General features: G+C 33.5%; 3 protein-coding genes across 3 annotated transcripts; 1 reads left to right on the top strand and 2 right to left on the bottom strand.

The window, feature by feature from the left end:
• Positions 1-12,978: 12,978 nt before the first annotated feature.
• Positions 12,979-36,852, bottom strand: LOC149895330 (uncharacterized). The gene is made up of 10 exons (XM_090119072.1): positions 36,711-36,852; positions 28,463-28,549; positions 27,462-27,941; positions 26,769-26,875; positions 18,355-18,435; positions 17,580-17,683; positions 16,943-17,095; positions 15,877-15,968; positions 14,931-15,091; positions 12,979-14,190 (listed from the first exon to the last, which is right to left on the bottom strand). The coding sequence occupies exons 2-10, from the start codon at positions 28,530-28,532 to the stop codon at positions 13,258-13,260; spliced, it is 2,181 nt and encodes a 726-aa protein (XP_089975198.1). The 5' UTR covers positions 28,533-28,549; positions 36,711-36,852; the 3' UTR covers positions 12,979-13,257.
• Positions 36,853-37,652: 800 nt separating this feature from the next.
• LOC149895329 (uncharacterized) lies at positions 37,653-38,450 on the top strand. The gene has a single exon (XM_090119057.1). The coding sequence runs from the start codon at positions 37,722-37,724 to the stop codon at positions 38,448-38,450; it is 729 nt and encodes a 242-aa protein (XP_089975183.1). The 5' UTR covers positions 37,653-37,721.
• An 11,153-nt stretch (positions 38,451-49,603) lies between these two features.
• On the bottom strand, positions 49,604-55,254 carry LOC149895328 (ras-related protein Rab-24-like). The gene is made up of 5 exons (XM_090119051.1): positions 54,977-55,254; positions 54,089-54,177; positions 53,306-53,432; positions 52,402-52,549; positions 49,604-51,969 (listed from the first exon to the last, which is right to left on the bottom strand). The coding sequence occupies exons 1-5, from the start codon at positions 55,088-55,090 to the stop codon at positions 51,845-51,847; spliced, it is 603 nt and encodes a 200-aa protein (XP_089975177.1). The 5' UTR covers positions 55,091-55,254; the 3' UTR covers positions 49,604-51,844.
• Positions 55,255-59,440: the final 4,186 nt, after the last annotated feature.

The raw sequence follows: 59,440 nt of genomic DNA, 5'->3' as shown, positions 1-59,440 counted from the left end.
CGTGACATTTTAATATTATCGTATAATACTTTATTGGATGGATACGTTTTATCCGAGCATTGAAAAATCGGCCCTAAATTTTGTAAGACTTGATGATTTGAAATTGACATAATATTTATAAAGAATAGGGGCTTATAAAATTGACTTGTACACACGAAACTTCTATTTATCAAGTACTATGGTAACAATGAAATATTTTTGTATCAAACGAGTATTTGTTATAAAGAACAAGATATCTTATTTAAGTTAAATTTTATCTTGATTAGTTTTGCAGATAAAAGCTATTTAACAATAAATATTTTTGTCATCAAAATCAATTTATAATCGATGCGAATGAAGCGAGGCCTATTTCTAGTACACTTAACTGAAAAACTTCTACCCTTGTAGATATCTGCTTTGACGTAGCATTTTCAATAACAAAATATGATATCATCCCCATCGAAAAAAAAATGTATGCGTGTACTAGAGTACACACGTAAGAAGTGAAACTTCATTATGACCTTAAAAATGTCACGAGTATGGCGTAACGCAAAAATGTCACGAGTACTTCGTAACGCAAAAATGTCACGCGTACGGCGTAACGCAAAAATGTTACACTAAATTTTTGTCCAACCCCGATAAAGAAGTTTCACTTCGAAAACAGAACCCAATTTAAGACCTTTCCTAAAGTACTATTTTTGTTAGCTTCCGGATTTAATTTAACTACAAACAAGTTTTCTTCTTTCAAGTGAACATAACCTTGCAGATCGGAGAGGACGAATGGCTCGCGCCGAGTTTGCTCGTGTGAGGCCAACGTGCGCCGCCCGACCCGTGCTGCTGTCACAAAGATTGGATCTAACGATATACTACCATCAGATCATTGCGTCACTTAATTTCAGTAAATTGATGATTTGTTACTTATTTCTACACACTGTTGATATTGTTTTTCTTTTTTTGTAAAGAAGAGTGGATATAACGATCCACTCTGGATCTACCAATATAATTTTACCAGATTATCGTGACACATAATTTCAGTAAATTGACGATTTGTTACTCATTTCTACACACTGTTAATATTGTTTTTGTTTTTTTGTAAAGAAGAGTGGATAGAACTAACTACTTTAATCAGATTATGTTATTTAATTTTAATTTGTTGATGATTTTGTTGATTTATTATAATAGATCTCACTTCGTACTTTCACCAGGTATATCACTGATTATTTTTCCGACCCAAATATCGACCAATAGAATTGCACCATTCGACGTCACGTGGTACAACCTACATGGTATTATACTGATAATTTTTTGAAAATTTTCTCTGGTCGTTGACGTCAAACTGACAGGTTGAATTCAATTGTGAAATTATTGGCCGACATTTGGGACGGAAAAATAATCCCCCGAATACTACACGAGCTTCAAAATTATCTGGCATTTCCCTCAAGGTTCCCTGCAAACAAATAAAGTCGTCAAGTTTTTCAGGAAAAAACACTCGCGCTTCGCGCTCGTTATTTTTTAACCTTGACTAAAAACTTGACTCCTTCATTTGTTTGCAACGAACCTATCGGAAAATACCCGATAATTTTGAAGCTCTTGTGGTATTATAAGTGAATATTCATACATCGACGATGTATCGATAAATTTTCACATTGTATTATTGTAAAGTTTATTTTAAAGAGAAGAAAAAATCTTACTTTTTACTTTTTTTATTTCATTTCGAAGTGAAATGTTTATGATTATTTTGTTAAGTACTTGATTATTATGATGTATAAGTTGTTTAATTTAAATGATTATTTATTTTCTATGTAAGGTTGTTGTTTTGTGTTTAATCACTTGCTCAAAGAGTAAAATTGCAATTGCATACTGTATTTACCATATACTTAAGTTCGAACTTAAAGAAAATATTATTTCACGTTTTTGAGACTTACGCTATTGTCAATGTAAGACATCGATTGATTTTGTTTTGTTATCTTTAATTTAAGTGTTATTGAATATTTTTGTTATGTTTTGCATTTTTTTTTTGAGAATTTTGTGTTTTTTTTTTATATTTTATGTTATTGACGAATTCTAGTCATCTATGCGATGTGTTTGAAACATACTGACGGGTTGTAGCGGCGTAATGCGGGCGGATACTGATCTCACGTTCATATTTTCACTAATTCAAACAAACATTGGTTGAATATAAAGCAAATGTGAGTCACTATCAAAATATTTCTATTACTGCTTATGATTGCATGAAAAATGCATTAAGAATATAAAAGAATACTTTTAGAAAATATATAGTTATTACATATAAGATACGCTAAGGATAGGTTAAGGTTATATCAATCACACGCGGGCCAATACGGTTGCGACTCAGCATCTAATGGGAAATCCTTTGTGAGTTTCTGACAGACCTCGATACGGTACCAAAACATCTAAGCACAAGTATATACTAAGATTAGGGGAAAAAAATATGTAGATTTTTGGAAAAATGTTTAGTAGAATACCTACGTAAAGGTACGCGATATGAGTGAGAAAGAATTTTTTAAGATTTTATATCTGTCGAACGCTAGGAAGGTATATAACGAATTGCATGATCTATACATGTAGGTTTTTTTCTCTGGACGTCAGTTATGCCAAATTCATAAACAATTCAAGTAATATAATAAAAAAAGGTTGTGTATTAATATAAATGGATACTTGGAACTACAAACTTGACGAAAAGTAGATGAAGTGTAGAGAAAAATAGTTTATTTATCGTAAGAAAGAAATATATTTATTGTCTAGTGCGTAAGGTATTTAATCTTTTACTGTAGGTAGTGGAAGTGTGGTCGAGAGTTATATCGACTTAAAAACTTTTTGCTATTATTTTGATGTTCGCGTCTTCATTTTTTTCGCGAGAGCTGGTTAAAGGTGAACGTATTGGCAGAGTTATTCTTGGATATTATCAAATATAGTATGAAAGGAAGGAAGGAATAAAATATATTAGTTCTAAATAGAGCCCGAACTCTTATAAGTACATGACAAAGAAGCAGATATTTCAAATAAATGGGAAAGATCGAAGCATATTTATTTAGATCAGGGCTAGTGAAGGTAAATATCAGGATAATGCTAATAAATGATAAAAAAAAAGACGTGTGGCACTCGGGGACTGCCGCGGTAAAGCTATTGCATGCTATGCCTTCAAGCCACACCTCCGCGCCCGTCGGAGTGGGGAGCGTGAGGTTTTTCGTTACTAAATTTCTGGATTCGGTCCCCGCGCTCAAGGCCCGCGATAGAAGCTATGCAATAGCTTAAAAGGAAATCTTAGAAGTATTGCATATATTATGAACGTTTTAATAAGCAAATCCTTTCATAGACAAACAACTGAAGATCACTCGATTCGACTAAATGATAAAATTCTTCATGTACTAACTCTGTCAATACGCATAGCTTCTGAACACCTACTCATCTACGTGATAACATCTTTTTTGAAACTTTTTAACGTGGCCCGATACGCCATCGGTATTTTGTAAAAAAAAATGTATTTTATATATTATATTGACGGTGTTGATTTGTGTAGATTTGTTTCTATATATGTTATTCTCTGTCACATCCACGAGCGAGTTTCGGGAGTAACGAATAATGTTTTGAATATACAGTCGTCCAAGTATAAAAACGACTGACTCTTGAACGCTCGTGTCTGCTGACGTCATATGCAATGATACATAAAATGATAATTATTTAAGTTTTAAAGTATATTCGAATAGCTTAAGCATAATACAGCGCATTTACAAAGATACTAAGTCATTGCTATCTGTTGGAAACCTGACGCCAAATCGTTCATTGTAGTGACTGACATTACAAAGATTTGAGCGTTAAGGTTGTCTGTACGACTACTTCTCTGCCGAAGACTCATTCGTGGAGACGACGTCTTATGCATGTAGTCGAATCTTGTGAGACATATCGCTAGAAATTTATATTAAGATTATATATTATATTAGTTCGACAGCTAAGGAACGAATTGTTAAGTCAATTGCAGACATCCGGTCAATCGAGAGTGGTTATTGACGTGTTTTAAATTATTTTATCGACGGGATTACGGCGTTCGTAGATGTCTTGCGGGATGGAACGATACAGAACCTCTGAAATGCTTAAAACGCGTCAAACTGAGGTGCGACCTCATAGACAAAGATATCACAAATATAATAAACCGTTAGATAGACAAATTTAGCTATAACTACATATAAAATGCTAGATTACGAATCGTTTTGCCTATAATCGCTTTCAAGGTAGGTATTTTAGAACATGTATATCCATTAAATGTAAGATAGGTAAGTTCTCGCCAACTGTCACGTTTCGTTGGAAGGATTTTTATTCCTCCAATCGACAGTTCGTTGCCTTTCTTGATGCTACTCTATTCCTTCTGAGATAGGAGATCTATTAAGCATAGTTAAGGCTTACATTTCCAAATAGTTAACGGCTAAGTATATTTAAGAATCGATGAAAAGAAATATAAACATGTTAGCTAGGTAAATTTCAATATATATTATAGTATATTATATACAAGATGTGAAAACATTATCGTCTAGATAGGTTATGAAATTTTAAGTGTTTATATTATGTTCGTTCCGTTTATTATTTGTGTTGTCATTCCATCGATGTTAAGATAATTAATTTTAAGTCCCAAAGAACACCAAATATTTTATAATCCTTGTAATATTAAACTTAGAATTGGCGATATAGAACTAAAGTTAATGCCTTATAAAATTTACTATCTGTGTCCTTGTTTAAATGTTGGGTTGTGTTAGAAGATATACGTCCAAACGACCAATGATTTTTTGAACATTTTACATTTATTTACGATTGCAGTTTATAAAATAAATGGAGCAGACATTTTAAATGAACGACACGATTTCGCAATAAAGCTTTGGATGTATACGTTCTAACACATTACGTGCCAAATTATTTGTTTTCATTCCTCGTTCATCATGTACCGTCTATCTGAATGAAAGATAACACCAAGTCAGACTTAAAGTATAATCCTCTTAGAGAGATTCTAAATTATCATTTTATGGCCTTGAATAACAAACGAAAGACTTCCATGCAATAAATTGACACTATTTAAACTGTAAATAACCAGATATATATAGAGTTCGATTTGTAAAGTGAAACTTGGTTGGATGAATATTGTATTCACAAATAAAACGTACAGATAATATTATAATGATTCACTTGATAGTTGAATCTGATACTACGATTGATGGGAACTTAGTAAAAGGTAATGAATGACATCTCTGGTTAGGTTGTAGAAAGTGTCATTGAGGTTATATTATGGCCTATTCAAAGTAGGTAGAGCGGTTCGCTATTCGGATCGGTACGCGATTAGAGTCTCTATAATATACTATATAAGACATTTAATCGCTTACACATCGGGGTACCGATACAGCTCTAGTATGAATAGGCCTTTTCGCTGTTAAATATACAGATTTCATTTAATCCAGTTTCTCTTTACAAATGAAACTCAAAAACGTATTCAAGGCCGTAAAATCACTTAGTGTTCGTGATATATGTAACTCTGTGTATTACGTTTCATGGATCTTGTAGTGTTTTCGTGTTTCGTTATAGAAAAAGCTAGACTCGATGTTTTTGTGTTTGTTCGTAGTTATATCCCAAATTCGTGTGCTTAGGAATATTGTTTTGAAACACAATAAAGTGACATATTTTTTGAGATTTATAGTAATGGACGTGTCTTGTCCACTTTGTAGTGTTATGTTCGTACATTTTTATTTTGTGTAAATTGATGTTATTAGATGTCCTTCGTGTTTTATAATGATATTACATATAACGTAAGATTGGGCTTAATACTGTTCTTCTTCATTAATGTTTTTTTATTTGTAGTAATTTGTTTATTAAAGTAAAAAATCAATTATCTTTTGATTTTGCCTTTGAAAAAGGTCCTTCATACTATCTTTTTCGTTGTATCTATTTATGTGCTCATTTAGTAGTTGTAATTTTTTTTTTTAACTACTATATACTCTACGAATTCTACCTTTTTGGTAAGTTGTTCAAATAAAGGCCCAAGCTTAAAAAGAACTGATTTTTAAAAAATCGTAAGTATTTTATATGTAATATCATGACTCTATCATTATTTAGTGTATCTATAAATTATACTCTCGGTTTTGAGTGAAAATTGATGAATCGATAAAGATGATTCTTATAAAGATGAGAGAGAAATACTATAGATTCTTCAACTTAAAAATTACTGTTTTTTTGAGGATACACTTTTTAACTACTTCAATTGTTTTTCAAGTTCAGAACAAATATTCCTTAGACGACTGGATATTTTTCATCGAAAAATGTGAGTTTTCGTTTTATGATTGAGTCGAATCTTTCTACCAGATTACACTGAATGCTTCATTGACTTGGATGTTTTAACTATAGATGGTATGAATATCGAACATAAAATCCATCAATTTTCACATCAAAAACCATATGTAACACACAGCAATAATAATGCAATAGGTGTTGTAGTATTTGATTTCTTGTACCGCTAGTATAATGTTTACGATAAAAGTTTATCTTTTATCCTTTTATTTTCATGTATTGATAGAGGTTGAGAAGTATAGAGGGCAGATGCAAACGTTTAGTTTGGTAATAAACGGGTTTCCAATACCGGTATCCAGATATCGGTATTTTGATGAACACCGGAAACCGTTTATTATCAAAACGATATCTATAACCGCGATTTTGATTTCGTTCCCCACCCCCCCCCCCTTCTTTTCTACCGTCCATGGATGTTGTCTAATAGATTAGATTAATATAATTTGCATTATTTTTTCAACAAAACGCACATCTTTTGTAGTTACCAACCGAGCTTTTTTTAAGAATAATAAATAAAAACAAATGAATGTGATTCTTCGAACTTAACCTTCGACCAGAAACGTGTTAGTGATTCCCTTTCCGAGTTTTCTATTTTTTATTATATCATGCATAATATATAACACGATGTATAGAGCTGTTTCTATGTAGGTCGGTACAATGGGAACCCATTACCAGCCATAGAAGAAATCTTTATTTTTTCTACCCCCGTTTAGTTTGTTATTTGGTTTCTTGCATTAATTAGAAGGATTGTAGTTTAAAAGAAATAGTGGTTTAAGTGAATAGAATAAGTCTATTGCTTGGTTATGTTATGACTATTCATGTTTATGTTTTCTGAAAACAATTTTTATGTTTGTACTTTCGCGTTTTGAGGAAGCGGCCAATGTTGTACCGCCTCGTTGACTTCTCGAAATCACTGGGATCAATTTTAGTTAAATTTAGTTGTATCTGTACGTGTTTAGTACAATTTATATTATCTATGTTTACCAAAACCGACTCCGTAGTGTTTTTTACGTTTTTTTAATTGGTCGCTTCCCCAACGCGCGGCAAGTTTGTTAAATTTGACGTTTTATAGTTACGCGGGTTTTTGACAACTTGGAAATGTGTCATTTTTGACGTTGACGTTTCGATAAGTTATCTGTGCTGCTCTTGGCAATTTCAAATATTGTTTGTGATCTGATGTTGAGGCAAGAGAAATAACTGATGTGAAATTTATTTTACATTTCAAGTAGTCTAAAATTCGTATACTGTCGCCTGCGTTCGTAACAATTTGTATCAGTGGTAGTTCTAACACAGATAACGAAATCTACGTAGAACAAAACTGTACTTATAATATATTATTATTTATCTGTATTTTTAGTTAAAATTATTATGTAATTCAATATATCTACTATTCTGCTTTTTTTTTGTAATAGTTTTTAAATACCTACATATTTTTGTGTAGGTATACTATTCTTGTTATCATTTTTGTATGTATTTTAAGATCAAAAGTTCTAATAAAATAACGTCACTAAAGTAACAGGTTTCAGTAACAGTGATTTTGTGTAACATGTTATTTCACTGTGATTTTTAGAACGCTGATATAAATTGGTAAGAACAAGGCCATACCCTTTTAGGAAATACTCCGTACCTACGTAGTATAATATAGTTAAAGTTAGTCTAAGTTATAACAGATAAAGACTTGAATAAAGTCATAATTGTGTTTTATTTCACCCTTTTTTTCCTTTAGGTTACGAAAACAAAGATGAATACTATTATTGGTCACTTTTTTAACATGAAGGTGGATACCTAGAAATCTAATGTTTATTTAAACCACAGATATTATTACAATACTATACCTACTAGTATTTGTACACAGTAGTCAGTAACAGATGCGTAAGTGTACTTCCAGTTTCATCAAATTAATTCAAAAAGTTGGTGTCTCAAATATTGTATAGTGACTTATTCGCAAACGTTGTTAAACATGAGTTTTCATAATATACTATGAAATTTAATAAGTAAATATTAACGGTCACAACTAGAAAGGTACCACCACCACCACGTGGTATAACCACCAATTTTATCAAAATAAATTCTATTCGATATCCTGTTAGCATAATATGACACATGCGATCTGAAAGCTAAGGAAAGTTCCAGAAATAATAATTTTATATCTAATTTATTCTAAATCTAAATATATCTTGATATATATAAATCTTGTGTCACAATGTTTGTCCTCAATGGACTCCTAAACCACTTAACCGATTATAATAAAATTCGCACACCATGTGCAGTTCGATCCAACTTGAGAGATAGGATAGTTTTTATGAAAAAAAAACGTAAACATGTAGGTACCACGGGCGAAGCCGGGGTGAACCGCTAGTAGTATATTAATAATACCTACTTTCAATAATTTGACTATATCGTCATCGATGTTTCTCTTGTACAAACACAAGCTTATTAGATACTTTGCATAAAATAAACTGCTTATCTGGAAATAGCTGTGCCTGTTTCACACGCGGACGAACCAGAGGACAGAACTAAGTATCTCTTGTGTTATTCTAATGCTTACCTATATTGCTATAAAGTTTCATCCAAATCCGTCGTTTTTGAGCAAATTTATAATATTAGTAATAGATGCGTCCAGCGGACAAAGCCACCGATAAAAACACACATTCTTTATTTTAACCTATACAATATCCAGTTTAGCAATCCAAATTTCATTAAAATCAGTGCTTAGTAGCAGAAAGAACGTAACAGATACATTAACCGACTCCAATTTATTATATTAGTATAAATTTTTATATATTCCGATAATAAGCTGTTAGGTACCCTCGCTGTTGCTTTAATGTAATTATTAATGTAATTATTATGCTTTAATTGCTACGTTAGGGAGCCAGGTGCAAATTTGGTTCATTATTTCCTCTCAAGAGATAATTCGTCAGACGCATGAGAGTATAGTATTATAAAGCCTCGTGAACGTCAGCTGGCGCTCGGTTGGGGGGGTGAGCGGTTGTAGCCTCCCACGCACATAGGAAAAAAAATACATTCATTCATTCATTTCCTCTCAGCTAAAAATTTGTCAAATTGTAGCTAACCCAATATCTCAACGAAAAAAAATAGTCAGCTGGTTACAACATGGTATATTATACGTCAGCTGGTGTCTCGAACATGAAAGTTAAATTTAAAGAAAAATTTATTTTCCGTTATTTCCTCTCAAACAAAAATTTACCTGATGATAGCTTATATGTAACTGTGGATAAATATATATGTCAGCTGGCTGTATCTTGGTGGAAAAACCGTCAGCTGATACGGGAGGCTACAACCGCTCTTCCCCCCAACCGAGCTCCAGCTGACGTTCACGAGGCTTCATAATACTATACTTTGATGCATTTTACTAATTACCGCTTGAGAGGAACTTGGTCATAAAATCTGCTGCTGGCTCCCGGACCTTATGTGAGTCGTGATCATAGTAAACACATTCTTAAAATAGTCACATTTTTAATACAGCGCCATCTATCGTAATTGATAAAATTCGAAGTGTTTCAAAACGCATCGTAATCATGGGTTACTACATAGTACATATGGGCTTCATATGGGTTACTACTTACTACTTATTATTCTGCGACATGGATGGTAATGAAATGTTTCACTACGGAAAAAAAGAACCTTTTCGGTATGCCACTACTAATTTGCAATCTTAAGTCATCGGTAAAACGTGTGCTTAATCTATCCTGACATTGTCATAACCAAATCTGGCAAACCACTCTCTAACCCCCTAAGTAGCAGATTCAAAAATCATAGGTACTTATCATTTAAACTGACTTGAAACAAAAATAAACAAATACGCACACTTGAATCGCACAACTCATTATTCGCAGCATTAGTAGTTGTAGTTTAGGATAAAAAAAATGGGTTGCCTTGATTCCGCAATTATTTAATTAATTACATTTACACGATAGGTAATCCTTAATCTGCACACCATTTTATAGATAATTAAATGGAGATTAATTTTTCACCACAAAATATTTTCAAGATCATGAAAATTGTAGAAATAAAAAAAGCCCGTCAATCAACACTTTTATAAATCGTTATAGAACTATGATAACTTGAATTACACACATCGAACTGTATGTGTTGTTGCTTGAATACTAAGAAACTTCAACATGAAGATTTAAAAAAACATCTTCAGAAATTATTCAACGAAAATCGGAAGTTAAAGTAGCCTTTCACATTTATGTTTATATTATAAAGCTGAAGAGTTTGTTTGTTTGTTTGTTTGAACGCGCTAATCTCGAGAACTACTGGTCCGATTTGAAAAATTCTTTCGGTGTTATAGCTCATTTATCGTGGAAGGCTATCCATACTTATAGTAACACTGTCTGTCTGTCTGTTACTCAATCACGCCTTAACTACTGAACCAATTTGCATGAAATTTGGTATAGAGATATTTTGATACCCGAGAAAGGACATAGGCTTTTTACCCCGGGAAATAGGATAGGTTTTATCCCGGAAATCCCACGGGAACGGGAACTATATGCGGGTATTTCTTTGACTGCGCGGACGAAGCCGCGGGTGGAAAGCTAGTAGGCTATATATCATTACGCTAAGATAAATAGGAGCGGAACAATGCGGGTAAAACTGCAAGGCACAGCTAGTGTTAAAATAAAAAACAAAATAAAGTACAAATTAGATTTTATTTACAAGTTTATATATAGGTATAAATTAAGTACAATTGTTACAAATTATTGTATTATACATGTCAGTACAGACAAGATGGGCCAGTTTCACGACTTGCTGATAAAATGTCTACTCCTTGGAAGAGGGCGCTGACTCCTGACATACAGGTTTTACCTAGTTTGGAAGTCAGAGACTTCAATATTTCAAAATGCAAAATATTTTGTCAATAAAGAATTTTTATTATGTTATTATTTTTAACCGACTTCAGAAAAGGAGGAGGTTTGTTAAATAATTGTCCCTGTGTCACTTAAATATACATTCAGTATTAAAACCGGAAAAAAAATGACTGATAAACATTTTCAAACGTTATAAGTATTTTTATCTGATAGTTAAGCTTAACAACACTAAACATAAGTTGTGAAACTGGCTAAAAGATTTGTTGATTAAAAATTTAATAAATACAGTCAAATTTTCGTTGTAGGTTATTAACTATATAATTATAGTTATACGTGGTTATACATACACTTTTCAAATTTTGCGTAATATTTATTACGTAATATTTATTACGTAGTTATTGAAGTGAAACTTCTTTAGGCGCGTTGAGGGTAAAATTTGAAGGTCGCATCATAGCAATACCGTCACGTCATGAAATAAGGCGATGATCTTGCCAAAGAAGTTTCACTTCTGACACGTGTGCTCGGCACACACGCTTATGGTTCACAAACTCAGGTGGTATGGTGTCACAATAGATAATAATACCTTTCATTATTTAGAGAAACCGTAATACAATCTACATAGTATAAATATAACTTTGAAATACAAATTAAATACCTAATTCTTTGATTAACGTAACAATTATTTTCAAAAATTGAAAAAAAATATTTTTTTTTTATTTTATTAGACGCTGTGTTTCCAGTAAAAATCTGTCACATTTATTAATAATAAAAACATAAATGTAAAGTATGTCACGCAGATTCGATGACCCCTTCAAATAAATAAATATCTAAGTACCTATGCACTAAGTTTTGTTCACTGCACAATTTAATAAACTATAACATATTTAAAGTCTTAACAGATACTCTTAGAACCATTAAAAAGTGAAGTCCCATGTCCCCAAGTGGGGTAAGGGGCAGATGCATTATACATCTGTTTCACTGATCGATTTTCTTTAGGGACAAGTAGGTGATCAACCTTCTGTGTCCTGCCAGACCGAGACATTTTTTTTCTTCGACTCCACCGGGAATCGAACCCAGGACCCTTCGGTGCTACGCTCACGCGTCAACCACTGTACCAAGGAGGCGGTCCTTAGAACCAAAATAACTAGACTCACAATAAATTCAAATTGTCCAACCCAAAACAATGCCTTACACTAGGCAGATTTATCTAATGACCAATACAATATATTATTTAATAGACTTTGAACGTTACTGCTACGAAATAAGGTGCTTATTTCAATGAATGTTTTATACAACTTACGGACATTTTTAACGACCTTTAAATATTTTGAGTCTAGTTCTTTATAGTATGTCAATACTTTCAGGGCTTCTTAAGTGATTACTACACTTTTTTTGAAGTGAAACTTCTTTTTCGGGGTTGGAAAAAAATAGTGTAACATTTTGTTCGTTACGCGTGACATTTTTCCGTTACGCGCCATCTTTTTCTTATCCCTACCACGCGTGATTCGACGTATTTCTGTAAAGTTGCATATAGTAAATTATTTTCCGAAAAATAAAGTCATAAAGAAGTTTCACTTCTTACGTGTGTACACTAGTACACGCACACATTTTTTATTATTATTATTATTTGAGCAAGGGTTACCATGATGTCTTATAGCAATATTATTTCCAGTGTGAGAAAGTGATGGCGATATACGACCTATATAGCTCTGTCATTTTTCCACACTATCAATAATACTGTTTTAATATATACTTAATATTATAAAGCTGAAGAGTTTGTTTGTATGAACGCGCTAATCTCAGGAACAGGTCCGATTTGAAAAAAAAATGTGTGGTTTTATGAAACCACGGTAAAAGTGAAACTTTCCGAACACTGCTTTATACCTACTCGGCAGCCGACCGTCACGCGACATGCGCTACACAGACCAAAAAGTTTGAGACGATGTAATAAAATTTCACTTTAAAATTATTTCGGTGTCAGATAGCCCATTTATCGAGGAAGCTATAGGCTATATATCATCACGTTAAAACCAACAGGAACGGAGACATGCGGGTAAAACCGCGTGGCACAGCTAGTTAATTATAAGTCTTACTTAGCTGCAAACTATGTCCACCAAATCCTTCCATCATCCACATTTGCATTTTGATCACCATACGGTCTTTTTTCATAATTATAACCCTCAGTAGTATAATAGTTATAATTATTATTCTGATTCTGATTCTGATTCTGATTATAATAACCGTTGCTGTAAAATTCTTTATTATAATCGTTGGGATATCTATTATTGCTATCTGTATTATAATTATTATAATCCGGTTTATTTGTTTCCTGTCTTTGTGGTCTATATTGTCCACTGTCACTATCCTCACTGTTTTTATCATTTTCAGAGTTATAAAACCCAGAATCGTATTGATTATGATTCTGATTCTGATAATTGTAATTATTCTGTCGATGATTGCTACTAGGATTTACAGTAGTCGTAATAATATTTTGTCCTCGATTATTGTTATTAGTATATTGTCCACTGTCGCTATTCTCATTCTTTTTATCATTTTCTGCGTTATAAAACCCAGAATCGTATTGATTCTTATTCTGATTATTGTAATTATTCTGTCGATGATTGCTACTAGGATTTACAGTAGTCGTAATAATATTTCCTCGATTATTATTATTAGTATATTGTTCATTATTTCTATTATTCTGACTATTGTAATTGCCGTAGTTGCTTGTAGTTGTGGAAACTTGTCCACGATTCTGATCATAATCATTTTGATTATAACTATTATAATTCTCTTGATATCTCACTGTAGTCGTTTCGCGTCGATTATAACTTCCAGAATCTTGATTCTGATTCTGGTTTACGGATTCTCGTTTGTCTGTCTGTCCGTTGAATACTACAGACGCGATGAACACGGGAAATACTTTGGCATATAATGCTGGTGTGTTCGGAGCTCCACAGGATCTACCGAGTGACGTCACAGCAACTACGCGCCAAACGCAGCCATCTTGGATTTGTGCTGGACCGCCTGAGTCACCCTGTAAGATAATTTTATATGAACAATGGATATAATTGTTTTATTTATATTAAATACATACTTATATGTTTATATTTATGATAAATAATTTTCGTTGATTAAAGAAAAATAAATAAATAAATGTTGTTTTATTTCGAAGATAAAAAATCCTACACCTGACTAATATTATTTATAAATGCGGCAGTTTTCATAGACAAAATGCTCACATTAGAGAAGCGGTATATGCCGGCTGCGCGAAGCTAGAGAAGAAAACATGGATTTTCAGGAAAGATTAAGCAAACAATTTTTGACGTAATTTTGTTGTTAAGTATTTTTTACGTGATCAGTGTATGCAAAACTACAAGTTCCTTCGCGCTCAGTATACCGATAGTGGGACACCCTGTATATAAAACATAATCCATATTAATATTATAAATGCGAAAGTAACTCTGTCTGTCTGTCTGTTACTCAATCACGCCCTAACTACTGAACCAATTTGCATGAAATTTGGTATAGAGATATTTTGATACCCGAGAAAGGACATAGGATAGGTTTTATCCCGGAAATCCTACGGGAACGGGATTTTCTTTGAAGCCGCGGGCGATAAGCTAGTTTCTAATAAACAATGTATCTAATGAAAAATGTATTTGCATGCCGTTGAATAACGGCTAAACATGCTGAAATAATGTATCTTATTCTTAACACCTATGTATACCATGTTTACTTGCAAATAAATGATTTATTTATTTATTTATTTAATACCTGACAAGTATCCTTCCCGCCGTGCAGTTCGCCCGCACATATCTGCGTGTCGGCGCGCGGCCCGTCCGGCAGCTTGCGGGACGCGCCCAGCACGCGCCGGCAGTCCGACATCTCCCACACGGGGATCGATACACTGCGCAGTTCCAATGATTGGTCTCCCCCTGGAATAGATTGAATATATTTAAAGACTAGTAGCCTATAACCTTCCTCGATAAATGGGCTATCTAACACCGAAAGAATTTTCCAAATCGGACCAGTAGTTCCTGAGATTAGCGCGTTCAAACAAACAAACAAACTCTTCAGCTTTATAATATTAGTAAAGATATAAATTTATAAATAATAGAAAAAATTCGATCACAATACGGGTTTCGAACCTGCATCCTTTCACGCCATTCCGCGGCAAATGCCTGACCAATTCAGCCACTCGTGAGCCGCCAGAGCGATCGAATTTATTCTATTCTTTCAGTTTTTTCTATGCTTTAGAGTCCCGCCTCTTGATTGAATTTTTTTCGGTTAAAACATAATTTATTCAAAAGCTGCACAGAGGTGAAAATGAACATTTGCTTTGAATACAAAATCAATGGGAAATTATATCTATGGGAGTGTTTTATGTAAATTTTTTCCATTTCATTTAAAAAAAATTATAATCGTCATTCTACGCATTAGGTAAAGGGTTTTCGATATCAGTTTAAAGTTTTTTGATATCTGCAATAGTTACGGAATAATCGCCTGTGCACACTTAACGATTACACCCTGTATAATAAGATTTATTTCTATTGCAAGTTATTTTAGTTAGCTTATATAAGTATTATCATTATGTAGTAAAACCAACATAAGAATATTTGTTTAATTTACATATTAAATATGTATATGTAATTTTTTTTTTTCAAAAGTGGCATCAAAACCTGTAAGTGACATTTATTTAATAAAATAGAAAAAAACTTACGGAACTCAGTTCTACCCCATCCTGTAGCAATTATAGGTTTGCCTGGCGGCGGCGGTCTGCCCAGACAAGCCGGTCTGATCACTTCGGAAAATCTGAAATAAATAAATTAATAATCTATAATATAAAGATAAAACACTAAATTTGATTTTTGGCATATATTAGGTATGTAGTTACATATTATGTAAAATTAAATGGTAATATTGACATGATTTTAAAAGAGCAACTATGGAGTTTCTTGCCGTTTCTTCTCCATAGATTGCTTTCCGAATCGGTGGTAAATGTTAAATAATAATTTGGAAAATCCAAAAGTGCACGCCTCATAATTTTTTTTAATAATTATTTATTAATTATTATTTTTGTTTATTTAATAACAATTAAACCACATCGAATCAGACCCTGAAAAATGAAAGGGTTCTATTCCTGAGCATACTCAAGCGTAAGAGAAAAAAAAAGACTCGATTAGTAAAGTATTTCGGTCGCTATCGTGTTAACAAGAAAAAGGATCCGCACATACAGACACACGGACGTCCAAGACAGAACTTTTTTAAACTGTTTTTTAACTAGTTTAAATAACAAAAATGACATCAAAAATATCATTAATGTTAAAAATAGTGTTTTTTCTTAATATGTGTGTGTATGTATTATCTTACAAGTGCAATGTATGATACATAAAGACATTTTAAGTTTGAAAAATCAGATGTTTTGCGCGAAGTGACAGTAGTACCCACCTCAACGCTTCGCTGAGGCGTGCAAAAATGTTATGACGTAGGAGTCTTATTGAATAAATAAATGTATGAGTTTGTGAGTTTTGAGTTTTGATGCTAAGCGCAAAGCTCGAGAACGGCTGAACCAATTTTGCAAATTCTTTTGTAATCATAGTTCATCCTTTTGATGCGGTTTTTTTAATAGATAGAGTGATTCTCATTTCTCGGCGAAGGTTTTAGTAGGTACATTTTGAATTTATTTATATAATTTATTAGGTTTTAGACAAAGCGGACGAATCCGCGGGAAAAGCTGGTTAATTCATAAAATTTATTATTAATATTTTATTCAGTTTAATACTTACGTCACAGATTTCTCCAACTTGACCAAAGCCAAATCAAAATAAGACTTCGGCAACTTATACTTAGGGTGTCTGGTTACAGATGCCACTTTGATCACCAAAGCCCCAGGGTCGTTTAGATACGAAGACCCTAATTGTACAGCACGGGGTGGACCTCTAAAATAAGAGTTTTAATTGTTATTTTTAGAATTTTAATTGTTATTTTTATTAATTAAATTATTTAGAACAATGCTAGTTTTATATTGTTCATTTCATAGTATCTAATTATGACAAAATATTCTAATTTTGCATTGAATTTCAAATATTGAAAAATGTAGAATATAAATTTATAGAGAGAGAGAATAAAAAATAATATAAAAAATTCGATCACGAGGCGGGACTCGAACCCGCATCCTTTCGCGCCATTCCGCATGTAAAGCATTTGAATGCCATAAAACCAAAAATATCAATTTCAACAAATCTATGAATAATATTGTGATATTTTAAACGAAAGAAATAAAGCTCATAAATAAAAAATAAAAATATTTAATGTATTTTTATTTTGATATTTAAGGATTACTTGTTACAAAACTATACATTTTGACAAAAATTGATAAAAAATTTAAATATGATTAAAATGAAATAAAAACATATTACTTACGTGGCAACAGTATTATCCTTATCTTGATAAGCGCAGTGGGCTGCAGTCAGAACGTATCTATCGCTAAGTAGACTACCTCCACACTTCCAGGAATAGCCACCAGACTGTAATAGAACGAATATTAATAAAAATAAAAAATAAATAATAATAAGTGCGAGTCGAACTCGCGCACGGAAAGCTCCAAAGTCCAAACCATTTATTTATTTTTTAATTTATGTTTTTAGCAATATTTTTCTTTATCTGTGCAATTAGACACGGATTCCGTTTTTTCCTTTTGAGGTTCGGGATTCTAAAAAGTAGGAAATTAATACTTATTGGGCTAATCGACAACTTCACCATAAAGGTGTTCAACTGTTCATGGAAAATTCGACCATTCGATTCGCTTTTTCATTGAAAGATGTTCCATAAATCTTCTTTTAAGAGCAGCTGAACTAGAATTTCTAATTGTACATACTTAAATAAAATAGTATCACTTTACTTTTAGATAATACTTTAATAAAAAAATGTGTGCGTGTACCTACTAGTATACACACGTAAGAAGTGAAACTTCTTTATGACATTTTTCAAAAAAATAATTTACTATATGCAACTTTACAGAAATACGTCGAATCACGCGTGGTAGGGATAAGAAAAAGATGGCGCGTAACGGAAAAATGTCACGCGTAACGAAAAAATGTTACACTTAATTTTTTTCCAACCCCGATAAAGAAGTTTCACTTCAAAAATGTGTATTTCGGGCCTTGGGGCCCTTCTTCCGTCATGTATAAAAACTTACAATACTCTTCGGCCACCCTAGAAGCGCCATGTGAGGGAACTCCTTCACGCTGACCACCTTACCCCCAACTACCAACGGTACCTATGGAAATATACTTAAGTTATTATAATTATTATTTATAGGTACATATTAATACAAAATATAATAGAAAAAAGAAACTCAAACTCAAACATTAATTTATTCAATTAGACTTCTTCTAGAAGCACTTTTGAAACGTCATTAGGTAAGTACATATTTTTAACATTTACCACCGATTCGGAAAGCAGTATCTACGGAGAAGAATCGGCAAGAAACTCCATAGTTGCTCTTTTTAATCATGTCAGATTTACAATTTTACAAATTACATATTAATATGTAATATCATAATATGCCAAAGTGTAGTGTATTAGATATAAGCTTCTTGTCTTGTACTGTAGTGTATTATAAGTTCAGTTATAATAAATCACTCGAGGAAGATACACGTGTTTCATTACCCCCGCAACCCGCACTCTACATGGCGACCCTGCCATGCGCGAGCGCCGCGGTGTAAGTTGCCGGGTGTCGCGTATCGGGCGAATCCTGCAATTCAGCGGATTCCTGTGTGCCTCAGTGCTCTGAGTTAGAGCATTAATAATATTGAAGTAATGAAAATGGAGATAACGCAAGGAACATTCTCCATAACCAGTCACGTACACTTCAAAAATGGGCAAGAGTTATTCTAAAACCGGACATGAGGAGGTGATAATTGCACAAAATGCATCCCAAGGAAGTAATTCTGCGGTCGAATCCCATATCCACATAAATAATATATTATTGGCGACGACCTTGACAATTTTCGCTATTATAATCGTCATTTTTATATGGAAAAAGCTGAAGGACAGACAAAAGAAATGGATCGAGAAACAAATTGAATCACAATTTATAAGAAGAATGCGTTTGCGGTTGTCGGGAAAGCGAGCACGTGAAGAAGGAAACGAATCCGTGTAGAAAAAAAAAAAGTGAATTCCGTGTTAGTGAGCCCAAGTGAAAAACATAATATATCGTATATTAAGTGCTTTCTTTTTGTAATCATTTAGTGAGCAAAAGTAATAAAAACAACGAACTGTGTTGCGTCATCTACTATCGACATAATAGGAACTATAAGTGTCGGATTAAAAATAATTAATAATTATATTAAAATGCCAATGTAATTGTTACTTTTGTCATAATTTTATGTTTCTTGTATCTTACAGCCTAAGTATTTCGGAATGTCACATGGAAAATATATTGGCCGTAATGCATTCATGTAAGGACCAAACTACTAGGTAAATCATTTTTATGTAAGTATGTTTTAATTTCGTTGTATATGGAAAAAGATTTAGAAAGGATTTTTAATGAATTATCTGATATTCAAATTACTTTGAGGAAGTTAGGCCCATCTAGAAGGTTACAATATAAAAGTAAAGTTAAGGATAATATATTAAGAGCTAAGGAATTATATTCATCTTATAAAACTATTATTAGTATATTTTCTGAGCGAAAAACCTCGTTAGAATTAGCTGAATACGTTTATGAAGTCTTGAAGGAGAGAATAAAAGTTATTTACGATAAGATTCTATCATATGATTTTCAAGGTAACGTAGAAACAACTACTTCAAACATGGAGAAGTTTGAAATCAAAACTGCAACATCCTTGATACCTGTTATGGATGGTTCAGAAAGTACGACAGAAAAAATCATAGACACGGTAGAATTATATAGCGATTGCCTAAAGGACACAGACCAAGAAAAGATGTTAATATCTTTTGTTTTGAAAACTAGATTAACTAAAACCGCTAAACTAAAACTAAAATGCAAATATGATGATGTAGCAAGCCTTTTAAAAGATTTAAAAACTTATTTACTTACAAAAAAGTCCGCCAATGCAATACTATATCAATTAAATAATTTGAGTCAAAATGATATGTCAATTTGTGATTATGGAAATAGACTATCAGAATTATTTATAGACCTCACTATTGCACAGGCTAACGGTAACGAAAAGACCTGCGAAATACTGAGACCTATAAACGAAAAAATTGCTATTAAAAGATTCTCTGATGGATTAAGAAATAAACGCTTGAGCACTATCATTTCAGCGCGGAACTATTCCGAGTTGAAAGATGCGGTGCGTGCGGCGGAGGACGAGGAGCTGGGGCAGCCCTCGACTTCCGGAGGTATTTTCAGCGCCAGGGGTAAGTCAAACAACAGATATAATAATAATTTCACTAGAAGAGGGCAGAATAATCATTATAATAAAGGTTTCAATTTCCGTGGCAATTCTCGAGGTCAAGTTTATAATAATAATTATTATTATCGGCAAAATTATAATGGCAATCCCCGTGGTGGATATATACGCGGAAGAGGTAATAATTTTCCAAAATTTGGCAATAATCATAATGCTTCAGGATATTATCGTGGTAGAGGTAGTCGAGGTAGGAACAACCAACACAAAATTTTCTCAGCCGAAGGGAGCGAGAACCGTCAAGCAAATAACGAAGAAATAGAGACCAAAAACCAGTTTTTTCGGTCCTAAATGTTATAACATTTTAACCTGCAATAAAAATGTTAGGTACGTCCATTTCGACATAAACAATTCCAAGTATTCATGGTTACTTGATACCGGCGCGTCCATTTCCGCTGTTTCTAAGAACGCCTTATTAGAACATACTACTTTGTATGAAGACAACATTATAATAAATGGTATCGGTGGAAAAATATGCTCAAAAGGATATGTTTATCTTACTTTACGTACTCAAAATAGTAGATTTAATCATAAATTTTATTTGTTCGATCATTTACCGTGTAAATCAGATGGAATCCTTGGTTTAGATTTCTTATCGAAATTTAATTCACATATTAATCTAGAAAACGATACATTAATTTTATATAACCAATGCAAAAATATTATACCACTATATGCGTCACCTACTACTTCACATAACTACTTAACTATTCCTGCGAGAAGCGAGTCCATTCACTACATACCAATTATGAATAATAAATTAAATAATGACTGTGTTGTTTTACCACAACAATTACAAGAGGGTCTATTTTTAGCAGCTCTAATAGTGAAGCCAGTAAATAACGTTATTCCCATTAAAATATTAAATACTCAAGAAGAATCAATTACCATACCGACCTTTCAACCAGACCTACACTCGTTAAACGATTACCAAATATGTCAGTTTAATAAATGTAAATCAAACGCAGAGAGAGCTAATATTTTGTTAGAATTATTAAAATTGGATCACTTACATCCTACCGAGCGTGAGACTATACAAGCAATTTGTACTAAATACAATGATATCTTTCACTTACCGGGTGATAAGCTTACAACTACTAATTCATATGAACATAATATTTATTTAAAACCGAATGCTAGCCCCGTTTATACAAAACCATACAGGTTACCACATAGTCAAAAACCTGAAATAAATAAGCAAATTGAGAAAATGTTACAGGATGATATTATAGAAGAAGCTCAAAGTGAGTGGTCTAGCCCTATTTTACTTGTTCCTAAAAAGTCAAATGATGATAGCAAAAAGTGGAGATTAGTGATAGATTACCGTAAATTAAATGAAGTTATACAAGATGATAAATTTCCGCTACCGAATATCACTGATATCTTAGAGTCCCTTGCTGGTGCCGTGTATTTTACCCATTTAGACCTTAGTCAATCTTATTACCAAACGACCTTGAACCCCGAATCGCGTAAGATTACTGCCTTTACAACCAATACTGGACAATACCAGATGAAACGAATGCCAATGGGTCTTAAAACCAGTCCAAGTTCTTTTTCAAGGTTAATGACTTTAGCCATGTCAGGTCTAACGTATGAGAAATGTTTTGTTTATCTTGATGACCTTGTAATTTTTGGACGTAATTTAGAAGGTCATAATAAAAATTTAATAGATGTTTTTGAGAGACTTAGAAAAGTTAACTTAAAATTAAATCCCATCAAATGTAATTTTTTGAAAAAGGAATTATTATATTTAGGACACACAGTGTCAGCAGATGGAATTAGTCCAGATAAAACTAAAATAAAAATTGTTGAAAATTACCCAACACCAAAAAATACAGAAGAAGTAAAACGTTTTGTTGCATTTTGTAACTATTACCGAAAATTTATAAAGAATTTCGCGGAAATAACTATCCCTTTAAATAATTTGTGTCGTAAAGGGACATCCCCTTTTATATGGTCTGAACAATGCGAAAACTCGTTTAAAATCATGAAAAAACGGTTAGTATCACCCCCCATTTTACAATATCCAGACTTTTCAGACGAAAACGAGTTCATCTTACAAACTGATGCTTCTGGCATTGCAGTAGGAGCAGTACTTTGCAATAAAGATAAAAGACCAGTCGCTTATGCAAGTCGGCCTTTAAACAAAGCTGAAAAAAATTACCCAACTATACAAAAAGAATTACTTGCAATAGTGTGGGGAGTTAAATATTTTAGGCCGTATCTCTTAGGTAAAAAGTTCACAATCATGACGGACCATAAACCATTATTGTATTTATTCGGAATTAAAGATCCATCGAGTAGATTATTAAAATTTAGGTTAACATTAGAAGAATATGATTTTAACGTTGTGTATATTAAAGGTAAAGAAAACGCCGTAGCAGACGCGTTGTCTAGAATTACAATAAACTCAAACGAATTGAAATGTATCAACGATAAAATAATTAACGTAATGACTAGAGCACAGAAAAAGAAACTAGAAGAAGTTAAAGAAAAGAGTGACACTCCAACTACCAATAATGACACAGACTATCGGCCTGATCAACCGAGAATCGTGGAATTATTGCGAGTTCCGAGTGGTGCGATAGAGATGATTTTAATAGAAGGAAAAGAGTTAAATAGGATTCGAAATCGAATGGGTATAGATGTAGAAACCGAGTGTTTTGCTTTCTCCCAAAATAAGAAAATTTTATACATTAATCTTGATTTCAAAGCACAATACACGCGAGCCGTTTTTGTGAAGAAATTAAGTGAATTAAGTAAAAATATTAATGTCGACGAAATATGTGTAATAAAAACAAATAATAACGCGTTATTTATAAAAGAACTAATAGAAGAAATTAAAAGTAAAGATATATGGACCGGTCCACGGATATGTATATTACGAGGTGTAGAAAGAATTGATAATGAAAATGATAAACAATTTATTATTAATGACTATCACTTACTGCCCACTAGTGGCCACGCAGGCATTCGTAGAATGATAAATAATATTAAGAAAAAATATTTCTGGCCAGAAATGGAAAAAGACATAAGAGATTTTGTAACTAAATGCGAAAAATGTCAAAAATCTAAGTATTCCCGAAATACCAAAGAGCCGATGGTTATAACAACCACAGCCTCGTTTGCTTTCGAGAAAGTATTTTTAGACTTAGTTGGTCCATTGGATCAAGATGTAGACGGTAATAATTATATACTTACGTTACAGTGTGAATTAAGTAAGTTTGTTGAGGCTTATCCTCTTAAAAATAAGGAAACGGTCACCGTTGCTAGAGCATTTGTTAATCAATTTATTTTAAGGTTCGGAATCCCAAAAATTATAGCAACAGATAGAGGCACTGAGTTTATGTCATCTACTATGATAGAGGTCTGTAAACTTTTAGAAATTGAAAAATTAAACTCAACCTCATACCATCACGAATCGATTGGTTCACTCGAAAATGCACATAAACATTTAGGTTCATTCTTAAGAATACAATGCAATAATTACCCTGAAACGTGGAGCCATTGGCTACCCTTTTGGTGTTTTAATTTTAATAATACTGTACATTCCTCTACAAAATATACCCCGTATGAATTAGTTTTTGGAAAACCAAGTGAAATTCCGAGTAGACTAAGTACTAGCATAGAACCTTTATATAACCCAGATAATTATAGTTTAGAATTAAGATATCGTTTGCAAGTAGCACATAGAGACGCACAAAACAATTTGTTAAAAAGTAAACAAGTGCGGAAATCTGTATATGATAAAAACATAAATCAAGTCCGATATAAGAAAGGTGATTTAATATTGTTAAAAAATGAAACTGCAAATAAATTAGATACTTTGTATAATGGTCCATTTATTGTTATTGAAGATAAGGAACCTAATGTTATAATTTTGAAGAACAATAAAGAAGAAATTGTACACAAAAATCGAACAAAATTGTATAAAAATTAGGAATATTCTTTTAATCTCATATTTGTTACTTTAGTAAGTACACAAAAAAAAAATTAGTATAACAATTTTTTTTTTTATCTCCTACCCCTGTGGTGTAGTGTATTAGATATAAGCTTCTTGTCTTGTACTGTAGTGTATTATAAGTTCAGTTATAATAAATCACTCGAGGAAGATACACGTGTTTCATTACCCCCGCAACCCGCACTCTACAAAAGAACTGTCCTGTGGTTTTTACGCGACAACCCTCCATGGGTTTTTATCGTCCATATATTCCATTCCAATTTCCATATATAAACAAAAAAAACACGCTTTATTAAGCTGTATTCTCAATGATTCTTCGTAAGTGTACGTTTGAATTAAATCTTTCCGTTTAGGACTGATTTTTCAATCCTTGGTTAAAAGTTATTCGTTGAATAACCATTTCAAAAACGTATTCTAATTGCCCGTATTTGACAGTTTACGTGACATTTTAATATTATCGATACTTTATTGGACGGATATAAGTTTTAACTAGGGATGTAACGATACCGATACCGATACAGATATATCGGCCGATATAATCGGCAAGCCGATATATCGGTATCGCCGATAGTAAACAACCGATACCGATATCAAACAATTCAAAAAACCGCGCCCAATGAACGATGCGGGAGGACGCCCGCGTGTGTGCACTTTGTTTTCTGAAAAAACTCTACCAATAGTAAACTTTTATTAGGTACTGATTGTATGTGTATTACTTAAAGTTTAACTGACTGTGAAATAATAATACTAAAATAAATGGTTTTGTTGTTTTTTGATTTGGCAATTTTATTTAAAAGAATACGATTAACAGTTGAGTCTCTGTTCAATGTTGGTAACTTTTTATGCATAATTATTCACTATTTATTTTTCTACCAAGCCATCGATATCGGTATCGGTATCGGTATCGCCGATACATTACTACAAATATCGGTATCTGTATCGTATCGGCAAAATCATGTATCGTTACATCCCTAGTTTTAACTAAGGATTGAAAAATCAGCCCTTAGTAGTAAAATCGAGACAAGTAGTGATTTCAAAATTATTTCACATAATATGTCCATGATTCCCGAGGGCTATAGGCTGTATAATTATGTACCATAGGCGAAGCCGGGCAGACCAATAGTCCTACTAATATTATAAATGCGAAAGTTTGTGAGGATGTGTGTGTTTGTTGCTCTTTCACGCAAATACTACTGAACCGATTACAATGAAATTTAGCACACATATAGAGCTAACTTGGATTAACACATAGGATAGGTTTGTTCCGGAAATCCCACGGGAACGGGAACTATGCGGGTTTTTCTTTGAAAACGCGGGCAAAGCCGCGGGCGGAAAGCTAGTAATTGTATAAACAACAAAAGGCAATCAAGGAGATATTAAAAAGATTTTATATTAATTTTGCGTGATAAAAAGTGTCTAATTATAAGACAAATTTACGACTTAGATAAAAATTATTCATTTAATCATATTTTATTTTCTTTTTTGATTAGTTAATCTTTAATATACGAATAACAAGAGAAACCTTTTAAAATAAAGCTATAATTTTCATTATTTCTTAGTATAAAAACATTATCTAAATAAAGTATACGTAAAGAATTGTCGTTTATAAATTTTATATATTTTTCATTTTTCGTTGCTTTTTGGACCCTGAAATTATATTATTTAAATCTTGGTTGTATCAAAAAACATAATCCTATTTTTATACGAATTTAAAGATTATCAAATGCTCTTATTTATTATAACACTAGCGGTCCGCCCCGGCTTCGCCCGTGGTACATAATATTTACGTTTTCTCTACATAAGAACCATCCTCGTACTTCAAGGAATATAATAAAAAAAGAATTATTGAAATCGGTTCAGCCGTTCTCGAGTTATGCGCTTACCAACACATTTTGCGATTCATTTTTATATATAAGAAGATTGAAGATTATCAAATGCTCTTATTTTTAATAATATTATATTATAATTTACTACCGACCCGCCCGCGGCTTCGACCGCTTTGTCTAAACCTAATAAATTATATTATACTAAAACCTTCCTCTTGAATCACTCTATCTATTAAAAAAACCACATCAAAATCCTTTGCGTAGTTTTAGAAATTTAAGCATAGGTATTACATAGGGATATAGGGAGAGAGAAAGCGACTTTGTTTTATACTATGTAGTGATAGTGATAGTGATAGTGATAGTGATAGTGATAAAAAAAATATACCTCAGAAGGCACGCACGAAGACACGTTGACTCTCACAGGCCGTGGTGATGGTACCAACGGGATAGCTTGTAATTGCTTCACATCTAGCGATTTATATTTTTCGCACACTGAAAATATAATGTTGTAATAAATAAATATATTTTATACAGGGTGTCCCACTGTTGGTATACTAAGCTCAAAGGAGGTTATGGTTTTGCATACGCTGAGTACGTAAAAAATACTTATAAAATTCCAGACGCATTTTTCTAAGAATTCTTTCTTTTTTAATTCTTTTAAGAATTCTTAAAACTCTATGCGTATACCCATAACAAGCAACCCGCCCAACATTGCCACCCGCACGTGAGCTATCGTTTAAGATTATGTTTTCATAGACAAAATGCTCACATTACAGAAGCGGTATATGCCGGCTGCGCGAAGCTAGAGCATAAAACATGGATTTTCAGGAAAAATTTATCAAAAATTTTTTTCGTAATTTTATTGTAAGTATTTTTTACGTTATCAGTGTATGCAAAACTACAAGTCCCTTCGCGCTTAGTATACAAATAGTGAGACACCCTGTATAAGAAAACCTACATTAAAATCCGTTGCATTGTTTCAAAGATCTACGGATTGCATACATAGAGACAGGCGAAGGGGAGCGACTTTTTTATAAATTCTACTATTTAGTGATAATTCATACAATAGTATACTCACTTCGTTCAGCCACTTCTAAATATCTCAGTTTCTCTGTATCACTCATGTAGTCTTCATCTGGTCCAATTATCAATTCCGGGCTAGCATTTTCGACAAACTGGGGAGCGTGTGTTGGCGGCCTATTCGTTATAGGTGGACCATTTACTATGGCTGGTCTTACACCATTTACGAACGGATTTCGTGTTGTGTATTCTGTGTATCTATTTATGTTTCTATCACTATTGAAGTAAATAGCATCTTGACTAGGTTTCACTGTGTTCTTTCGTTTTGGCTTTTGCGTACTGTAGTTATTGTGAACTGTTGTCTTAGGTCTAGTTTTCGTATGACTAGTTTGTGTGTGTGTTCGTCTGTCTCTTTCTGTTTCGACTGGGTTGTGTGAGATGGAATGATTGCGTTTTGGTTCTGCCTGTGTTCGGATTCGTTTCGTTGTGACGTCATATCTGCCTTGTTGGATCACAGGTTGGAGTGCTGAGAAGAAATCTGTAAGGGAATTTTAACGTTATTTAGTGTGCAATAAGATCTTATTTTGAATTTTTGAAATGTTTTTCATTGATTTCGGATGGTTGAGTGAAAACTACCTCCTATTATTTATTCATTAGTTAATAATATTTAATTTCTTTCGAAACTTCGACGTAATATTTTTACAACTGTAAGTAGATGATCAGCATTATTAATAAATTACTATCTAGTTAGCAACAAATAAACAAAAATAATGTAGAAATTAGACTTTACAGAATAATAGGAAATAGCCACTTTGTTGAGCCGTTGAGATTAGTTCTAGAAGTATTTATTTATTTATGCTTTATTGTACATACATACCAGGGCAAACAAACTTAGACTATAATTTTATAGAATAATAACACACGGGCACATATGAAGTAAGTTATACTTACATCATTTTAAATATATAAATGATGAATTTAATATAGAAAAAGTATTTTATAATTTTTTAAAGACTAATACATTCTTTTTATTTATATATAATTAATAAAATAACTTACCAAAGAATTGTCCTGTCGTTTGCGTTATAACGAGCAGAAGTAACGTTGATTTGAGGACCTTACAATCCATGTTGTCATTTTATTCACCTGCAATTAAAATATTTTACACATAAGTGTGTTTATTTTCTCATTTTACTAAAAAAAATAGGTTTGACAAACTATTCTTATATATAAAAATGAATCGCAAAATGTGTTGGTAAGCGCATAACTCGAGAACGGCTGAACCGATTTCGATAATTCTTTTTTTATTATATTCCTTGAAGTTCGAGGATGGTTCTTATGTAGAGAAAACGTAAACATGTACCACGGGCGAAGCCGGGGCGGACCGCTAGTATATTAATATATGCACCCATTTTAGGGCGCTTGTCCACCAATGTACGAGGATGTGTAGCGAGGAATGTGTTTCTAAATAACCAATCATATCGCTTCATTTAGTTTGAAGTTTGAAGCGATACTATTGGTTATTTACAAACACATTCGTCGCTACACATCCTCGCACATTATTGGTGTAAAAGCACCCTTAAGGTTTTTTTTAATCTACATAAATCGTGTTCAATGATTAGGTAAATTTAACTATATTCGAACCAGCTGTTCCTGAGATTAGTTCGTTCAAACAAACTCTTTACAATCCATACTAATATTATAAATGCGAAAGTAACTCTGTCTGTCTGTCTGTTACTCAATCACGCCTAAACTACTGAACCAATTTACATGAAATTTGGTATGGAGATATTTTGATACCCGAGAAAGGACATAGGCTACCTTTTATTGCGAAATATGTACCACGGGCGAAGCCGGGGCGGACCTCTAGTAATAAATAATTGAATCTATAGTTGATAAAAGGATCTCTACTAGATAATTAATTTAACCGCAAGTCGTAATAACGGCCTTGTTCAATGTTATTGGAATAATTAATTACAAGGAAACATTTATTTGTAAATATCACTGTTGTTTGTATAAGTAGAAATTATTTTAAAAGGATCGCTAAAAATAGCATTGAAAATGCGTATATATTCTATCTAACAGTGCATTTACATCAAACGAGCGAATGCTCATTCTTACCCCACTATGTCAAATTCTTTTAGTGTAAACCATTGAGTATACATATGGAGACGACACCGCCTACATCACTTATGTTTTTTTTAATGGTTTTAAAGTGAAACGCATCAAATATGCCTTCGTGTGTGTTACGATATTGCACAAATAATACGGAAAAGTGCAAAGGAATAACTTTCATCGGTAAGTACCTAACTAGATAATAATTTTTAAAACTTAGTTAGAGCAAAAAAATGGCGCACAGATTTTGTTCGTGGTGTCTCCTCCATACGTGTAGTAATATTATCTCAATGGTGTAAACAGGCGCATTCTTTCGTTATTCTTAGTGCGTTCGAAAAGATTCAATACAATGTTCTTATACTGAATACGAGTTTTCGTTTACACTAAAAGTCACGAATAAATGCTCTTGCTCTAGCTCTATGTTCCTTTAATGAAAATGCACCGTGACGTGACTTTATGTAGGTACTAGATGTGCCACACGGTTTTACACTAGTAGTCTTAGCGTGATTCTATATATTCTATAGCCTTCCTCAATAAATGATCTATCTAAAACTGAAAGAATTATTCAAATCGGACCAGTAGTTCCTGTGATAAGCGTGTTCATGCCACCACGTGTTATATCTTACACTAGCTGCTCCGCGCGGTTTCACCCACGTGGCTCCACTCCTGTTGGTCGTAGCGTGATGATATATAGCCTATAACCTTCCTTGATAAATGGGCTATCTAACACCGAAATAATTTTTCAAATGGGACCAGTAGTTCCCGAGATTAGCGCGTTCAAACAAACTCTTCAGCTTTATAATATTATTAGTATAATAGATTTGCTCAACGCTCAATTAAGGCTAATAATTGCATTGCACGTAATTGTCTTTTATGGCGAAGTAATAAACAAGTTATAATTTATTCATAAAAACCATATTATTATGAATAAAATATTAATCATAATCCTACTAATATTATAAATGCGAAAGTTTGTGAGGATGTGTGTGTGTTTGTTACTCTTTCACGCAAATACTACTGAACCAATTACAATGAATAGCACACAGATAGAGGGTAACTTGGATTGACACATAGGATAGGTTTTATCCCGGAAATCACACGGGAACGGGAACTATGCGGGTTTTTCTTTGAAAACGAGGGCGAAGCCGCGGGCGGGAAGTACCTAAGTATAATATAATTGCATACCGAGATGAATCTTTCCGAATTTCGTTAACAATAAAAGGGTAAGATCGTGACCTTTCCTTGACCCATCCATTAACAAGATATTGACTGAAGGTAAAATGGGTTTTACCTACAGACAGGTATCTTTTGCCATTTATTTTAATACAACTTGCCCGTGAGTTTTTCTAGATTTTCTATACTAATATTATAAAGAGGAAAAGTTTATATGTATGTATGTATGGTTTTCACGCATAAACTACTGGACCGATTTTGATGAAATTTGGCAAAGACAATCTTTAGACCCTGAGAAAGAACATAGGCTACCTTTTATTGCGAAATATGTATGGTTTATATGTAGAGAAAACGTAAATATGTACCACGGGCGAAGCCGGGGCGGACCGCTAGTTTATTATAACATCATCGACTAAGATCCTTCTTTATTGCCTCGTTTATTTCAAAAATAAATAACCGATTCATGATAAGTACATAAAGTTTGAATTAAATCAGTCCGTTTAAAGTGGGACAAAATTGAATTTAATACAATTAATATACAAGTGTAGCTTATTATATACTAGCTGTGCCCTGCGCTTTTACCCGCAGTGCTCCGCTCCTGTTGGTCTTAGGCCTTAGCGTGATGATATATAGTCTATAGCCTTCCTCGATAAATGGGCTATCTAGCATCTAAAGAATTTTACAAATCGGAACCAGTAGTTCCCGAAATTAGCGCGTTCAAACAAACAAACTCTTCAGCTTTATAATATTAGTAAAGTAAAAGTTTGGAAAATCCAAAAGTGCACGCCTCATAATTTTTTTTAATAATAATTTATTAATTATTATTTTTGTTTATTTAATAACAATTAAACCACATCGAATCAAACCCTGAAAAATGAAAGGGTTCTATTCCTGAGCATACTCAAGCGTAAGAGAAAAAAAAAGACTCGATTAGTAAAGTATTTCGGTCGCTATCGTGTTAACAAGAAAATCCTCCGCACATACAGACACACGGACGTCCAAGACAGAACTTTTTTAAACTGTTTTTTAACTAGTTTAAATAACAAAAATGTCATCAAAAATATCATGAACGTTAAAAATAGTGTTTTTTCTTAATATGTGTGTGTATGTATTATCTTACAAGTGCAATGTATGATACATAAAGACATTTTAAGTTTGAAAAATCAGATGTTTTGCGCGAAGTGACAGTAGTACCCACCTCAACGCTTCGCTTATGAGGCGTGCAAAAGATTTATACACTTTCATACGCAATTAGCAGCGTTGTTTTGACATTACAAACAGACGGGTCAATTTTTTTTATTCACACACATAAATAGCTGTAAAAAAAACAGAGATTTCCGGTTTTAAAATGATACAGATTGTAACATTTACCACAAAAATACAGACAGAAAAAAAACGTACAAACGAACGTGTTTCTTGAATAATTAAGAGTAGGTATATATTGAATAAATTATGTGAAAAAAAATTGTTTTGCGACAGAAAATAACTTGGTTTTTGTAACAAGAAGTTCACTATGGCTTCGCACATTTATACGTAGTTGAAATAAATAACTATGAAAATATAAAAATTATTCCGAACTAGATTTTCGCCCGCTTCACCCGAGTTTTCAAAGAAACACCCGCATAGTTCCCGTTCCTATGGGATTTCCGGGAAAAAAGTAGCCTCATTATTAGCACATGATTAGGTATTTGTAAATTTTTTATTGAAATTGTCAGAACTACTTATACAAAATTTAAATCACCAAATGGAAGGCACAAGCTTTCAAATAAAAATAAGAATCGTCAAAATGAGTCGAATTGAAAACATACAGATAAACAAGTTAATACTCTAAGTAAACAAGTCTTTATTTTTTATAATATATGCGTAGATATAAAAAACTATGGGTAGAAAGTACTTACAAAACCTGATTGAATTTGTTCTACTAATCTTATTAATTAAAAGCAGTGCCTACAGATTAAAAATGGACTGTAATAGAGCGGTCATACGTCCATCTGTTAACCGAGTTAAAAAAATAATATGCCAATCAATAAGCTATACCTATAAGGTAAATAAACATTAATTTGAGTAGAGGTTCTCCGTCGTATTTTTTGTTTGTTAATTCACAAATTTTGGGTTAAGTGAGTCGATTTTGATGATTCTATATGAATCATTATTGATCTTGGGTTTTTTAATTCTATTTTTCGTTTTAAATAAATGTCTGGGACAAGAATACTCTTCTCTTGCATTTTCAAAAATGTTAAATGTCGTATGCATGTAGCGTAGTCTAATACATGCATCAATGTACAACATAGAAATTGAATACATACGTATCACTACATAGTATAAAAAAAACAAACACTTATTCTTCTTTCATCATTTACTTTCGCAACTTAATTTTATAAGCTAAGTTTATCTATACTTCATCACTACATAGTATAAAACAAAGTCGCTTTCTCTGTCCCTATGTCCATGTGTATGTTTAAATCTTTAAAACTACGCAACGGATTTTAATGCAGCTTTTTTAATAGATAGAGTGATTCAAGAGGAAGGTTTTAGTATATAATTTATTAGGTTTTAGACACAGCGGGAGAAGCCGCGGCCGCGGGCGTGAAGCTAGATAGATCTATTGTAGCGACATGTTTTTTATAAAAACATAAAAGCGATATCCTTAGCGACACAGACTATAGGTACCAAAGGAAACGAGTATATCCACAGAGTATAATATATATACAAAAATAAATGCCTGCCAGTCCTTAATTAGTTATAAGTTATTACCATGGACCAATAATATTGGTCCATGGTTATTTCTTATTACTAATACAGCATGCATAAATTCTTCAATAATTCATAAATTTTTCAAAGAAATAATAGGTAGGATTAACATCAATTATATTGAAATAATGATTGATTATTCTGATGTTGCAATGTTAACAATGTCTTGTTTTTCTAGATCTATATTTTTCTAGAAATAAACAATTAAAAATGGATTTTTTAAGATAAATATTCAATTCGAATATTTAATTATAGGTAGAATAATTTAGTATTCTACTAACAGTGGATTTAGATCAAACGAACATAGAGCTAGAGCAAGAGCATTCTTTCGTGATCTTTTAGTGTAAACGAAAACTCGAATTCAGTGCTATGTATTAGAACATTTCATAGAATCTTTTCGAACGCACTAATAACGAAAGAATGTTCTACGCCTGTTTACACTAAAAGATACGTAGTATATATATCTTACTTACTTATATCCTGTTATTTTCTTTATTTTTTTGACGGGACCGCATAAGAAACACCCGGTCCCGTCAATAAAATTTTTCTTTATTCGCTATATATATAATATATATTATATGTATTAATATTTGTATTTATGTAACTATTTCCTACTTTTATTTGCACTTTTTATAATGCTCCTTCTACTATCCAATTGTTCATTTTCTTCTAACTTTTCCTATATCCTAAGGTTGCCTGGAAGATATCGCTTTTTAGCGATAAGGCCGCCTATTTGTACCGCTCCAGTGTATATTATTATTGTTTGATTTTGTTTTGTTTTGTGTGTGCAAATAAAGTGTTTTTTATTTTATTTATTTTTATTATTAGTCTGTGCTAAAAGAATTTAACCATATAGTGGGGTTAGAATGAGCATTCGTTCGTTTGATGCAAATGCACCATAGTAGCCTTGTTTTAAAACTAATCTCAGATACTAATTACATATGTACTTATTTTTTTTACTATTAGGTACATATTATTAAAGTGAAACATTGTTTGTTCGTCGTCTTTCACGTCAGAACGGAACTATTTTATGATACCTATCAAATTTTACCGCGAATCATGTCAATTCTAGTGGATTTCCTTTGCGTAGGCGAAGCCAGAACGAGCAGTTATTTTTAATAATACTAGCTCTCCGCCCGCGGTTTCACCCGCTTTGTCTAAAACCTATTAAATTATATACTTAAACCTTCCTCTTGAATCACTCTATCTATTAAAGAAAACCGTATCAAAATCCGTTGCGTAGTTTCAAAGATTTCAGCATACAAACGGACAGACAGCCACAGCGAATTTGTTTTTTATTGTAGAGACGTTTAAAATATAATATTTTAATTGTCGTGTGAAATCAGACATAAATAGACACGTTTTTTGCTAAGAATAAAAAATACGCGCGTTGTGCTTGTAAATGATTCCGTTAGAAAAATTTCCACACCATCAATGAGAACTTTAAAACAAAGAAACATAAAATCGAGGTCTGCTGTTTTTATTTATTTTTTGTAGTGTTACTGTATGTATGTGGTTTTTGGAAATTTGTATTTATACCGAATAGGTACATACTTACGTGAAGAAAAAATAATTATGCCAATTTTACGAAAATAGCGCAGACGGAGAAGTATGAAAATTGGCACACTTAAGTCTTTAGTTTAGGTATAACGAGAAGTAAGTATTAAAAAAATACATTACCTAAATCCAAAAAATACACACTACCACACATTTGACACACACTGACACACATTCTTTTGTTTATAGTTATCTACAGTCGAATTTTGACCACTGAGCGACTACTAAATGTATTGAAGAAGAAGCCTACTTACCTACTGACTGACTGAATATCTACCTATAACGCACAGCCCAAAATACTGGACTAATCGGGGTGAAAATTTGCATGAAGATAGCTACTATAATGTAGACCACAGATAATATAAAACTATACTACTAGATGTATTTATCCATTAAGAAAGAATTTTGATAATGTCTTTCCTAAATGCTATAAAATAGGGGATGAAATTTTGTAGGTACCATGAAAATTTATTTGACAGCGCGTTCGGAGCTGCGCTCAAATTCAAATTCAAATTATTTATTGTGTGGTCAAACTAGTTAGTTGACACATAAATTCATACAAAATATTTATTTTAATTATCTGTATTACTGTGATTATAACGGAAATAGGACTGTGCGATAACTCATTATTAAAAATAATTTTGTTTGAAATATGTACGTCAATGAAACTATGTAGCCGCTTGTCACTGTTTCAATACACACGCGTACTGTATTTAAAATTATTGTATCATCACATTCCCATTATCAAAATAAATATTTATTTATCTATTAGGTCTTATCTAAGTATATCTATCTATACTTAATATTATAAAGATGAAGAATTTTTTGAACTACTGATCCAATTTGAAAAATTCTTTCGGTGTTAGATAGCCCATTTATCGAGGAATACTTATAATTATTATCATCACGCTAAGACCAACAGGAGTGGATCTTGTCATTTATATCCGCCCGAGTTGTCTATAATAAAAATATACCGGCTGAATTGATAACCTCCTCCTTTTTTTTGAAGTCGGTTAAAAAATACGCTACGTAACTTATGTAATGTTTTAAATTGATGATGATGAAGTAAGTTGTTTTTGAGTGAAAACAAAAGAGACAGTTCGATTTTCAAAATTCAACATTTAAAAAATGGTGGCAAATTTTGAACCTTTTTTTAACCCATTTAGAAAATTCTTTCGCTATAAAATCTATTTTCTAATATATTTTTACGCATCTCGGGATTATACAGATTTTATTCAAACAAACACACATTCTTTATGTTTGATATTATTATTTATTACAAAGTTACGGAAACGAAAGATTAAAACTAATAAATATTGTAATATATTCACATAACTAACAACGCAATTTTTTCCTCTTAATTCATAATTTAAAAAATCTTGCCTATTTTTTATTTAAATATCATACCTACTTGATATGAAAGAATGATACAACTCAAAGTAATATTATAACCGGGAAAGCCGGTCTGTCTGTACGCTTTTATATGCCATAAACAGATTTCAATGTTTGCTATCTAAAATAATAGTCGAAGAGCCGTAGTACTATAGGTTACTTTTCGCATTTTATTCGCGGATGAAACCGCGGGGCACAACTAGTATAGATAAAAAGAAACAAAAAGTACATTATTCCAATTAGGTATAACATAAATAAACAACTTTTTAGAACACTTTTAAACTAATTAAAATACATGACAACAAACACAACATACAACCTTGTTTTTAAACGCAGCAAATGGTCCTTATAATGCAATAATGAAACATATAATTATTGAATACCCACTTATTATAATCTATGTGATTGTATCACTATCACTACACGACTATTCACTTCGACGGTTGGATATATACTGATGGTTTGTCGTCGTTGATTGTGCTTGCGCACGCCAAGGCTAGGGTTGGTAGCTTTTATTTTTATTTATTTATATATGTATTTCAAAACAATGTTACAGTTGAAGATCATATATTAACTGTGAATATTTATAAAAAACAACAAGGCACTTACTTCCTATATTTTTAGGTATCATTCATGTCAAGCCTTTTATTGGGATCAGATCAAAGTACAAGATCATGGTTTGCACCATTTTTGCGGTATAACTTTAAACGGCCCGAATGCACTTAAAGCTACTTTAGTCTTTAATACTATATTAAGACCCACTCTATTTATAAAAACACATCAAATTATGTTGTGTTTTTTTAACATCTAAGTATACAGACGCACTTTGTTTTATACTATGTAAAGATTAAAAGCATGTAGTTTTGTTCAACTTAAATGAGTAAAAAGTCTTTGCGAAGGATTAAAACTATTAACCCATTGAGCCCCAAGCGGCCCGATCTGTCCCAGACGCAATAGATTTTCTATTGTGTGATGTGTCTGTGGTTCCGGGGCCTGAGTTACTACAGCTAGAATAACTTCTAGCCTGTTAGATATGTATCTAATGCAGTATTGCTTTGATTTGTTACACATTAATGTAAGTCCTATGTATTATTTATCTATGCTATGTAGTGTATAGCGACAGTAATATACTTATTTATAAATAAACAAATATGTAGCCTAAATTGTATTGGCTCTGGTACTGGCTTCAATTAAAAAATATTAGAACAGTTTACTCCAATAGGCGAAGGAAAACATCTAATAAGATCTATACCTACCAGCAACGTATATCCTTAAGTTATTTTATAAAACTTTTCACAACTTTCAAATATTAATCAACCACTAAGTCACAATGGACTCTATCAAGCAATCACTGACAGAGATGACTGAATTATTCACCTCAAAGATGGCAGAGTTTGAAAAAACCCTACATGGAACAGCACCAACTTCACCTAATTCAAATGTTGTGTCTTCTGAATTTTATGAATTCCGCTCTTTTGTGATGACCTCGCTGAAGACTTTGCACGCACAAGTTGAGTTACTTTTTAAAATATCCGACCAGCAGGAAACTCGATCTCGCCGCAAAATGCTACTTGTGCATGGAGTTACTGAGGAGAGAAAGGAAGATACCGCTGCACTGGTCGCCAAAGTGCTCGCTGACCGGCTTAAAAAACCTGATGTTGTACCCGAAAGCTTTAGTCGCTGTCATCGTTTGGGTCGTGGCAATACCGACAAGCCCCGGCCTATTGTAGTCAAATTTAAAAGTCTGCCAATGAGGGATCATGTTTGGTTCTCTAAAACTTGTTTCAAGAACACTGGTATTACTGTCTCGGAGTATCTAACAAAGGCCAGACATGACACTTTTATGGCTGCACGCAAAAAGTTTGGTATTCCAAGATGTTGGACGCATGAGGGGAGTATTATCATCCGGACCTCCGATGGAGTCCGGCACCGAGTAGTTTCATCCGAAGATCTTGACTTAATCGCCTGTGATAGCTCGGAGGAATCTACTGCTGCATCCAACAATGCTAAAGACACCAAGGCTACAGCCGGCTCACGTCCCAAGCGTGTTAAAAAGTGAAATTTAAGGTGATTCAAATCTGTGAGGTTATACCACGGCACCCGTACTATAATATTTCCTCTTATTTCATTCTTGTTACTCTAGTTATTAATCTGTTTATTTCATTCACTTCACAAAATTCTATTTAAGCTGTGGTATTATAGCTCCTTATTCTTTTACCCTCTATTCACGTGTATTTTTGTATTTTGTTCACTCTTGACTTTGATATTAATTTCAATCATAAAATATGTCAATTGACATTTCAATGTTTTGTTTTGTTTTGATTGTGAACTGTCAAAGTTGTCAAACTCAGTTTTGTCAATCATGGTTGTCAATGTTGCCATTTTTTAATAATTAATAATATGTTCCGTTCCGTTGTATGTTTTTATAATGTGATTTACTCATTATTCCATGCGCTGCTGGCGGTTATAGGAAAACTATTTATATATATATATTTTAATTTTTATATTATTAATATATTTATTATACACGTATTTATTATTTATTTACTTAAATATATTTTTTATTTTAATTTTATTTTATTACGATTGTACTTTTTATTTAGTTATAAAATTATATTGATTAAATTCAACTATTGCTTCAATTAGTGATAGCGAATGCAGTGATTCCTTTTATAGTATAAAAAGTTCGAGCAATAGCTTGAATGATAGTTTCCTCAGCACAGATTATGTTGCTCTAGACAAATCGCTTGCCGCGGTATTTTCCAATGTATCAAAAAATTTCAATGTTATCCATTTAAATGCCCAAAGTATTCCGGCTCATTTCAATGATTTACTTGCATCATTTACCAATACTCCTATCCACGCCCTCCTCATCTCCGAAACATGGCTCAAACCCTGTCTTTCTTCCACTAGCTATTCCCTTCCTGGCTTCAACTTAATACGTAACGACCGCATCGGCCGTGGCGGAGGTGGAGTTGCTATTTACTTACGTGATAACATACCATTCTCCATCATAAGCACATCCCCCCAGCCACCGCCAGATGATGCGGCCGAGTACATCCTACTTGAAATTATCCTTTCCAATGTCAAAATCCTGTTAGGTGTATTCTACGTTCCTTCTCTCCTTTTCAACTATTTCCCTACTTTTGAGAAAACCTTAGAAAACCTACGTCCTCTGTATGACCATGTGTTAATTATGGGCGATTTCAATACATGCCTTTTGAAAAATGACACACGCAGTAGAAAACTATCGTCTGTTCTATCCTCTTGTAACTTAAATTTACTTCCTCTTGATCCTACCCACTTTGCTCCTGGCTGTAATCCCTCTCTCCTAGACTTAATCATTGTTTCTTCCACTGACCATGTTTCAAAACACGGACAATGCTCCGCTGATGCCTTCTCCTTTCATGATCTTATCTTCCTTTCATACCTCCTACGTCCTCCTAAAAAGAAGCACAAGGTTCTGCTGCAGCGTAATTTTCGTGGGATGGATGTCGAGCGTCTACTTGAAGATGCCAGGAAAATAGATTGGTCTTCTGTGTTTTCATCGGACACAGCTGACTCCAAAGTTCAAGTGTTTAACTCAGCTATAATAAAGTTATTTGATATACATGCACCCATTAGATCTATCAAAATTAAACATGCTCCTGCTCCCTGGCTTACTGATGAACTGAAATCTATAGTTCATAAGAAAAACCTTGCCAAAGCCAGGTTCAAAAGTAACAACTCTGACATCAATCGAGAGAAGTACAAGAAGCTCCGCAATCGCTGCAATATGATGTGTAGAGATGCACAACGACGCTACATTCATAAATCTGTTGAGAACGGCAACACAGCAAATACCTGGAAATTTCTTAAATCTCTTGGGGTTGGTAAGTCATGTAATAATTCTGTTCCTCTTAGTACTAACATTAATCTTTTAAATAAACATTTCACTTCTTCCGTTGCTCCTTTAGATAGTAACACTAAACGTGATACTATTAACTTTCTTTCCTCTCTGCCAACTCCCAATTTTCCACCGTTCAATTTCGTACCATTCACTGACAGTGATATTAAGAAGAACATATTGTTCATTGCTTCGAATGCTATGGGCTGTGACAGTATTGGCCGGGCTATGATTTTACCTATCCTTGACATAGTCACTCCTATCATATCACACATCCTTAATTTCTCTATTTCATCCGCTAGTTTCCCTCAAGCATGGAAGGATGCTCATATTATCCCACTCCCTAAAAAGAACAATCCTTCCTGTTTTTCCGAATACCGCCCAATATCCATTCTCCCCTTCCTTTCTAAAATTCTCGAGAAAATGGTGCAGCAGCAGCTGTGCTCTTTTCTAACGAGAAACTCCCTCCTAGATCCTCTACAATCCGGTTTCCGAGCTGGACATAGCACGGTCACTGCTCTTGTCAAGGTTACAGATGATATTCGCCTAGCAATGGATAATAAGCAGCTAACAATTCTCACTCTTTTAGATTTTTCTAATGCTTTCAACACTGTTGATTTTGATATTTTGTTAGCTGTGCTTAGTTCTCTTAATATATCTCCTGCAGTGTTGGATTGGTTTCGTAGCTACTTGCAAGGACGTCGGCAGTGTATCCGTGTTGATAATACGTATTCCTCTTGGTGTGATGTTACTGCTGGCGTTCCGCAAGGTGGCGTGTTGTCACCCCTCCTTTTCAGTATTTTTATCAATTCCATAACTTCTAATATATCTTCTCTCTACCATCTATATGCAGACGATCTTCAGATTTATAGGCATTCTACTATAGACAGTCTAGAACAAGAAATAAGATGTGTAAATGAAGATCTTAGGACTATTGTAAGCTGGACTCATAAATATGGACTGAATATAAATCCAAATAAAACCCAAGCAATCGTAATAGGTAGCCCTTATTACATCTCCAGAGTTTCTGTTGCAGATCTACCTAAGATCTCGATTGAGGGGGTTCAAATAGCTTACAGTTCTACTGTAAAGAACCTTGGTATTACTCTCGACCAAACCCTGTCCTGGACAGAGCAAATTAATCTCGTTAGTCGTAAGATTTTTGGTGTTGCTGCAATGCTAAGACGTTTGCGCAATTTTTTGCCCATATCCACGAAAATTTTGCTTGCACAATCTTTGCTTCTTCCTATCCTCGACTATGCTGATGCAAGCTACTTAGACCTTACTGAGGAGCACTTAAACAAATTAGAACGCCTCCAAAATTTTGCGATAAGATTTATCTTTGGTCTTCGCAAGTTCGACCATATCTCAGACTTCCGCTCACAACTCAGATGGCTTCCTATCCGCCTTCGCCGGAATACGCATCTCCTGTCCCTCCTGTACTCAATCCTTTTCGATCCCAGAACTCCTTCCTACTTAAAAAAGAGATTTATATTTATGGGCTCGTCTCATGAATGTAATTTGCGCTCCTCTAACAATCTTACGCTTTGTATGCCTGCTCACATCTCCAAATTTTATGATTCATCTTTTACCGTGCAAGCCGTAAGATTGTGGAACTCCCTACCAACCGCAATAAAGCAAGCGCAAACTTTGAATAGTTTTAAAGCTGCAATTAAAAAATATTATCTGTCCTCATAATCATTCTGCATCTGTTCTGTGTTACCTATTTCTCTTCCTGAAATTTTTATATAATATCCTCTTCTGCACGTTTTTCTTTCTTTCGTTATATATGTAATTTTATAACTTACTCATATCTATTATATTTATTTGTATTCACTCCTTGTATATGCACTATCTACCTTTTTCAATCTTTTCATTTTCCTATATCCCAAGGTTGCCTGGAAGAAATCGCTTCAAAGCGATAAGGCCGCCAATTTGTACGGTGAAGATTCTTTTTGTATATTATTGTATTGTTTATCTGTGCATTGTACAATAAAGTGTTTTTTATTATTATTATTAAAACATCGTTAGGAAAAAGACTTTCTCAAAAATCTAAGTTTTACTAAATGAACATCTGCCCTTACTTGGCCGGGATGGTCGATTATGGCCTGTAGCCTCATAGGAGGCCCGTGTCCCAGCAGTGGGAACATATACGAACTGATGATGTATTTTATATAGGTATAAAATTAAATAAAGTTTTATTATATTATACTTCATGCAACTATTAGCATAAAACACTAATTATGTACTGGTTTTGATATCCACCTGTTCTATTCAAATGCTATATTTTTTTTTGCGATGACGTAACTTTTTTAGAAGAGCTACAAATATACATGTATAAGTTATGTATTAATTATACAACAAATTTACATAGTCTCTTGAGAAGAAACGATTATTGCCAAATTGAATAATCACCTGACTAGATTAAGATTTACCCAGGGTTATTTTTAAAGAATATTTTGTTACATAGGTTCGATATTGTTCGTTATGCTCTTTGAAAATTTTTATTCGATGTATTACTATCTTTTTTTTCCTAGTACGAATATGTTCTGGGAAAAAGCAGTGTATATCATTGTTATATCTTATAACTTTGTGGATTAGAGGAGAAAAATTACAACAAAAAAATTGTGTAGATGTATTAGGCTACGTAGGTTTCAAATATGGCATAACAATAAAACTATGGTAATGGCAGTTATCATTTTATTTTCCGGGGACAGTGATATGTGACATTGCCTGCACTATAACATTACAGCCCCAAGAAGTCAACTACCGACGTTGTTTGTTATAAAAAGACGGGTTGCACTCCGGGAGTGCCGGCAGAAGTGAAAACTTGATTATTAACGTTGAGCATGTTTGATTTTGGAATGGTACCCGTCTTACGCTTTTTCGATCAGGTCACGTGTCCTGACGCGAATTTAAGATTTTATACCCATTACAGAAAAAGTGCTCAACGCCGCTAAAGTTTCACTTCAATAATTATCATCACGATAAGACCAACAGGAGCATGGCACATGGATAAACCGCGAGGCGCAGCTTGCATATAAATATTCTACTCCTTTTTATAAATCTGTCAATCGACAGCCCTAAACCGGGCGCCATTAATGAGTAAGTAAGGAGGCTGTCTCTTGTGGTAAGTTTAAGTAATATATTGTACTTGAAGTTCCAACTTATATGCTGTTATGGTCGTGTAAAATTTTCTGATTTTTATACATTAGTCATGGGTATAACATATTATATATGTTAATTGAGTAGTAGAAATAGGCTTCCTTAACAGGTCTTTTTTTTGTTTTGTTGTGTTTTTGAAAAGGCTACCTAATTTATTTAAGATTAAAAAAACTTGCTGGATCTGAGCGATTTTTTTTTACAAATATGTATTTTTAGGTAGAAATTAAAAATTAATTCTGTTGTAGTTATCTTAAACATTGACCGCCTGCTTGGTAGAGTGGTTGACGCGTGAGCGTAGAACCGAGGTGTCCTGGGTTCGATTCCCGGTGGAGACAAAGAAAAAAAAATGTCTCGGTCTGGCACGACACAGAAGGCTGATCACCTACTTGTCCCTAAGGCCTAAAGAAAATCGATCAGTGAAACAGATGTATGCACAATACATCTGCCCCTTTTAACGGCCTTACCCCACTAGGGGACACGGGACTTCACTATCTTAAAAATTATTTATGATTAAACCGTAAAGTTCAGAATGTAGTGTGTACCTACCTTTTTTTTAAGTGAGAAAATCTTGCAAAGATACCCAAGGCAAGGCCTAACCTACTGCATTATAATATTATCTGTAATAGAACGCTACAAAAAAACTACTTGAGTAAACATATTATAATTAGACCACAAAGAAAGCTGTATCATCAAAAGGGTTTTCCCGTTCCCTCAACCGGTAGTTATGTTTTTTGTTTATTCCAATTACTTGTTATTAGTGTTAGTTTCCGTAATCGGAAACGGAAAGGCCGATTTTGAAGTGAAACTTCTGCGCGTTGATAGTAAAATTTCAAGGGCGCGTCATAGAGTAATGCGACGATTTCAGTATCTTTGAATCTTGCCATGAAGTTTCACTTTTGACACGTGTGCTCGGCACGCACGCTCTTTTTTTTGTTTTTAACACGCTCTCATTAGCTTCCTTCCTTTTCGATTTTGACTCACTAAACGGATTTAATTCAAACTTTGTAACTACACTTATCAAGGATCGGTGACAATACCTATAATAATTCTATGATCTTGTCATACGAAAGCGAGTTTTATTTAACTAAGTAACTATTTTATTATTTTATGTATACTCGTTAATTATTGTAGTGATAAGGTCTTCTGTCCGTGTTCTGTAAGCAAAATGATGAATCAAATTCAAATTATATTTATTTGCATGAATGTAGTTACAAATTATAGATGTTTTTAATTACAATATTATGTGGCTAATACATTCTACCCATTGATTGGGTGTGCAAATATTGAAAAAGAAAGTTGATTAGTCTAATTATTTAAATGTACACACAATTCAATTTTCACATTTACGCGAACGCACTACGATTAACACGATTATATCACACACAATTCAGTTTACACTACTTAAAAGTCATAAATTCTTCAATGTCATAAAATTGTTTCATCCTTGAAATTGAAGGGTCAGCTTGTGAATTTATTCCATGAAATAATCCTTTGGTTCACAGGGGAATTGACGAGTACGGTTTGGGAGGCGCAAATAATACATATTGTGTATTATACAACTAGCTGTTCCGCGCGGTTTCACCCGCATTGCTCCGCTCCTGTTGTTCTTAGCGAGATGATATATTGATTCCCCGATAAATGGGCTATCTAACACCGAAAGAATTTTGCAAATCGGACCAGTAGTTCCTGAGATTAGCGCGTTCAAAAAAACAAACAAACAAACTCTTCGATTTATAATATTAGTATAGATAAAATCTTATTTCCGGACTAAGTTATAAATAAAAATTACATTAACCCGCCCAAAATTGCATGATGCGGCCTGCGACCTCGCCTGTGAAAATGACAATACCTCTACTATTCTAAATGATTCTAACTGTTTCAAACAATCATGGAACTATATGAAATTTGGTACAGAGATTACAGTCTGGATTACTATAGTCACACATAATATAATACTACAATAGTAACTAGTATGGCCTACTTTTATGTAAGTACCACGCGAGTTACCGTTACGATCTTATTATTTTTTATTACATATAAATATAGACTTCAAAAAGAGCATCTAATAATTTTCTTTTGTTATTTGGAATATGGGATAGTTCATTTATAAATAATATCCGTCTTTGTTATTGTTTTATAGCATTCAAATCTATAACACAGAGCAAGTAATATAGATCTATAATAATATATGTACATAAAAATGAATCGCAAAATGTGTTGGTAGATTATCCCTTATTCAAACGCGAGCCTGTGGAGGAGCTAACAAAATAGTAAGATACGTTCCTGGGTAATTTTGGGTCGTAGATTTCAAAAATACACACAAAAAAGGGGTTAGTGGGGGGGAAGTACCCTTTTTTTGGTGGGAAGTATATATCCCGTCATCTGTTCTCTCTTGTAAAAAGTTTGGATAGGTGGGAACTATAGCTCCCAGTGTCCACTCCAGACATCAATATTTTAAAACACTAGTTAGTTGCCCTGACTCCACTTGTGAATTTAATGTTATCGTAAAAAATTATAAATATCAAGTTTTTTAATAAAGGAGGTGAAAGTACTCATCAATGCAAGTTTATTTTACTGAGGGAAAAATTCGGGAATTGAAAAATGAATGACTTCAACATAAAAATGGCATTTTTCTAAAACAAAATGAAAACAATAGGTAAATACTAATGTATTGAGTTAAGATTTCTAATTATCTGATCAGGAAATAACGAATAACAATAAATAAGTTGCTTATACCAACTAAAAAGTTTTTTTAGACACACAGATTTTATATATAGAATTTCCGAATGTCGTGTGCAGTGACGAACACTGGGATGATATCTTCCCACTTAAAGACTTAATTTCAATCGACTCTACCAAGGTATAAACGAAAGATTCTGGGCATATTTTTACGTTTCACGCAACCGTAATATAGTCTAGTTTACATAGCTAGAACTCAAATCTACTTATCTAATTTTTTTTGAGCACTACACCAAAAACTAAAAAATAACGGTCGTTTTCGGCTGCAAAATCACGTCACCTGACTTTGACGTGTGTTTACCATGACATGTAATAATTCTCTGAAAAGTGTTTCCATGAAAAACAGTTCTCTGAAATGTTAAGATTGCGTAGATAAATATTACAATGCATTAGGTTTAAGCATATAAAAATAAAACACGATTTACTTCAATCTGAGACGTGGGAAGTATAGCTCCCAGCGTTTTAATAAGGGTTATAACTGGACGGCTGAACCGATTTCGTTAATTCTTTTTTTATAATATTCCTTGAATAACGAGGCTGGTTTTTATGGAGAGAAAACGAAAAACCGGCGAAGCCGGGGCAGACCGCTATTTATTTTTATTTATTTATTTATTATACTTTATTGCATTGAAAATACATAAATACATATAACAAAGACAAAACTACAGAAATAGCAAAGGGCGGCCTTATCGCTAGGTAGCGATATCTACCAGGCAACCCAACAATCAGAGGAAATTTAACAATGTGATGTGGGTGAGCAAAAATAAGGCAATACTAACACATTGAAAAATGTACAAAATAAACATATACAAAGCTAACTACTTACTAATAGTAATATAAAATACATAAAAATAATGAAATAAATAAATACATAAATACGAAAATAATTATAATAAATAGTTATACATACACTTACATACAATACATAAAATAAATACATAAATACATATACAAATATATATCCATAGCACACATATATACATGATAAATATTAGTAACTATGTAGAAAAGAAGGAATCAGAAAAATAGAATAAAACGAGAAATAAAAATAAACGTAAATACGACAGCTATACAAAATTACACAAGAGATAGATAATAATTTTTTAATAACAATTTAAAAGCGTTCAAATTTTGAGCACATCTGACCTTTGTGGGCAGAGAGTTCCATAATTGAACCGCACGAACTGCAAACGAATTGTGAAAGAATTTTGATTTGTGAGCCGGAATCAGAAGTAAAAGGTTAGTAGAGGAGCGTAGATTACTCGAGCTCAAGTATTTGAATTTCTCTCGAAGATAGCTTGGAGCTTTTGGATCAAACAACACACAGTACAGAAGATGAAGGATATGGGAGTTTCGCCTCAGTCGGATAGGGAGCCATTTCAGTCTCTTACGGAAGTCGGAGACGTGATCAAATTTTCTCAAACCAAAGATAAATCGGATGCAGAAGTTTTGGAGTCTTTCCAGCCTATCCAACTGGGCTTCAGAAAGGTCAAGGTAGGATGTATCAGCATAGTCAAGGTGGGACAGGAGAAGGGAATGAGCAAGCGCTAACTTTGTCGGAATGGGTAGAAGATTACGCAGTCGTCGCAAAGCACCAGCGGAGGCAAACAGCTTCCTGCTCACTTCTTTCAGTTGAGGATCCCAAGACAATGTTTGGTCAATATATATGCCGAGATCCTTGACGATTTTACTGTAGGGTAGTTGAGCGCCGCACAAATGAACTGAAGGAAGCGAAACCCAGTCAACCTTCGCGATTAGCGATGGGCTACCAACAATGATGACTTGCGTTTTTAGTGGATTGACTTTCAATCCGAACTGGTTGCTCCACTCAACAACAGAGTTCAAGTCATTATTCATTGTTTGAATAGCGTTCGGCAACTCAGCAAGAGTTGACTGGGTATAGATTTGGACATCGTCGGCATACATGTGGTAGAGAGAAGATAAGGATTTCGAGATAGAATTAATGAAAATAGTGAAAAGGAGTGGAGACAAAACGCCACCTTGAGGAACACCAGCTTGAATATCACACCATGACGAGGTGACATCATCGCTGTGAATCCTTTGCCGGCGTCCACCTAGATAACTATGAAACCAATCAATACTAGTTGGATCTCCAAATGTTAAGTGAACGAAGCAGACTCACAAGGACATCGAAGTCAACGGAGTTGAAGGCGTTACTAAAATCCAGTAACGTAAGCAATGTGAGCTGCTTGTTGTCCATGCCAAATCTAATGTCGTCAGTGACTTTAGTGAGAGCAGTAGCCGTACCATGACCAGGACGAAAGCCGGACTGGAGAGGATTCAATAAGTTGTTCTTATTAAGGAATATGTTCAATTGATTATGTACTAACTTTTCAAGGACTTTGGACAGGAATGGCAAAATGGAGATAGGTCGGAAATCGGAAAAAGAAGAAGGATTAGGTTTTTTTGGGAGAGGAATAATATTAGCCTTTTTCCAGGCCGTGGGGAAGGTACCCGTGGAAATGGAATGGTTTAAAATGTGGGTAATGACAGGAACGACTATGTCGAGGATAGGTAGGATCATGCTACGACTAATGCAATCGCTCCCAACAGCATTAGATGACAAAGACATGATATTCTTCTTAACATCACTGCTAGTAAATTGATTCAGACAGAACGGAGGAAAATTTGGAGTTGGAATAGAAGAAAGAGTGTTAATAGTCATAACTTTAGTAGTGTTATCAAAGTGAGGAGTTCCAGCAAAAAATTGGTTGAGTAATTCAATATTAAAATTTTTAAAATCAGCTTTGGGATCTTTACAGCCAACTCCTAAGGTTTTTAAGAACTTCCAAACTTTAGCAGGGTCGCCGTTCTCGACCGACGAGTGAATGTGGCGTCTTTGACCGCTAGTGCAGTAGTGCATAAAAAAATCATAAGTGTTAACGAATAAGTGACGAATAGTAATTTTTTATACATATATTCTTGATGCTGGTAAATAAATATATTATTCAAATCGATCCGTGCGTTTGTCATAATACTTTCATCTGTCTTTTGTCTGTTGTTGAAAATATTGAATGAGATTTTAAAACTAGGTAGAAATATTGGGGGGAAACCAAGGGGGAAACAGAAATGATATACAGGGTGTAATCGTTAAGTGTGCACAGGCGATTATTCCGTAACTATTACAGATACAAAATAACTTTAAACTGAACTGCCCCCCTATAACAAGTGGCTTTCTATTAGCGTAAAGTTCAATAGAATAGATTATGAATGTATGAGATTGACGTTTGATTACGACGACGACGACGATTGATTACGTCAATCTCATACATTCACAATCTATTCTATTGAACTTAACGCTATTAGAAAGCCACTTGTCTAGGGGGCCTGATATTGAAAGTACTATCACAGTATTACCATATTTCAAGATTATTAAATAAAAAACCATTTAAAAATATATATCAATTTATTAAAATCACATGTAACGCAGCCATTTTATTTATATATTAATGTTTACATAAAACTAAGTCGAGTTACACTTTTTATAACTTAAGAAATGCTGAACCGATTTAAGTAAAATTTTACAATTTGACATTTTTATTTGACTATTCTCTCTTATTAAATAGCCTGATGATAACAGAATAAGTATTAAAACATTAGAAGTTCTTATTGTATATTGCCTGCAGTTTCATTAAATAAAAAAATACTTATATTAAATTAATAAAAAATAACCTTACACAAATATTTTAAATCTATGTCTAGATGATATAATAAATTATATACGTAAGATATACAGGGTGTCCCACTGTTGGTATACTAAGATTAAAGGAGGTTATAGTTTGGCATACGCTGAGTACGTAAAAAATACTTATAAAATTCCAGACGCATTTTTTTTTCAAATAGATGAATTCTTAAAACTCTATGTGTACAGTGTACACCCATAACGACCTATCGTTTAAGATTATGTTTTCATAGACAAAATGCTCACATTAGCGAAGCGGTATATGCCGGCTGCGCGAAGCTAGAGAAGAAAAGAAAGAAGAAAGAAGAAGAATTTTAAGAAAAAATTTAGCAAAAAATTTTTAACGTAATTTTGTTGTTTAAGTATTTTTTACGTGATCAGTGTATGCAAAACTACAAGTCCCTTCGCGCTTAGTATACCGATTGTGGGACACCCTGTAATATGGAACATGGTAAATAAAGCATAAAATTTATCATATATTTCAAAATCAAATCATTTGGAACAGGGAGCTACCTTTTCCAAAAATTTAACTGAGATCGATACAGTTATTTAAACACCATGCAGCCAAACATACTAAACAATTAAATTAAATCTTACACTAGTTGCCGTTATACAAATGTCTATCAGTTAGCAAAATTTTATCAAAATCCGTACAACCATTTAGGCATAACGGATAAATTAGAAAAGTTATTTATATTATCACATTTTTCATTAATTGTATCTTTGGTTTTGATCTGATTATTTACAATTAGTTCATTTACAGAAATATTGAGGACATTTTATTTGTTCGTTTGTATTTAATAACCAAACCATTTGCATTGTTCAAATTTATATTACAACTAGCTTAACGCCCGCGGCTTCGCCCGCTTTGTCTAAAACCTAATCCTGCTAATATTATAAATGCGAAAGTTTGTGAGGATGTGTGTATGTGTGTGTGGATGCTTGCAGTTATTCTTTCACGCAAATACTACTGAACCGATTACAATGAAATTTAGCACACATATATAGGGTAACTTGGATTAACACATAGGATAGGTTTCATCTTAGAAATCCCACAGGAACGGGAACTATGCGGGTTTTACTTTGAAAACGCGGGCGAAGCCGAGGGCGGAAATCTTGTAAATTATATACAAAAACTTTCCTCTTGAATCACTCTATCAATAAAAAACGCATCAAAATCGGTTGCGTAGTTTTAAAGATATAATATGCACACAAAGGGACATAGGGACAGAGTAAGCTTTGTTTTAGTGATCACATTTGGAAAATACTTTATTTTAATACAATCGATATATCGAAGAAATAACAACTTAAATAGAACTTGGCGCAATTTTTTTTATACATTTTCACAATATAAACGAATCGGACGACACTTCCCAAACTAAAATACATAAAGCCCTTTTTTGTGTAGAGCTCAAAATGCGTTTAAATATCACTGAAATCACGCTCAAATTTCGTTCAAATCACGCTCAAAACGAGCTCAGACCACGCTCAATTTTGCTGAAATTGCGCTTAAACTCAACTTTGCAACATAAAGTTGTCAGCAACATATTCCTAACAACTGTACAAGTTAATTCAAGTTTGTGGTTAAAAAATGCTCAATACATATTTCATAGATCATGTAAAATGACAACTAAATCACGCTCAATTTTCGCTTAAACCACGGTTAAATAAAGCTCAACTCAAACTTAAATTGCGCTTAAACTCAACTTCTTCTTGCTAAATAAACGTTCAAAATTTTGTATAGCTCACGCAAAATGAAGCTTAATCACGCTCAAATGCCGCTTAAATCCAACATCTGTGCACAACTTTGTAGTTTAATAAATATTCAATATTTTATAAATCACATTTGAATCGCACTCAAATTAAGCTCAAATCCGAAACTCAACTTTTCAACATGCAAATGTGTTGTAAATACAACACAGTATCCAACAACATGTTGCTCAAAATGTTGCTCAATATTTTAACAGAAGCAATAATCTCTCTTTTTATCTTCTTCTCTTTGCAACTGCACTCTTGTCTCTTCTACGTCTTTCATTACTCGAATATCCGCCGCACAATCTTCGACTATCTTTTGGAAGAGTTCCTCTGAAAACGTTTAATTATTTATATGAATAAACATAGTAAATAAAGAACATACTTTTATAAGAAGTAATTATTGTATCGATTGTTGATAAGTGTACAAAGTTTTGGGTTCGATTTCCGGTGGAGACGAAAAACGAAATGTCTCAGTCTGGTAGGACACAGAAGGCTGATCACCTACTTGTCCCTAAAGAAAATCGATCAGTGAAACAGATGTATAAATAATGCATCTGCCCCTTATCCCACTAGGGGACATGGGACTTCACTTTTAGTACAAAGTTCCATTTAAATTGGATTTAAGCGGATTTTTTTTCTTTCTAAATAATAAATGATTTGATTTTTTTCACGTCGAGGCGCGATCGACTTTATTATATTCTTAAAAAATTCTCATTTATTAATCATTTCAGTGCTACATAACTAAGAAATATTAATACTTACCAACATTTTCACCAGTTTTACTACTTGTTAGAAAGTGTCCATGTAGACCTTGTGAATATGTTTCAATGATGTCTTCTGGCACTTCCCGTTTGTTTATGGCCGAGTCGAGTAAATCTTTTTTAGTACCGCAGAGGTATACTTTGCAGTCCTGGAAAAAGAGATATAAAATATTATTATGTATCACTACATAGTATAAAACAAAGTCGCTTTCTCTGTCCCTATGTATGCTTAAATCTTTAAAACTACGCAACGGATTATGATGCGGTTTTTTTAATAGATAGAGTGATTTAAGAGAAAGGTTTTAGTATATATGTAATTTATTAGGTTTTAGACAAAGCGGGCGAAGCCGCGGGCGGTAAGCTAGTAATATTATAAAGCTGAAGAGTTTTGTTTGTTTGTTTGAACGCGCTGATCTCAGGAACTACTGGTCCGATTTGAAAAATTCTTTCGCTGTTAGATAGCCCATTCATTGAGGAAGCCATATATCATCGCTAAGACCAACAGGAGCAGAGGACTGCGGATAAAACCGCAGAGCACAGCTAGTTTAAAATAACTTTTTTAGAAATCTAGTTCGTATTTGGACAATGAATTATTTCATTTACTGACGCTTACATACAATTTAAATTTAAACATAATTGAATCAACACCACAAACCCCACAACGTTACAAAATGGCGCAAAATTAATCCTATTCTTAATTACCGCAAAATAAACTCATTGCATATTAACAATATTAAAGAGCAACTATGGAGTTTCTTGCCGGTTCTTCTTTCCATAGATACTGCTTTCCGAATCGGTGGTAATTGTTAAAAAATGTTATGAGTTATGACGATTCAAAAGTGCTTCTATAAGAAGTATAATTGAATAAATAAATGTTTGAGTTCGTTTAATTTAATATTATGTACCTCTTCAACAGTCCTCAATTCTTGCAACCAATGTCGCAACCGAGCCCATGATTGTATACAACTCGGCTCGTAACAAACGATCGCTGCGTGCGCTCCCCTGTAGTACATTCGCGTCATTGCTTCATATCTGAAAATATCATATCATTTTATTTATTATATACAATACTAGCTGTGCCCTGCGATTTTACCCGCAGTGCTCCACTCCTGTTGGCCAGAACTAAATTTTAAAAATAAAACGAGAAATATCCAAAAATGTTACATTAAACACTCCCATACAATTTATTTCCCATACATTTTGTATTCATAGCAGATTTTCGTATATCTGCTATGAATACATAGTGACGTCCTCATTGTGCAATACAATGAGGAGCTCTATTTACCATTTCCCTTCAAATTTGGGAAGTAATTAAAGCAGAAACCCAAATAAAGAAAGAAAAAGCTAAAATCTTTCATATTAAATGTACATGGGATATTCATATCTCATACTAAATGTATGGGAGGATTTCAGGTTAATTTTTTAGATATTTCTTGTTTTATTTTTAAAAATTTATTTAAGTACTTTCGATATCTGTTAAAAGTTTTTTGATATCTGTAATGGTAACGGAATAATCGCCTGTGCACACTTAACGATTACACCCTGTATAGCTTTCCTCGGTATATCTAACACCGAAAGAATTTTTCAAATTGGACCAGTCGTTCCCGAGATTAGCGCGTTCTAAAACTCGGGCCAAGCCGCGAGTGGCAAGCTAGTGTTTACATAATAACACAATCAAAACTACATACCTTTCACTGCCTGCAGTATCCCATATTCCTACATTAAATGGTTTTCCATTCACATACATAGTTTTTGCACAGAATGCTGCTCCTATTGTCTGAAAGTATAAGCGATATATAATTAAAAAAAAAAAATTTTTTTGAAGTGAAAACTTCTTTAGCAGCGTTGAGCACTTTTTCTGTAATGGGTATAAAATCTTAAACTCGCGTCAGGTCACGTGGCCTGATCGAAAAAGCGTAAGACGGATACCATTCCAAAATATCAAACATGCTCAACGTTAATAATCAAGTTTTCACTTCTGCCGGCACTCCCGGAGTGCAACAAGTCTTTTTTTAATAATATTATTTTGAGATAAAACAATTAAATGTGTGACTAAACATTTAATTAGGTTAATGATTAAAATATCAAAATAAAATATTACACCATATCATGAAATTTAAAATAAAAATTAATTATTGAAACATGTTCATTATTTTGCAAGCCGTGTGTAAATTTTTGAAGTTCAAGGCGCGTTGAGAGTAAAATTACAAGGTCGCGTCATGGCGAAACCGTCACGTCATGGAGTAAGGCGACGATTTTGATATCTTTGAATATTACCAATGAAATTTCACTTCACAATAACATAAAAACTACACAACTATTTTCTAATTATTTTTCAGAATAATTCACATCATATCCAACTCCAAGTCACTTTAAATTTGATTTTCAAACTTAACTTAGATGAATTCACACAGAATAGTATTAATTTATTGATACGATTGACGTAATAATTCGTCAAGCTGACGAAATAAATTTATCGCAAATAAACATCAAGATAGGTAATTGAAACATGTTTTTTTTAATACCATGACATTGCATTTGTTTACAAAACAAAATAATTATTTTAATTAACTTACGTTTTGGTAAGGCGTTGTAGCATTAAATCTGCAACTAGCGAATCTTAACACCAAACTTGTCTTCCCTACATGTTCGCTGCCTAATAAAACTATTTTAAAATCACACCGACTCATTTTTATTATTCTTAAAATCTAATAATTTGAACATGGTACACAATTCTTACAGCTTAAAAATAACTATGAGTATTAATTAAGTCTTCTTGGATCATGTCTTTATCTTTCCAAGTCTATAAGATCAATAAAATTTGTAAGATTATTTATTCTGATATAGCATAACATAGGTACCTAGTAACCTAGGTATGTATTCAAAATACAAACAAAAATGAGTAATCAATCATGTTTTTGACATTTGACAAATTGAAAATGACAGGTCTCTTTTTTTTCTAACCAAGACCGTGATATTTAATTCAGTATTGCCAGTATACAATATATAAATATCAAATTGAAAATTTTAGGTCGGCTTTTGCTTTCAAAACAACAAATCAATAGCAATAAGATAGCACTGCTTTAACTGATGTTAAATATGTGCAATTATTGTATGAATACTCTAAGGTGAAAGTCCAAGCAATGGTAAATAAACGTTAAATTTTTTCATTTTATAATATAAAAATAAAAATATTATATCAACAACTCTTTTACAATACTCATTACTCGGATATAGAAATAGACATTTTGGGGCGATACTCTTGAATAAAATATATTATAATATGTAGTGAAATCCGTTTAGACTTTAGAGTTGTCCCAAGTATAGAATTATCGATATTGGTAATCATTCATTCACTTCATTCCATGCGAAGGCGTAAGATTGATTTACCTTTAAACACATAATTCAATGATTAAAATAGTATAGAAAGTAGGAAAGTAAGTAGATTATTCTCTATCTTGTATTATATGTATTGTATTACGATAAAGAATTATCGTTTAGATATTATCTTTTGTTACAACTAACTGGGCAGCTGGCACTAATGTGTGGTACCTATTGATTTATTTGAAGTGTTTTATCGATTTTTTCCTGATAACGTATTGGACCTATTGGTGTTGGCGTACAATAATTATTATCAATGTTTATTTTTTTGTATCTATACTTCGTATAGTTGAATAAAATTTCTAAAGTATCCAATGGAATAATGGTTTTATTTATGAATTCCTTTTACGTAGGAAAGTGGCAGAGAGCGCCCGGTGGCCGACTGTACGGACATCTTTGACTGAGACCACAGGCTGAGACAATAACAACAACAACATCCAGGAAAAATATTTGCTGAATAGTTCCTTAACATAACACCGTTTCATTGTCATAACTCATAGCAGAAGACTATGTACCTAGCTAATGTATTTATAACGTTAGAAGATAATTAACGCTGTAATTACCAAGTAATTAATTACTTAATGAATACTGTATAATGATAGAAACTTGTTTTCAAAGTGTTAAAGAAAAAATGATGCTTGTTAAGCTATCGGTATTTTTGATTGAAAGGTGTTGTAATATTCGATTTAAATGTGCGAATAAATATTTACATGAATATTATCACAAAAATATCGATATAACTATGAAAAAAGGCACAATGCTGACAAAAAATTATTCACTGCAAAAGCTATTTCAGACACAGTGTGTTAATTTTTTGTGTCCTTTTTTCATATGATATCGATTTATTAAAATAATTTTATAATCGATAATCGGATATCAGCACATTATTGTTTATTTATTTATTGTTAAACCCAGAATAAAACAACATTCATTATAATTTTTTCTGTTCGTTCCAGCTAATCCCCGATAATTTTCCATAATTAGACGTATTTTTATTAATGCATTACTTAAATAATATCTAAATGCCACATAAATGCATAAAATGTCCATATATCATAGTGTTGTATCGAAGCGCATCGGAAACGGCTAGATTTAGAATTTTTATGTCTATATTGTGTAGGTCAGAAATTTGATGATTATTTTTATACCCATAAGTGAAAAATTTTATAGTAATAGTGACCTTTTTTTTTTTTTTTTTTTTTTATAGTGGGGAAATCTTCTTAGATACCCCCGGCTCCCGGGGATGGAGCCGTGGTTATGTCGGATTCCTACCGACTAAAACCCCACTCTGTTCCATCGCGCTGCTTTGGACGGAACTGCGGGAACGGTTACGACTCTACCGCGTGTCCCGCCCAGCAGATGCCCGTTTCCAGGCCCACCACTAGAACCCCCCTCGCTGGTGGCTGCTGGAACGAAGGCTTACGCCACCAACGCGCAGACAATGGATTTTTCCCCGCTCCATCATCCGCGTTCCCCCGAACCCCCGACCCCATCACCGTCCGGCCGGAGGGGGCACGCCGGAAGGTCCTCCGATGTGTGAAATACACGTCGGGGGACCCTCCGGCGCACTTTTATAGAGATTACCTCGCAGCCCCCACCTCAACAGAGGTGGCGGCCCTCGGTCCGGTCCCACGGACCGGATTACGAGTTGGCCGACGGCCGTTTTACAGCGGCCGCCGCTCCACACCTCTCTGCAAGAGTCTCCGCGCGTCATCACAATGACGCGTCGGGATCCCGCCCTCCGCTGCACGGCGTGGCTTGCTGAACCAGCGAGCCCGCCGCGCCGCGACCTCTGGCCGCCATCCACCGCCGCATTAAAGCCGGCTCCTCTCTGGCCCACAAACAGGACCTCTGCCGTCGGGTCAGTCGAGGCTTTCCAACCCCAACTGCCGTTCAGCGCCACCTTTGCCTAGTGGACACGGGGTCCGCCAAGCCACGACCTCTGGCCGCCATCCCACGCCGCACACAGCGGCCGCTGGGCCACACCTAGCCCTGGCCGTCGGGCCGGTCGAATCTCCCCGACTCTAAACCAGCCGTTCAGCCCCTCGCTGGTCCAATTTCGCTTCACTCAGAGGGCCATAACTCTGAGCTACTGAGCCCCTCCGCCGCGACAAGGCCTGGACCGTTGGGGGGTAGTAATAGTGACCTGGCAAAATAATGGGCGAAAGGCCAGCTTATATGTGTAATGCTTACAAATGAAATAAAAGTTTTAACATATATAAATATTAAATAAATTATTCATTACACCTACGTGCCTCAGTTTCGTAAACAATACACTGAATAGTGTAAATCATTTGAAACATACTATAAGTATCCTGAATAAATAGCGTTTTGAATCCGATTTGTTAATACTAAAGATTCGTTAGGGACATAATAAAATACGCTGATATACCTTATTCCTAGATTTAATAAGATAGTTGATGAAGATGTTTCGTTTCACTGTGGGCATATTCAATATGAGTCGCAATGAAATGTAATAATAGAGAGCCCATACTCTGATTTGACATTTTGCATTATAGGGAAAGGTCATGGATGAATATGAATGCAACTAAATGCGGACTGAAATGAATAACCTATAGGTTTTATAAAAAGCTCAGGAATATTGAATATGTTACGTATTATTATGAAATATTCTGATGCTAAAAGACAAATGACTGTGATGTTACTTATTTTCCTTATTTTGATGTCTCTATGAGTCCAGATATGAGTCCAGAGATCCAGTAATATATATCCATATTAATTAATAATTTACATAATCAATTATGAATTCAAGTTAGTTCCTTACCATCTAAAAGACATAAGTTAAAATTAATTAATTAAAATAATCGATAGGGTGTGAAGAACTTGAAGTTGAAAGGTCAATGAACTAGAGATACCCGTCTAATAACCCTCTTGTCTGTCTGGTGCTTATTTGATAAAAATAAAATACTAAAATGAAAAATAACATATAAATATACTGTTTACTTCATTAATGCTCTACACCGAAACGCAGAATTTTACCTGTTTCTGAACATTAGCGATGCTTGATAAAAAGGGTGTCTAAAATTAAGTTGAATGCAAACATTTATTGACTCATGCGCTGGAATATCCACTTTTTGGTTTGAAGTATGTAGGTATTACCAAAATAACCAAATAACTGTAATATTGTCGTGAGAAAAAATATTAATGTAATAATAATTAATAACTAGTTATAACTAGAACCTAAAAATGTCCAAATGTACAAAAAAAAGTTCTCGAAGGAAAAATAGAAATAATCTTAAACATAATACCATTTTATTATTACTAAACAATTTCATAACAAAATAAAATTATACACAGGAAAATCGTTTTATAACTCGTTAACTCTAGATCAATAAAAACGTGAGCGAGTGAATAAACAATCGAGCAAGGTGAAACCACACAAAAGGAGTAACCTCGTCACAACTCATACTACGCGATAACAGGCGTGTTATCAAACTTGAAGTAATAATACAATGCCAACTCAGCGGGCCGACCTACCTATAACTATCGTTTTTGTACACTGCTTCCACCAATACTTGTCTCTCCCACACCCATGCGAATGTTGCTGGTTTAGTCTACAAAAAATAATTTTATCGATAACTAATTAAAATCTAAACATATATATTCCATCACTAAAAAAGTTTTACAATTTTTATTAA

The sequence above is a fragment of the Colias eurytheme genome, chromosome 31 (assembly GCF_061535395.1).
Source record: "Colias eurytheme isolate Ceu_HAF_F1 chromosome 31, ilColEury1 Martin Lab GWU primary, whole genome shotgun sequence".
In the NCBI taxonomy this organism is placed as follows: Eukaryota; Metazoa; Arthropoda; class Insecta; order Lepidoptera; family Pieridae; genus Colias; species Colias eurytheme.
Note: the sequence above shows the minus strand (reverse complement) of the source record. Positions and strands in the feature narration are given on the sequence as shown.

Coding starts and splice junctions, on each gene's coding strand:
- LOC149895328 (XM_090119051.1), bottom strand. CDS start 55,090: ATGAGTCGGTGTGATTTTAAAATAGTTTTATTAGGCAGCGAACATGTA. Junction 52,550..53,305: donor AATTGAGGACTGTTGAAGAG/GTACATAATATT, acceptor CTCTTTTTCCAG/GACTGCAAAGTATACCTCTG. Junction 51,970..52,401: donor TAAAACTGGTGAAAATGTTG/GTAAGTATTAAT, acceptor AAACGTTTTCAG/AGGAACTCTTCCAAAAGATA.
- LOC149895330 (XM_090119072.1), bottom strand. CDS start 28,532: ATGGATTGTAAGGTCCTCAAATCAACGTTACTTCTGCTCGTTATAACG. Junction 27,942..28,462: donor AACGACAGGACAATTCTTTG/GTAAGTTATTTT, acceptor ATTCCCTTACAG/ATTTCTTCTCAGCACTCCAA. Junction 18,436..26,768: donor CTTCGTGCGTGCCTTCTGAG/GTATATTTTTTT, acceptor ATATTTCCATAG/GTACCGTTGGTAGTTGGGGG.
- LOC149895329 (XM_090119057.1), top strand. CDS start 37,722: ATGGACTCTATCAAGCAATCACTGACAGAGATGACTGAATTATTCACC.